Source organism: Arachis hypogaea, chromosome 12 (genome assembly GCF_003086295.3).
Source record: "Arachis hypogaea cultivar Tifrunner chromosome 12, arahy.Tifrunner.gnm2.J5K5, whole genome shotgun sequence".
Taxonomy (NCBI): Eukaryota; Viridiplantae; Streptophyta; class Magnoliopsida; order Fabales; family Fabaceae; genus Arachis; species Arachis hypogaea.
This window is the reverse complement of record NC_092047.1, coordinates 59,727,022-59,799,110: the sequence shown is the minus strand read 5'-3', so window position 1 is coordinate 59,799,110 and position 72,089 is coordinate 59,727,022. Positions and strand designations below refer to the sequence as shown.

The following is a 72,089-nucleotide window of genomic DNA, read 5'->3' as shown; positions in this document are numbered from 1 at the left end:
AAACAGATATCTCAAAGCTTGAAAAAGGAAGAAAAACACCCAAACGGGTGATCATGCACTCATACATAAAGAAAAAATGAGGGGCCGCCTCATTGACTCTTCCAAAGCAAACCCGGTCTTCAGGACCCGGGACTACCAATTCATATTTTGGCTCGCCATCCTCAGAAGTACAAATTCTGTGATGAGTGCGAAGGTTGGTAATAAACTCAGTATCGACCGAGGGTTCCTCCCCTAGGACCGTGACATCAACCCATTGAGAAAGGATATCTATGGAAGCCATTTCTTTTTCTTAAAAAGGTAGCAAAAAACCTACAAGGGAAAAAAGAAAAGAAAAATAAAAAACACGGTCCCTAAAGGAGGAAGTACGGAACTGAAGTCTACAAACCAACCTATCTACAAAATGAGGGCATACAAATAAAAAGGCACTAACCTTTATCCGAAAATGAAGGTTGAAGGAAACGAAAAGCCTTCGAAGATGCAACAATGAAGCACGAACAAATGAAGGGAAAATTTGAAAAATCGCAGAAACGAAACAATGAAAGAGAGGGAAAGTATTTATAAGTACGTTAGGGGCACAATGGTAAAAACGGGGCAGTCATTAATGAAATTGCACCGTTACCAAGACCATCAATCCCTATGCACATCCCTAACGGACACGACGCTTGATTAGACGTAATTGTCAGAACCAAAAGGTCACAAAAGTCACGTCGGTTTCGGAACATCACGTCGGTCCCCCAACAAGTCGGTTACAACCCCGAGTAGTATACTCGAACCCAAATCTTAAAGAGAAATTGGGCTCGAGTAGGGGCACTGTTCATACCCTGGCCCAACGAATAAGGCCCAGGATCCAAATAAAAAGGCCCAACCCAAAGGGTTGGCCTCACCTTTCACCAGATTAGCCGCTACGAAGTCGGAACTAGTCACGACTTGCTCTAAAGAAGTCGGGAACGAGGATTAATTGGCAGATAAGCACTCATTTGAATGAGTAACTGCCCCTAGAATCTCTCTAACCACTTCACGAGCCATATCTTAACTTCCCTAAGATAAAGGGACGGTTAACACCCTAAAAAAGTGGCACTACTCCAACGGTGGTTATTGGTTCACCACTATAAATACACTGACACTCCTCAGGTATCTTTAAGTCCCAATACTCTCTAAACCTGTTCACACCCTTGCTAACTTAGGCATCGGAGTGTCTTTGCAGGTACCACCCCCCATTCCTCCACACGCACAAGTCGGACATAGGGCACCGAGTTGTTGATCCATCCGAAAGTTATCTCCTTCACACGTTTGGGCCAACCAACACCGTCCAGCCCATTAATCTCCGGTTACCCACCGTAACAATTACTATGAGCACAAAAATATAAGAAAAAGCATATAACTTCATTTCTTCTTACAAAATTCTCTACCCTTCCACCTATCACCAATGCTATTAAAATTTTTCTTATTAATATATTAATAATACATATTCTCATAAGGTACAAATTAATGAAGATTTATCACTATAAGAATAATGTAGATTAACTAAAATTTTATGTATAATAAAATTTAATTAAATTTACATATATTTTACTCAAAATATTATTAATAGATTAATAATATTATTGATGCTTTGAGTTTGCTGAGTTTACAAATGGTCTCGATAATATATATATATATATATATATATATATATTATGTTTTATTTTATTTAGTATTAATAGCCTATTCATAGTGTATTTTAGTGCAAAGATATCAAATAGAATTATTAATTTAGTTTAAAGAGATAAAAAAAATTAAATTTGTTATTATTAAAAAAATTTTACTATGTATCAAATAATATGTTTATTAGTTTTTATTTTATTATGAAAATTATCTAGATCATAATACTAATAATATATCATAGGAATATTATGATTAATGTATTAGTCAAATTTTAATATTTATTATTTATATATATTTACAAATTATATTTGAGAATTATTTATTTAGTTTCATAATAAATGATTTTTTAAATTTAAATAATTTATTAATTAGTTTGTACTTATTATACCATAATTATTTAATAATTTATTGAAAAAAATATTAATAAAATGTATAAAAAATTTAAAAAAGATATTATTTAAAGAATATGACAAATAAATCTCTAATCAATTTGAATTTGGAGACAATTAGGCTCCTGTTCATTTTTGAACTTGACAAGTCAGCATTTTTCATTCAGAGTTGACGAAGAAAAACCCACAGAGACCGCATTGTGTCACGGAAGTAGAAGATAAGGACTGAAGTGGATCGTTTTTATTTTAAGGGATCGCGTTGTCATTCTGAAAAATGGATAGGGGCTAGGTTGGTAGTTCACTCATCTTTTAACTAGTTTCGATTTAAGATAAGTTTTACATAAATCCAAACTTCGAGCACCAAGTTATAGCACACTAAAGTTGGTCAAAATTCTGTTTTTACCAATTTCACCAAATAGCCAATTTTTACCAAAACTCAATTCAATCCATTTTCAACCCATTCCAAAACTACTTCTGTGCATCTCAACACTCATTCATCATCTTGTATCAATTCAAACACCCAATCAAGTAAGTTTCAACATAATCAGTCTAACTTCATAAGTTTTATATCAATAATCAAATTGATAATTCATCATATAACCAACTCCTCATGATTCAAATCAACAATTCACTTTAATACCATTTCTAAACACTTCAAACACTCACTTATCAACTCCTATCCATTCCAAACTTAATCAACCTAATTATAACTCATTTAACACATCACATCATATATATCCTTTCTCAACAATAATACATAACACTCTCATATCTAACATTCACAACCAAACTAAATTTAATCATTACTTCAACCAATTACAACATAGCAACAATTCACACCAAATTAGATCAATTATCCAACTCAACATCATCAATTCATCAATCATAACATAACCACACTATCACTTACCTCAACTTACCAAGTAGAAGATTTTCTCTCTTTATCACAGCCTCTGAACCAATTTCCATACCAACGCCTCAACAGGCAATAATTTAAACCATCACAATGAATTTAACTAATCACAACAACAATCAATTTCAATTAGGGATGTCAATGGGGCAGGGCGGGGGATGCCTCCCTGCTCCCCATCTCCGCCCTTAGATTTGCTCCTCATCCCCGCCCCCATTTTCCGCCGTGGGGGAATATTGTTCCCCATCCCCATTCTCCACAGAGTCCCATTCCCCGTGGGGACCCCATTCCTCATGGGGCGGGAACCCCATTCCCCATCTACATAATAGTTCTAACTAATTATTAATTTCCATATGAATAGAGCTATAAGTATCTATCTTATACAAAAACTGCAAGATTTTATACAAAAAGTCTAAATGACACAATGGTGACTTCTTTCGAAATAATGCAATGGGGGAACACAACGATGAGCCAAAGGACAAAGCAGTGGACGAGGTGGGAGACGCGGCAACAGAGAAGAGAATGGACACGACGACAGAGTTACGAAAAGGAACTCCGTAAATAGAAATTACGACGCGGTAAGGGTGATGGCACGGTGAGGTGTGACGATGCGGTGAGAAGGGTGACGAAGGGGTGGCTGCAGAGAGGTTGGATGGAGTATGGACAGCCTTAGGGATCTCTGAATTGAAGAAGGGTTATGCAAATAAAGATTAGGAGTTTTGGGTTTCTATATATATGTGTGTGTGAGAAATGACTAAAAAATATATATGAGAAATAAACTATTAAGGATAATTCAAGGAATTCATAAATTTCGGGGAATAGCGGGGACGGGGCGGGGATCCTTGCTCGGGTCCTCGCACCTGCTTCGGGAGAATTTTGTCCCCGATCCCCATCCCCGCAGAAAAAATTCCCCACAATCGGATCCCCGTTCCGGGCAGTCCCCGCAGGGATCTCGGCGTCTCGGGGAATTTCGTCATCCCTAATTTCAATCAAATCCTATCCTAGGGACAATTAACCTAGGTTTTCACATAGCGTTACATGGTGCCTATCCGAAATTAAGACCCATACCTTCATTGGTGGCGGTTTCAACCTCCAGAAAACTCTTCTCTGGCAATACCAATCTCCACTGATTTTTACCACTTCGATCCACAACTTAACTCCGCAGTAAATCAATGCCAAAGCCAATTCCAAACGAGCCAAGATAATCCACACAATCTAATCACAATAATAACTCAACATTCATATAGGAGCACTACTTAAAATCGTGGATACTGAAGGGTTTGAGGTTTTAAACCGTATCTCACGTATTCTTAGGCTAAAACTCCATCAAAACTCAGGGTTGAACCTTCTCTAAACATTGAAAAACTGAAATTCCTCAACAACTCAACCCAAAAGTGCGAATTGAAAGGAAATAGAAAAATGGACAAGAAATTCAAGATTTCTTAGCACAATACTTATATAGAATTGGAGAGGAATCCGAGATAAATGCGTGACTATAAACGGCTCGTCAATCGAAACTCCAGAATAAAAGTTATGTCCAAATAAAGATAATGGGGCTAGGATTTTTTTTTCTTTTTTTTCTCTTTTCTCTTCAATCCGTGTCTCATATACAAATGGAAAAGAATGATGCTAAAATAAAGCTGTGTGGATTTATATATGTGAGTTTGGGCTCGGTGTAGCCCAATTTCATTTTTTTAGCCTTTTGTCCTAATTTTGGGTCAAAATTTTTAGAATAAGTGTTTTAATTCGTATCATAATTATTTTTTCTTCCTAAAATATAAATTCTAATTTCTTAACCTTCTTTGTTTATAACTAATTTATTAATTATAATTTAACTTAATTTTATATAATGTGGTTGAATTTTTGTATGATCCTTGAAAAAAAAAACCTTCTATTTTAAGTTTCGTTTTATTTAAAGAGTCTTATACATATTATAATTATATATAAACGAGTTACTGTAATATTCTAATTTTTAGAATGGCATAACCGAAAGCATGATATTTTAGTAGTGATGAGATGGTTACATATAATTTTATATTTATTACATTTAATATTATTCATTTATTTTAGTGTTAATGAATATGAAATAAAATAAATTTGGATTACTTTGGACTAATTTCTATTATCTCTTAAATATTTTTAAAGAAAAATAGCTACTTCAAAAATTTTAAATGCAAAATTAACTGAAGTGGATATTCAAATTATTTATTGCTAAAGTATCAATGTACTTTATCAATTATCGATACAATTATTAGGGGTTCATGGAAAAAGTTCCATTTTCCATTCCAAGCAATAGTGCAATACATTATTCTTACATATGATTTGTTTTTTTCACATATTCTGATTTATCTTTATTTCGTCTTTATTTATTCTCCAGCTAAAGATAGGCTATTCTCTTCTCCGAGCTTCAAACCCTGAAAAAACAATGTAGCAGACAAATCATTATTCCGAAAAAATAAATAATAAAAGAGAAAAGTTAGTACCTAGGTTAGTATGTCTATTATATATGTATAAAAGATTTAGGACGAAAGATTTGGTAAACAAACACCGTAATATTTTTTGGCTATTACAATATATATTCAAGATAACACTTAAAAACAAATAGCCTAATATATACAGGCAACCTTTTATATGAGCAACAATAAAATACAATTATAACAACAAATTTTTAATCAGCACACTATAAATGATACCGTTGATAAATTAAAAAACACTATTATAAAAATAATATACTACTATTAAAAAACACTTATCAAGTATTGCTCTATCAAATATGTAAAAATAATTATTATAAAAGTAATATACTACTCTTTTTAAGAGTTATTTTTAAATTAGTTAACCTTTACTTTTTAAGTACGGAAATTATTTTTGTTATGAAAAATGTGTTGGTATTTTTGCAGGTTATAGGGGAGTGGGATGATTTACCGGGCGATGGAGGGAGTCAAGCACCACGCGGGGGAGGGGGGGCGTGGAGGACGTGGCATCGCGGAGTTTCAATGCTCTGCATCACCGGAGGGGTGTTGACTGCTGCCATGCAGGGAATAGTCTTCCTCCCCGATAAACAGCAAGCAAGCTCTTTATAAAGAGTCTCAGCCTTCCCCTAGTCATTTATACAAGCAGTAGTAGTGTGTTGTGATAGGGAGAGTAGAGGTGTTAGGGAGAGTAGAAGAAAGAAGTGTGTTTCACTACCAGGGTGATTTCCGGATCAACAAAGAGGGGAAGGAGGTTGCCGTAGAAAAAAGAGAAAGATTGGGAAATAGAAGAAAAAAAATAGTTTGTATTTATTTTAAAAAATGGTTCGTAATTATTGTGCTCCGAAAGAACATATTGTAAATTATTTGGATCATCCAATTTATGTAAGTTGGTAATTTATATTTTTATTGTGTGTTAAATTTCTGTTATTTTTTTTTATTATTTAACATATTAAAATATAATTTTATTTTTCTGTTAATTTTAGATTAATGTTATGTTATAAAAATACTATAATAAAATGTATATTATATGATATAATAAAAATTCTATAATAAAATATATTTTTTCTACCATAAAATATAAAAATAATATAGTAAAATAAATATATAATCTGTAAATAAATTTGTATGTTGCATAATATTCAAAATTTTAATAAATAAATGTTAGAATAATAAATAAATAAATATTAGATATGCATTGTTATTAAATATTAGAAAAATATATATTTTTTACGCACGAAGAAAAAAATATCGCCTTGATGGACGGGTCAGTCTTGACCAATGGCTTTATAGCCTCAGCAATTGTATCCGAGTCCAACTTCGAATGATCCTGTTAAATCACTCCTATTGAGCACGTGTGCCTACCGTTGTATCTGCGTATCTCCCAACAACCTTTTTTCCTTATCAAGCTGGCTCGGATAAGCCAGTCGCACCCACGCTCATACATCTTGCATTTTGCATAGAACGTCTGTGGCTCAGACTCATACACGTCGTAGTCAACTCCTCTAGCGATAGTGTAACTTCTAATTGCTGCCATGCCACGACCGTCTTTCTAGAACTGTATTCCATTCCAATCCGGAACTCTCCGTCCTTAGGATTAGCAACGCCTACAGAAAGTAGAAATCATCGTTTACTAATCAATCCAATGCATAAATTAACAACAACGTATTATTTAGTCATCACGCACCTATGTTTGAATATTCCGGAAACTTCGGTGCATGCATGGCGTCGAGATCCACCTCACGCATAAAAGGTGGCACGTTCATCGGTTGACTAATCGAGGGATGAACCACTACATTCTCCGCTGCTGTCTCAACTCCAACATCACCATCCTCATCTTCGTCTCCGGCTTCATAAGTGGCTTCGAAGTCCTCTTCACTGTCACTATTCATTCCCTCGTACACTGCAGCTCTATCATCTGCCACCTCTAAATCATTTTGAGTCCCTTCCGCCTCTACGGTTTCAAACTCAACATACAGCTCAATCTGTGGCTGTCGCATCTGAGTCTGCCGGTGAATTTGAAACATATTCTGCATACTCACTTCGTCTGTGATTGGCATGGTATCAAACTGTATTAGACCACCAAAAACTACAACCAGATTCTGGTACAGAATTCTGCTCACTCTCATTAACGTACTGTTCTCCATGCTTTGACAGAGACCATTCTGAAGCTCCATTAACATCATGGTGCATGGAACCACAAACGAAAACGGATTCTGACACACAAACCTCACTCCCTCATGAGTATTACGTATTATCTCACCGTCGCGATACACAACCAAGTTTGCGGTACCCTCCATTACGCTTCAAACACACCCAAAGAACACTCATACACTCTTACTCAGAATGAAAATGAACCCGAGCACTGCCTTATATAGAGGAGAGCTTTCACCACGCCCCCACGTGCTGATTGTCTCAGCCAATCACAGCTTGCCACGTGTCAAAACGCCCCGCGTGCTGACTCATCACGTCCCCCACATGATACAAACACGTCAGCACGCCCCCCACTTGTTGAGTCAGCACGCCCCCCCACGTGCTGCTCCAGCCAGCCAACCATCTTCAGCCACGTCATCACGCCCCCAGCGTGCTGACGTCATCACGCCCCCTGCGTGATTCTCTCTTCGTCCAACCACATGCTTCCCCGTCATCTTCATGCCCTCCACGTGTAGTAGGCACCACACCCCCTGCGTGTTGGCCTTGGACCACAGACATCCACCTAGACGTAAAACACATTTTTCCTCCATAAACAACCAAAACACCACCTTGCAAACCATATTCAAATTCTTGAGCCTTTCAAGTATTGTCTAAAATTTTTAATTTCTTAAAAAACAAAAATAACCCAAATGGCAAGACTAATTATTGTGGAGAGAAAAAGGGGAGAAGAAGAAAGAAGAGTCTCTCCTTCCTAACAAAACCCCAACCCTAACATCCATAACCCTAATCCAATCCAAATGTTTCGTTTTTCTCTGGTTCTTCAATCCATTCGATGATGACGTGCGTTCCTTTATTGAGCTTCGATCTCAATCTCTGCTCGCGAATGAGCTTTGATCTTCTCTGCTCGCGAATGAGCTTCGATCCTCTTCTTGTTGAGCTTCGATCCTCTGCTCCTCTTCTTGTTGAGCTTCGATCCTCTTTACTCGCGTTCATCACCGCCGGTCACTATTCGATTATCACTGCTCATGTTTTTGGTGACATTCTCGTTTCTGGCGTTCTTCTGCAGGTACTGATGATTCTACCGTTCTCTTTTTGTTTTACTTTAGCACCATTTTGTGTTTTGAATCCTAATTTTTAGTTAAACTTGTTGCTATGCGCATTAATTTTAAACTTGTGAGCATGTATCCTTACTATTTCTTCAGAATTAGCTGTGATATCATGTCCTGCATGTTGATGCTATGATCCTATGAGGACTGATTTACAGTTGATGCATACTATGCCTTAGTTGATTTTTAGATAATAGAGGTACACTATTAACACCAAATTTAATGTTAAAATTTATTCATTCTTAAATAGCTAAGTTGTAAACATAATTAAAGCTTACTTTCTTTCTTAGGTTGTTTTTCCACTTTCAGTAAGTTAGCTAAGGAATTAATTAGGATGAGTGTGAGTTAGGTAGTGATGAATCTACTCTTGTCACCAACATAATAATATAGTTTTTAGTTTGGAAATCAGATTTCAAGCGAATGTAATGGTTAAAAAGTGGTATGACGAAGAATGAAGTGTGATGGATAGTAATAAGAGTGGAGTAGTGGTATTAATATATTGAAAAAAGATTAATTAGCATAATAAGCTTACAACCTTTTGTTTATACTCACTACTGAAATAAAATAAAAGTGGTTGATGTGGCATGTTCTTTTACATGTGTGCTTTTATATCTATAATCATAGTTTTTTATTGCAGATGGCGGCTCATGGAGGTGAGCCAAAATTCGCCAAAAAATTATGGCGGATGGCATTGCAAGAAATGGTGGTAATGGCGGATTACCTAAAAATGCTTATATGTGTACAAAAAACATGCAAAAAAAATTGCAAATATAATAAACTATAAAATCTAATCTATATAATCATTTTTTTAGTCATAAGACATCCAATTAATACAACAAAAGTGATCAAATATAGTAGCAAATTTAGCAAACAAACATAAGACATAGAACATAAAAACTAAAAACTTAAAAAAAAAACCAAAGCCATTGTCTCATTAGAATCAGGGGCAGGGGCAGGGGCAAGGGGGTTAGAATCAGGGACTTGTCTGGAAATAGACATAGTGAACTGAATGGAAAAAATATTTGGATGAAGAGAGGTTTATTAGGGTTCAGGGAAGAAAAGAGATAGTGAACTGAACGAAAAAAAATAATATGCAAGAAACTACGAACCAGAGAAAGTGGAACGGTGGTTCGCAGCAGCAGTAAGGAACGACTGTGGTGATGAGGGCGGCAACGACCAACGGCGACAGGCAGCGACAATTAGTGGCGCCTAGCGACGGGCGGCAGTGACAATTGGTGGCGACAAGATGCACAAAGAGCAGAGAGGGAGAGGAGTTTTCACATGAAGAAGAGGCGCAGAGAACAGAGAGGGAGTTTTTGAATAATTAGGATTAGTGGTATCACTTAGGATTTCGTAATTTACCCAATTACCCTCAGAATTTTTTTTTTAAAATATGTAAAAACCCGATATTTCCGCCATATGTATGGCGTTCTGCCATGGCGCCACCGCAATTGCGGCCGCCTTTTCACCCGCCGTGGAAACCACAACGCGGCGACCTCCTTATGGTGGCGAGGCCAAAATCCACCATGCCATAATGCCATGGCGCCGCCATTGCCATTAATTGATTGCATTTATGTTGATCACTTTGTTGTTACCAATTGCTGTTAAAATCTAAGCTTATAATTTTGCTTTATGGCTTCTTGTATTGTCAAGACGTTGGGTTTCTCTTGGCAGAAATGATGATTGCTACTTGAGAAATTGGGAGATCAAAGCACATAGTAGCATAGCAAGGTAGTATAATACCACTAACAAGCCATGCAAGCTCTAGTGTGTTCTCATTTTTGTGTGTCAAATAACAATAGACCTATTGATTTTGCTAATTCAGAATTTCAGCTCTAGTGCAGGTTGAGATTTTGAGGGAGAAGAATTTTTAGGCAAAATAAATGAAACTATTTTTTATTTTATTTTAAATATTAAGCTTCCTTAGAATTTATGTTGACTATTCCTTCTTGTCTTTTGGCTAAAAAATCTAGCTGCTCCAAAAGACTGAGACAACATTTTCAGATTAAACTCTGAGACTGTGTATTTAGACTGAAATCTCTCTGTAGAATTTAAAATTGAACATTGTTGTGTAAATTTATTGTTTTAGTGTGTGCGGTGCTGATTTTGAGTATTAACTTGTTTTCATTCTATGTACTCTGTAGATATAAATATATAAAGTATATGTGTAGTGCTGATTTTGAATATTAAGCTTCCTAAGCACTTTCCTTATAGGACAACATGTGAATTATTCATGTGAAGCCGAAGGTACTCAGTTATTCTATTTTTCTAATTTCCTCTAGATAGACTCTAAAGATAGTTCTCCACCCTGAGTTGCTGATTTTCTATTTTTCTTTTTTGTCCCTTATTTTTGTCACATATAAGCTAGTTAAAGAGTTCATACTATTAAAAACTCCGTTGTTTTCTTCTTAATGCTTTGGTCTGGAGATGGCAAAAATTGTGTTCCTCTCTTTTCACATTCATCTATACGGCCATCACAATCGGTCACTCTTTTGAAGGTACTGACAATTCTGCCTCTTTTTTTTTCCTTTTCTATTTGCAATGATGACTCTGCCTCATTCCCAAAGTTCGTGATGCTTTCTTTGTGTTTCCGTAGGCATTGATGATTATGATTATATGATGGAGTAGAAGATTTTGATGACTTGTTGACTAAATTTGACAAGAAGAAGAAGGGACAGTGTATAATGAACCATACTTGTAAATTGCCAATGAATTGGGATTACAGATTCTTTTCGATTGTGTGGAAAATTGCAAATCTAATCCCCACAGGTGGCTTCCCTATAATTAATTGTTATTGTAGTTAATTCTTTATTTTGCTTGAATCATATTCCTATAAACATTAATCGAATAAGGATTGATTTGAAGTTTAACTTGCTTGGCATGAAATTGATTTGAAGATGTAGTATGTAATTTGCTTGGGTTGTAAATAAGATTGTAACTGACTAAATAAGTTCTGTCCGTTCTTACTTAATTATATTCTAATTTCATGTATCTAGAAATCTCCTCGGAGAAGAATTGATAACTTAAATTTTAATGAGATTGAACGGCCTGAGCGTTGGCTGGACTCTTCATTGAAGCAAAATAGGCCTAACAAGTAACAAGGTATGCAAATTTAGTAGCCAACTCTCATCAACTTTATATCGAGTTCACTAGGCTAATATCATTATAGTAATTAGAAATTATGTTGGTTGATTACCTTTAATTTGTTCATAGTTACTTATATGTGATAGTAGTTTGTTGGAATTTGGTGATATATATACAGCTAGCTTTGAAGATTTTCACTTAGTTTTTGGCTTCACTAAAAAAGAAATTGTGCAGTGTAATTTTTAATATTTATTTATTAAATTATTGAGACAGATATGGACTTCAAGATTAAACATTTTACAATTGATGGCAAAAGAGTGAAGCTTACTATTTGGGACACAGGTAACATTTTCTAGTTAGTTGATGAAATTTTTTTGTGCAAATGTAAAAAAATAAGGTAGTTAATTAAGAATATTCATTGTTCTAACTCTAGCTCTGTGTGGAAGTTATTGTAATATTAAGTGCTTTTTTTTATTGTTATTTTGGCGATTGATGTATCCTAGTGCTCCACTCTATACTGTGTGTGAGTTATTATTTCTCACTATCATATGGGTTACAGTGAGTTTGAACTTATTTGGGAAAAAAAAATGAAAGGAACCACTTTCAATTTTCTTACTGATCTTGTACTTCTAATGAAAAATGTTTTGTATTCAGTGGTAGTGCCTATTCTATATTGGTTCAAATAACAGTGATCACAATGCATGAGAACATGTACTAGGTTGATGATTGTGTTAGCATCTCAGTAAACTATCTTCTTCTGTAGGTTTCTTTACAAAAATAAGAATCAATGGGCATAAACAACTGGTGGAAAGACGAACGGTAAGATGATGTAGAAAGATATGATGTGTTGAAAGAGAAGAGTAAGAAAGTGAAGTTGATGATGATCCTAAAGCCTTCAAGTGCTAACAAAACATTAGAACTGTGCTATGATCTCTCATCAATTGGAAAGAAAGTTTGGGTCATAAGGTAAAACTTATTCAGGATCAATTTGATAAAGATCCTCAGGAGAATGGTTCTAAGGATGAAAATGGTTCCAAAGATGCTCATCGTATTTAGCTTTTTTTTCCCTTTTAAGTATATGTATTTTGTTAAGGGTCTTTTATTTAATTAATTTGCCATATTTTGTTATGTGAATTAAAGAGTTATAATAATATATTTTAACTTAATAATATATATTCAAGTAGAATAAGTTGAGATTTTGTTTCTTCTATCATATTTTTAATTTTATTGCATCAAATTTTAATGAAATGCTTAAATTATTGTACATAGCTAATAAATAGTGGCAAAATGTACCTAGTACTATCACAAGAGAAAACGGTTTTAAAGAAGAGCCAACGCCTTTAAATTAATGCCTTAGTAATACAAGAAGTGGCAGTGCTTCTAATAAAGTGATGCCAGAGTTCAATGTAATATGCAACATTGCTTAGGGTTGCTATACTAATAGAATAGGCAACGATTTCTACTAATTGTAAAATTATTAAAAACGACAACGCTTAATAAGTGTTGCATTATGGTCTGACCAAAAGCGTTGTTTTTGCTTTAGAATAGACAACGTTTTCAAAGAGTTGCTTACAAAAGCATTGCTTTTGAAGGAAAAAAACGTTGCTTTGATCTAAGACAACGATTGTATCTGTAAAGGGTCCAAAAATGTTGCTTTAAGTTTAAAAGTGTTGTTATAGATTAAAAGTAATTTTTTATCAATTTTTAGACAATATTTTTTAAATGTTGTCTCAGTCTGAAAATGTTGTAGGAAAATTTTTTTATTATTAAACTTGAATCCAATGATATATTTATTAAGAAAAATAATCTCATTATATATTATGACTAATCCTTGCTATATTTATTATTATTATTTCACATTTCTAGTAGACTAAACTAATTCAGACGGTAAAAATTTATAATAAGAGCGTTATTTATATTATCCCTATTAAAATATATTTTTAAAAAGGAAAAATAATAAAATAAAATAGAAACATTCGATAAATTCACATCATAAGATCGTAAAATATAAAAAATTTTAAACTCTAAATTCTATAATTATCATGTCAGCATCCTTATTAACGGTGTTAACTTTTAAATATAATTAAAATATATTTAAATCGTTAAAAAAAATAAAATAAATTAAACGTTAAAGTATTTTTAAAATTTTTAAAAAATTTAAAAATAAAAAATATACTTTATCCAAAATTTAATTACAATTTTTTGTGCAATTTTATTTCCTTAAAATTAAGTAGTCCCCAAAAAACAAGACAAGAATAAAGCTAGCTAATACAAGCAGTTAGAAATTGAAATGATGAAATGGACTTACGGGGTATAGTCAATATAAACTTTTCCAGCATTGGTGTTAGCTATCTGAGAGAAAGCTTCTTGAGAGAGATCAAATGTTCCCTGGCAGCCTGGAGAGGGACAAAGATCGACAACCTTGACGGTAACACTGGCGCCGGTGCACGGTTGAGTGACGCCGGCGTTGGTCGCACCTGTGCATGTGATCTTATACATTTTGCCACATGCACCTCCATTGTTGTATATTCCCTCGCTTGCAGCTGCAATCATCGTTCCTTCGTCCTCGTACCCGTAGCATGCGGATGCTGATGATTTTCCAAGTAGCATATCAGAGCACATCATTATCTTCATGTTATATATACATATCCAAAAGAAAAACTTTTTTTTTTTGGTTAACAAAGGGGCTCTAAGGCCCCAAAAGGAAAACTTTGGTCTCCTATCTAACTAGTGTGGCCTTACATAAAAGGTTCAAATTCCAAAAATACAGAAAAAAATTTAATATAGAGAAAATATATAAAACTAACTTTTAGTTAGTTAATAATAATTAATTTTATTTTAAAATTTATAATTTAGAGTTTAAAATTAAAAATTTATTATTTAAGATCTAAAATTTAAAATAATAAAATAATTTTTATAAATTTAATTGACATTGACGAAAAAAAAGAAATAACTTTCTAATGTTCCTCTTTAATGTATAAAAAAGAATATTTAAAAAATAAGAATCGAAAAAGAAACGTAGAAAAAATTAGATTAATATTTAATATGTAATACATAGGTAAAACTAACTTATTTGATATGTTTTATTAAATAAGTTAAATTAAGAAAATAATATAAAGGTATATTATTTTAATATTTTTATTTTGATTAATTTTTTTTATTCGTTTAACTTCTTTATTGAGAAGAAAAGAAATAAAGCTGCACTAACAGGCTTGTTAAGCATGAGATAGTTAAGTAACATAGACGTCGTCACGTCGGTTACTTATTAAGTGGTTTAAAGGGAACTAACAGGCTTGTTAAGTCGCCTATCTTATCTTGTTAGTACTTACACAAATAATAAGAATATCTTTTACCAATCCAAAATTAGAATTTAATTTTAATATAATATTAATAAAAAAAATTTATATATATATTTAATTACGTACACATCATCAAAAGTAATATTATTTAAATTGACCACATGAATAATAATTCAAAAAAATGAATATATGCAATTATAAGTGTAAAATTATATTATTAGTGCATTAAAATTAAATTTTCTAAAATTATTCAAATTTTATTAATAAAAAAGGGAGGGAAATGTTTTTTGGTCAAGTATTTGGTAGTTTTTCTTAATTTTTTTAATATAATATTTTTCTTAATTAGAAAGCAGTTGCTAAAAGAATACAAATACAAAGCGCCATTTCAAGAGTTTACACAAAAAGGATATTGTTTATGAATCAGTCTTATATATACGATCCATTGTATAGTGAATTAATATATGCATTAATTAATTCAATACTCTTTCATTTATTAAACGTGAAATTAGTCAAGATAATAAGTATTTTAAATTCTAAATAAAAAATTGATTCAGAAATAAATAAAAAAATTGACACAATGGCTTAGATAAAATAGTACATTTCATGATATTTTTCCAAGTAGGATTTATGCCCCTTTTTTAATAAGAAAAATAAAAATACTCACGAGTGTAAACTGTATAGTAAGTTGCTGTTCCCGAAAAAGCGGATGTCACCGAAACAAGGCTAAAGATGGCAAACCCCATGATAATAACAGCGCTCAGTTTGTTCGCCATATTGAAATATTGAAATGCAGGGAAAACTAAAGTTTTATTGTACAATGTAGCGACGGAATACTTAATTATAGTGAACACTTTAAGTAGCTTCTGAATTTGTTCTGTTGGAAAATTGGATAGCATTAATACCATTTTATAGTGACTGAATGCTATGTTAGCGGTCCGTCATTTTCGGAAGAGGGAGACGGTCTCCGCACGTTTCTACGCAGCCACCGTCCCTGAACGTTTCTGCCCAGCCGCCACTATTTCTAGAGTTAGAATATTCTTAATAATGATTCAAGTCTCCATATATAACTACAAAATCTCTATAAAAATATAGTGATAGATTAAAACTTTTGTATCTTATAAATTATTTGAATAAAATTTTATGACATAAACATGTTAGATATAATGTTTATTTTTCACAATAAGGATTATGTTCTGGTGATGAAATAAAGTAGTTTCTTCACATAAAGAAAATGGTATGGTTTTACGTCCTTCAGCTGCATGTCTGTGTTGCTGTCTAGACATTAGGTATCTGCTAGGATTTTTTTTCTATATAAATTATTAAAAATAATTATTTTTTGAAAACCCAGTATTGATCTTTATTTACAGGAATGTCTGTTTTTTTTTTTAGTAATTAGGACAAGTTCGCCGTACCCCCAGTGAACTCTATATATATTATAGAGTTCGCCGCATCCTCAGCGAACTCTATGTAAAATTCGGTGTATTATAAATTCGAAGTGGGACCATTGTCCCCTGTCTTTTTCTTTTCCCTGTCATTTTCTTTCCAAATCTTCTCTCAATTTTTATTCTGTTGGAACTTTCTGTATTCTGGCATTCGAGAAATTCGTTATTAACAGCATCAGCAGTTTAAGGTTAGTAATTAAAATGTTAGTTTGAGTTATTTTTCTCAGATTAGTTAGAGTTACCTATTATTTCTTAGTTAGTGGTTGCATGCTAGTTATAGTTAGAGTTACTGTTTACTTATTTCATGTTATTTGGTGGTTGTTGAATGTTTTTAACATGTGAATTAGTATAAGCTGGTAGTCTATTTCTTAGTTAGTTTAGTAAGAAAAATTGGTTTACGTTGTTAGTCAAATCTTAATAAAATTAAGTTAGAATGTGGGATTAAGTGAGCAATAGGGTATGTTTGCCTAGGGAAAGTGAGGTAGATAAGTAATATTTATCAAATACGTTTGCTTACAAATTCTGTTATTGTAAAACAAATGCTGATAAGTACATGTTATTTTGTTTAAATTCGTTGTGGTTAGATGGAGCAGCAGTTATTGGGATATGAGGGGATCCTGTACAGATTAGATCAGGCTGAGCACATTGTAACACCCTAATTAGCCTAAGTTTTACCTCGCATCGTAAAGCAAGGTTAATCAGAGATTACGACAGTTCTAAACTCATACATATAATATATATAGAAAGAATAATATAATCTAGAAGGCCGATGAAGGATATAGCTCAAAAATAGGATTTCAAAAGCGCAAAACGTACTAACGAAACGTCTAACTTAAGGCACAAGAAACAGGTATAAGGTAATAAAAGATAAGTATATAATATCATAAGAAACTAGCCACGGCTGGCGAAGTTTGAGCCGACTAGTCATATACAACCCATATATGAATCCAAACAGTAAAAACAGTTTATACAAGTTTTGTCCTCTCAAATGCAAGCCTCTAGGCAAAACAAAATACAAAAGTGAGAGACATATACAAAATAAGTCAAAAAGATTCAAAAAAATATCCGGATCCTCCACTTCTGTCACCAACTAGACAACTCACTGAGGTGGGTTGCGACCTGCATTTGAAAAACACAACATAAATATGATATGAGAATCGGAGGTTCTCAGTATGGTAACAGTGCCCAGTGATGTAGGATATAAGACCCCGGGACGCCGAAGGCAATCCTAGACTTCATATCCATCACAAGATTCATTCTTAAGGCATACTATAACAGATAAGCATAATTATATAAACCTTAGCATAACTAAACAGGGTATTCTATCTTAAGGAATTTCTATTCTAATCAAACACTGCTGTCCCACAGCCTTCACCAACCGATCTTCCATGCGATTCCATCACCACCTCCTTCCGAACCTCCTCAATCCTAATAGAAAACACAGATAATATACAATGCAAGTAAAACACAAGTATTGGCATGTAAGGCAATTAATTCAAACAGCAGATAGGCATGTTATACAATTAGGCAAACTATTACAAGTAGTCAAACCATACAAACAGATAGAAAATGCATATGATGAATATCTGTCCTACTGGCTGTGATATCACATTATCAGTTCAACTGCCAACCCGACACATCTCCATAGAGATGTCGCCCTTCGGAATCATCAATGGAACCCCCGAGATATAGTGCTCGGATCACTGTCCAGGATTTTGCGCCTGCACACTCTATTGATCCGAAGGGATGCGAGCGGGATACTCTTGCCACTGACCTCGCATCTCAGCGCAAGCGGGACGAACCACCGCCCTTACGCTGCCGCCGCTAGCTCGACAGGCGGGATCCAACCACATGTCCCTGCCGAGCGCATAGTGTCTCATAATCTCAATATAAAATAGTAGTTCAGTGGTTTTTCAAAAAACATTTTCAATATAACAGTGATTCCTCATCACCCTTTCGAGTCTTCGACTCATCTCAACTACTGTCAATTCACATTTCCATTTTGAACTCAACAATTCCTCAATTCTCATCTCATACATCAATCATTCGTCACATAACATCAAACCATCTCCAGTACACCCGAAACCTAGGCCTCCATCTTCTAAGTTTTTCAAATAATATCATTTAAAGCCATTAAATTCTTTCCCATGTGTTAAGTATCCAAAACTAGGCCCAAGAGACCAAAAATGGTGTTAGAGAAGCTTACAACCTTGTTGGGAAGGTAGAATAGTTGAAAACAAAGAAAAATTTGAGAAACAGGGCGTGTGCATATGCACCGGGGTGTGCGATGCCCAGGAAGATTTTGAAAGTGTGCGCACGCACAGGGGTGTGCGTGTGCACAGGTACTAAAATTTGTAAAGTCTGTTCACTCGCACAGGGTGTGCTAGCGTCCCCAACAGACGACCCTTCCCAACTTGTGCGTGCGCACAGGGCTGTGCGTACGCACAGGTCGCAATTCTTCATTGATGTGCGCGCGCACAAGTTGTGCTAACGCTGCAAGCAGAGAGCCCTTTCCTGCCTGTGCGTACGCACAGGTCTGTGCGTCCGCACAGAATAAGATTTTCGTAGGGTTGTGCGTGCGCACAAGGCTGTGCGTGCGCACATATCAGAAATCCTGAAATTCTGCAACTTTGCAGAATTTCAGATTTTCAACACCATCTTTGAATGATCATAACTTCCTCTACAAAATTCTAAATTTCACAAACTTTATATCGATTAAAGGGATTTGCAAAGATCTTTAATTCTAGATAAGTTTCATCAGATTTTGAAAACCGAGGCAAAAGTTATGATCAGACAAAGTTCACCAAAAATTCACTTTTACCAAATGTTCCCAAATTACCAAATTTTCCAACTTTCATATCTCAAACCAACCAAAACAATACCAAACCATCCCAAACTCTAATTTTTACTAAATATCACCCTTTATATCACATTACACCAAACTTACCATATTTCCATTCACATCTCATCATCTTCAACATCAACATCAATATATCACATTTTTACAACCACACTACCAAATCATCAATTTCAACATCACCTATATCATCACCATGCCTTTTCAATTTACACAATCAATCATCATTATCATATTATCATCATTCATCATAATCAAACTCAACAATCATTAATTCATCATAAATCACCACATACCATCATTTAACAACTCAACATCCATTTAAATTCAAACCTATCCTATGGGTCACTTGCCTAAGTGTCCATGAATATTATATACTACATAGAGGAAACCAAAACTTTGCCGATTTCCTATATGAACCAAAAATTCTAATTTAGCACAATCAAGCTCCCAACCACAATCCAAGCTTTCAATTCCACTCCAATAAGCACAAATAAGTTCCAATAGCTTCCCAAGTCACAATAATCAAACTATATATGCATAAACCATCACAAATCAACCTAGGGTTTCATTTAAACATAAAATCACAAGGGTTTAATGTCTTTTACCTTTTTCAACAGATTTGATAGCAAAAATCAAATGCTAAGCAAGGATTAGAGCAAACCTAAACATCCAAAATCATAAAAACTCATTTAACCCAAAGCCCTAAAAACTCGAAATTTTGGAGAGAAGAACTGAGAGTATTTCGAGCTTTCCATACCAGTTTCTTATATGAGTTTTGTAGAGCTCTTCACAAGGAACACGTAACCGCTGACGGCACGCAAATTGGAGTACCGTAGCTCGAGATATCGCGAAAAGAAGAGATATATGAATAGCTTCTTCCTCTTCTCCCCTTCCAATTTCTGATGTATGTGTGTTTAATGGTGTTGTGGCTGGTTTGGTTAACTAAATGAACCTTTTATATGTTGAGCTTGGGCCCAACATGAACCCGGTCCAACCCGTTAGCATTTTTAGCCCGTTTGGCCTAACTTCGGGCCAAACCTTTAAAATTAACGCCCAGTTTTCAACTTCTAATATTTTTCTAAAGTTTTTGACTGTTTCCACTTTTTCTCGCATAGCATCGGGCAAACTTGAACCGGTTCAACTGCCGATTCACAGTTTTTCACAGTTTTTTGCAGAAAATACATTTTCTGACTCGGAAAGACCTACTGAGTCCAAAAATCACATTTAAATCCTCAAATTCTCGCTATAACTTTTCAGAATCTAATTTGGACAATATAATCACTTAATTAACTGGTTGATTAAGTGTGGCTTTTACACACATTGCTAGCAGACTTGATCGAGTGGTATGTGATGAATGAGAAATTGTCGTTGGTAAAGAATTTCTTAAAGAAATCTCGGTGTAAGCATAGTTCTAAACCAACAAAAAATTTCTCACATCAAACATTTGGTTGTCACAAGTACAAACCCCTATAAAAATAACCGAAGTATTCAAACCTCGGGTCGTTCTCCCTAGGAATTGCAATGAAGTGTTCAATTATTAGCTATGAAGTAACTTTTGGGGTTTTTGAGATAATAAATAAGAAATATAAATTGCAAAAGAAATAAGCTAACAATTAAGGAAGCTCTTAGCAAGGTATGAGAATTAGAAGTCCTATCCTCATTATCCTCCTCAATTGTGATGAGAATTGTCCATTACTCCCACTTAGTTAACCTCTAACTATGAAGGAAAGTCAAGTGGATGAATTAACTTGATTCCACAAGTCCTAGCCTAATCATAATGAAAGACTAGCTTTAGTGGCATTCAAGTTAATTAGAAACTTCTAATTATCAATCAACAAAGGAGTTTGATAACTCAAGAGTCACCAATTACTCTACCTAGGCCAAGAGGAACAAAATCTAACTCATAACTAAAAGCGGCATTTCAACAAACACATAGAAGGCAATAAAGGTAAACAACATGAATTGCAAGAATTAAAGAGAGATCTAACTACAATGGCAAGAGATTAATAATAGAAAACCAAATCAACATGAAAAGACATGGAAATCATAAATTGCATTGAAAGAGAAATAGAGATCTACATAAGAATTCATAAAGCAAAATAAAAATTGAAGCAAGAGAAGAAGTAGATCTAGATCTAAGGAATTAACCTAAACCTAATCCTAATTCTAGAGAGAAGAGAGAGCTTCTCTCTCTAGAAACTAACTTTTCCTCCAAAACTAAACTAAACTAAAATAATGTGATGTAATGTCTAATGTGTGTTGATTCCCCTTCAATCCTGGGTTGAATAGCATCAGAGATGAGCTGGATTTGGGATTAGGAAGCCCATAAATCGCCCCCAGCGGATTCACTTTAAGTGGGTCACGTGCAAGCTCCGACGCGTGCGCGTGGGTCACACATGCGCGTCGCTTGACGAATTGCTATCCACGCGTACGCGTCATGTACGCGTATGCGTCGCCATGCGACCTCATCATTTCACGCGTGCGCGTCTGCTGCACGTGCGCGTCGATATTAGCATCCCAAATTCTTGTTTCTTCATGAGTTCTCCACTTGCATGCTTTTCCTCTCCACCCCTTTGATCCATTCCTAGCCTTTCCAATCTGAATTCACTAACAAACATATCAAGGTATCTAGTGGAATCAAAGGTGAATCAAAATTAGCAATTAAGGGCCTAAAAGACATGTTTTCACACTTAAGCACAAATTAGGAGACAATCATGAAACATGCTATTTCATTAAATAAATGTGGGTAAAAGGTCATAAAATCCCCTAAATTAAACACAAGATAAACCTTAAAAATGGAGTTTATCAACCTCCCCACACTTAAACCATAGCATGTCCTCATGCTAAATCAAGAAGGAAACAAAGGGTATCAACATTTATTCAATGTAACAACTACTGAATGCAACCTATCCATATGCAACTATCTAAATGAATGCAACTACTTAGTCAAAATAAATCAATTCCCAAGAGAACTTATATAGGCACAAGAGCTAAGGCAATAGCAAATCTAATCCACAATTGAATTGAGTTATTAAATATTTTTATAAACTTGCAAGAAGAGATGATCATAGGTGAAAACATGTAATTGAGCAATCGAACCCTCACCGGATGTGTATCCGCTCTAGTCACTCAAGTGTTTAGGGTTGATTCTCTCAATTCTCCCCTAATCATGCTTTCCAAGATTTGTTCTTCTTCTAACAATCAACAAATATTTCGTGCATGCATACAATTATCATAAGGTCTTTTCATAGGTTGTAATGGGGCTAGGGTCAAAGTAGGATGCATATTTGGTCAAGTGGACTTGAAATTTGAATCCTTGATAAGCTTAGACTTCCTACCTAACCTATGACATCCTATACAATTTCAAAGCTAACCTAACTACCCATTCTTCACTTTTCACAGACTCATGCATTCTTTTCTTGATCACAACTCATATGCATTGATTGTTATTGCTTCACTTTGGGGCATTTTGTCCCCTTTTTATTTCTTTCTTTTTTTCTTTCTCTTTTCTTTCTATTTTTTTCTTTTCTTTTGTTTTTCATATATATATATATATATATATATATATATATATTTTCTTTTTCTTTATCATTCATTTTTTTCTTTTTTTTTTTCAAACTAAAATATATACAAGAGCATCAATGCATATGGTTTTACATTTAATTAACACATGAGTATGTACCTAATTCCCAAATATAGAAATACAAAACAAAAACACCCTTTTCTCTCAACTAATGTCCCATGTTTTCCCACACTTGAATGACACACACATACTAGCGTAAGCTAATCAAAGATCCAAATTAAGGACATTTATTATTTTTCGCTTTAAGGCTTGTAATGTGCTAAAATTATGAACAAGTGGGTTAATCATAGGCTCAAATTGGCTAACAATGGAAGATAAAAGGTAGGCTATTTGGGTGAGTGAGCTAATGAAATGATGTCCTCAATCTTGTAAATGCATGTATACATGGAATAATGGACATATAGAATCAAACAAATCAAAGATTACAATCATAGAAAGAGAACAATGCACACAAGAAGGAAAATAAGTGGTTATAAGATGTAACCACGCAATTAAGGCTCAAATCTCACAAGGTTATGTGTTCTTAGCTCAAAACATGTTCCAATATATATATAATTCAAGCAAGTTCAATGAAAAGTTTTCACTCAAATCAATTGGAATGTCAATGCCCTATAGATAATTTTCTTGAAAAATTTTATTATTTTGACTAAACTTATTATGTATACATATGCAAAATTTAGAAAATAAAACTAAAAATTCTAAAAGACCTAAAAATGAAATGCAAAAGTGTTGGGAATAGAAACTTGTCACCCAAAAACGCCGACTGGTCGGACGACCTCTCCACACTTAAAAGTTTGCACCGTCCTCGATGCACTCAAAGATGAGCAAGGGGGTACGGCGACTCTTCGAATTGCCACTTCCAGCTGGTGGATCAACCGGTTGCTGCGTGTTCTTTCTTCCGCTTCCATTTTTGCTTGTGGTGCAAGAGTCATGAAAAACAAAATATAACACCATAAGATAAGAGAATACAAAAGCAAGGAAGTGTAAATTGTTGGAATGAGGTAAATCACTAGAATGGGGCGAGTGAATTAATGTGATATTAATGGAAAATAAGTGTGTGGGTCTTAAATTGCGCGGTTTAGAACACACGCACACTAGCATAAAAAGCCTTGCCACAATTTACACAAAGAAGCATACACTTCACTCATTCTAGTGTGCTTGAAATACTCTAAACTTGTAGGCTAAAACAACCAAGCAGGCAATAAAGAAGCATGAAAGCATTCAAGCCAAATATATAACATATGGATGCATATGATCAAGAAGCACAATGCATTAAGGTAAATGCACAACATCAAATATCAAGAAATTGCCTAATCAAAGAAAAGAATTCAAATCACATGGTGGCCAAATCATGTAATTCAAAAAAAGACTTAGAGTGCTTGAGGGCAATTCTCATTCACTTGGTATTTACAAAATTAAGCATGAAGAACTCAAAATCAAGTAGCAAAATATAACCTTAATCAAGGAGTCCAACAAAGATGATAAACAACAATGATATTAAAATAACATCTTATCAATGATTAGCAGCAATGAACAGTAAACAAGATTAATAATCTAACACTTAGTATAAAAAAGAGAAAATAAAATGAAAATTTAACTAATTAAACAACTAGTTAACTAACTAACTAAAAGAAGTGGTTACAAATGGTGTTTGGAAGTGTTAGATGAGGGATAGGAGAAGGGAAGAAGAAAGAAGAAGGAAAGGAATGAGAAGAGGATGAAAAAATAAGTTTAGTGAAGGAAGGGCATCCACGCGTACGCGTCTGTCATGCGTGCACGTGGATTGAGGTGAAATGGACGCGACGCGTACGCGTGGGTTACACGTACGAGTGCATAGCAAACCAGAGAGACGACGCGTACATGTGAGGTACGCACACGCGTGGGTTGACTTTGTGCCTCAGGCACAATGTTCGCGCGATGCAGGCACAACTCTCGGGAAAATGGCTTGGAGGTGAAATTTTTGCATCCACGCGTACGCGTGGGTGACGCATGCGCGTGGGTTGATGCTCTGTTTTTCAAAATTTTTCATGTTTTTGCACCAAGCCAAGCATTCCAAACCTCCAAACAGCTACCAAAACACCTTAAAACCTTATTCAACATACTAAACTACCAAATAAACTCAACAAACTAATCAAACATGAAATTTAAACTAATTCTACTAATATGTACAAAAGAGAAAATGAAAAGATTTTACCATGGTGGGGTGTCTCCCACCTAGCACTTTTGTTTATTGTCCTTAAGTTGGACTTATAGGGAGCTCCTCATCAAGGTGGCTTGTGCTTGAAGCTATCCTTGAACATCCACCAATGCTTGAATCTCCAATAAGCTCCATTCTTCAAAATTAATGCCTTCAAGCTTTGATGGAATTCTTCACAAATCATGGGCTCCCAAATTTGATTCTCCTTGTGCGATCCAGGATCCCATACTTTATTTTGACACCCGTCTTGAAGTTGATCATTATTAGTCCATCCGGGTGGCAAGCAAGATGAATTCTCAATGAAGTGCACAACAATCCTCCTAGACCCATCTAGTTGAGCACTATTCCAACCTTTATATTTCATTTTTGATGTATCAACCATAATGAGCCTTGATTTACAACGCCAACCACGAAACATCTTTCTCTTACGCTTCATCCCGCAAAGCATCCTAAGTTGACCATCCGTTTCAAGCAAGCCATACTCAAGTGGGACAATAAAGCTAATAAAGATGAATTTTACCCACTCAAGTGAAGGAGCAGATGACAACCTAGGTAAAGAGGCTTCCAAGGATCTTGACAAAGCGTATCCAATTCCCGTCCTTCTTCTTCTAAGGACTTCCACCTCTTCACAAGATTCCTCAAATGTAATCCTTTGTTCAACAATTTTATCTAAGCATTTTCTCTTACTCAAATCATAATTGGGAGGATGAGATAAGTTTACCTCCACAACACTTTCAATCTCATCGGGAGAAGGTTCTTCATGCTCAAAGGATTCTTCATCACTAAGACTTGATGCTTGATCTTCATCACCAAGGGAACTCAATTCTTGCTCTATCCCGTCCAATTATTCATATGGAATATGCCTTGGAGGTTGTGCACATTCCCCCTTAGCATCTAATTCAATCATCTTGGAGGGATTTTCTTCAACTCTAGGTTCCCATGAGGTTCCGCATCTCCTAAGTCTTCAACCACTTCTTCCTTTTCTTCAACAATTATAGCTTCCTCCAATTGTTCCAACACAAAGCAACTTCCCTCATTCCCACCGGAGTTTTCAATCTCTCCTTCATGCTATGCTCTTCCTTGGATTCTTCACATGTAGCCATGGGAGTACTTTGGGTTCCCAAGCATTGGGATGCTAACCGATTTACCACCTCGTCCAAGGCGGCCGTGAATTGTTGTGCATCCCTTTTCATCTCATCTTGCCTTTGAAGAAGAACACCAAGGATGTCATCTATTGGAGGTTGGGGTGGATGAGAGAGCTCATTATCTTAGAGGAAGGGTTCATAATAGGAAGGTGGTTCATCATAGTAAGGATGTGGTGGTTACATGTTCTCCATTTATTTTTCTTGTTGCTCAACACACTCCAATCTATTATTCTCAAGTTGAGATTCTACAATCTCCTTCAAACTACCCTCTTCGATTGCTCTCTCGCAATCATCCATGGACATGTGGTATGAGTCCCATGCATCTAACTTTTGACGGACGGTTGCTTGAAGCCGATCCATGGTTTCCTTGAGAGATAGACATTGATATTCTTCCATGGAGGGTTGTGGTAGGAGATAGAATTCATCTTGAGGTTGAAAATTTGTTTACATTGGAGGTGGCTCATCTTGGTCATGGTATAGAAGAGGCGATTCTTGGAAGTATTGAGGTTGGAATGGTGGTGGTTCTATATGTGGCTCATATGGCTCGAAAGGTGGTTGGTATGGTGTATATGGGTTAGGATCATATGGAAGTGTTTGGTGGAAAAGGGCTTGTGACTATAGTTGAGGGCTATGTTGAGGATATAGCTCATAGGCATATGGTGGTGGTTCTTGAAAGTCACAAGGAGATTCACCATAACCATTAGATTGATATACATCATAGAATGGCTCTTCTTCATAGTGCATTGGTGGGGGTTGTTTCCAATAGGATTGATCATATGCATATGGCTCCTCCCACCTTTGATTGTCCCATCCTTGATGCACGTTCTCATTGAAGCTTCCATTTTCTACAATATAGTTAGAACCAAACTCATAGCCAAGGTGAGAATTCATAGTAGCAAGAGAAAATAGAAACAAAAGCTAATAAGAAATAATGAAACAAAGTCCTAAAACTAGCAAAAACTAACAAGCAATCCAAAAATCAAGCTATTCACAATATTCACATATATACAATAACCAATAACATAACACCATTGCAACTTCCCGGCAACGGCGCCAATTTGATGAATGAGAAATTGTCGTTGGTCAAGAATTTCTTAAAGAAATCTCGTTGTAAGCATAGTTCTAAACCAACAAACAATTCCTCACATCAAACATTTGGTTGTCACAAGTACAAACCCCTATAAAAATAACCGAAGTATTCAAACCTTGGGTCGTTCTCCCTAGGAATTGCAATGAAGTGTTCAATTATTGGCTATGAAGTATCTTTTGGGGTTTTTGAGATAAGAAACAAGAAATATAAATGGCAAAAGAAATAAACTAACATTTAAGGAAGCTCTTGGCAAGGTATGAGAATTAGAAGTCCTATCCTCATTATCCTCCTTAATTGTGATGAGAATTGTCCATTGCTCCCACTTAGTTAACCTCTAACTATGAAGGAAAGTCAAGTGAATGAATTAACTTGATTCCAGAAGTCCTAGCCTAATCATAATGAAAGACTAGCTTTAGTGGCATTCAAGTTAATTAGCAACTTCTAATTATCAATCAACAAAGGAGTTTGATAACTCAAGAGTCACCAATTACTCTACCTAGGCTAAGAGGAACAAAATCTAACTTATAACTAAAAGAGGCATTTCAACAAACACATAGAAGGCAATAAAGGTAAACAACATGAATTGCAAGAATTAAAGAGAGATCTAACTACAATGGCAAGAGATCAATAATAGAAAACCAAATCAACATGAAAAGACATGAAAATCATAAATTGCATTGAAAGAGAAATAGATATCTACATAAGAATTCATAAAGCAAAAGGAAAATTGAAGCAAGAGAAGAAGTAGATCTAGATCTAAGGAATTAACCTAAACCTAATCCTAATTCTAGAGAGAAGAGAGAGCTTCTCTCTCTAGAAACTAACTTTCCCTCCAAAACTAAACTAAATTAAACTAATGTGATATAATGTCTAATGTGTGTTGATTCATCTTCAATCCTTGGGTTAAATAGCATCAGAGATGAGCTGGATTTGTGCCTGGGAAGCCCAGAAATCGCCCCGAGCGGATTCACTTTAAGTGGGTCACGTGCGAGCTCCGACACGTGCGCGTGGGTCACACGTACACGTCGCTTGATGAATTTCTATCCACGAGTACGCGTCATGTATGCGTACGCGTCGCCATGCGACCTCATCGTTTCACGCGTGCGCGTCGATCTCAGCATCCCAAATCCTTGTTTCTTCATGAGTTCTCCACTTGCATGCTTTTTCTCTCCACCTCTTTGATCCATTCTTAGCCTTTCCAATCTGAATTCACTAACAAACATATCAAGGCATTTAGTGGAATCAAAGGTGAATCAAAATTAGCAATTAAGGGCCTAAAAAGCATGTTTTCACACTTAAGCACAAATTAGGAGACAATCATGAATCCATGCTATTTCATTGAATAAATGTGGGGTAAAAGGTCATAAAATCCCCTAAATTAAGCACAAGATAAACCCTAAAAATGGGGTTTATTAGTATGATGATATCCTTGTCATTTATCTGTCTTTAATTTTAAAACAGTGAACTTGTGCTATTTAGAGTTGACGCTGTTTTTTTGTTTTGTTTTTAATATTATGTTTCGTTTGGTAGGTGCCTCGGATCTTACGCACCAGGCAGAATTTGATGACGAGGCCACCGGAGGCGATTAGGCCATATCTCAGACAAGCCGGGTTTGAGTTTGTGGCCTGCATGGTTGAGTTCGAGCATGACTGGCCACTCATCTCGGCATTGATAGAAAGGTAGAGGCCTGAGTCCGACACCTTTCATCTAGCATGCAGGGAGATGACCATCACGCTACAGGATGTGGCTTATCAGCTGGGACTCAGGATCGATGGTGATCCTGTGAGCGGGTGCATAGATAGTTGGGAGCAGAACCACCAGGGACGGACTATTGAGGACTTTTGTCAGTAGTTACTGGGTGTTGTGCCTGGTGCAGAGGACCGACAGTCACAGACAAAGTGGACTGTCAAGCTGACTTGGTTCCTGAACACTGTCTGCAGAGAGCTGGAGCAGGACGCCACTGAGGAGCGCCTCCTGAGGTACACGAAAGGCTACATTATGCAGCTGATAGGGGGTATTCTATTCCCAGATGCATCTGACTCTCGGGTGCACATTAGGTGGCTCCCCCTGCTGGAGGACCTCGATGCATGTGGGAGGTTGTCATGGGGATCGGCTGTATTGGCTTGGATGTACCGCCAGATGTGCCGCACCACGGAGCATGGTGCACACAACCTGGGTGGTTGCGTTAGTCTGCTATTGTCATGGGCCTACCACCGTATTCCCCTGCTACGTCCGAATGGATTTGATGCCCGTCGGTTTCCGCTTGTTGAGAGGTATAATTTTTTTTATTTTCTGCAATAGTCCTTTGTTTATTTACTAAATTAAGTATTTAATATAATATAACTGAGTTATGATGTTACCTCTGCCTCAGAATTGTAGGTGGGTTCAGTACAGACCGGACAACACCAGAGGTGAGGGTCGCCTTAGGCATTATTGGCGTGTCCTGAACGGCATTGGCATGCTCGCCGTAAGTCATAAATATTTATGCATACCCAGTTCAATTTATGTTATGTTTTTTGCATATGAAAATTCAATAATAACACCAACTTGTGTCTTGGAAACAGGTTGAGTGGACACCATATGCAGACCCGCAGTTGAAGGGTCTAGTTCCGCATGCAATTGCTGAGGCTAACCACACGGCGGCTGTTGTCTGTCTGCTGCTCTGCTTTGCCATTGTTGAGTGGCATCAGGTGGACCAAGCCGTGCGGCAGTTCGGTGGCTTGCAGCACATCCCAACCAGGCCATTAGACATCGACAGCATGCACGATATGGATGGTCGATTTGGACGCGGTGAGTTGTTCCCGCAGTTGCTGGGGGGATGGCATGATTTATGGGATCATCGGGCCGACCATCGTCTGCATATCCATCATCATATAGACCTGCGTCCTTCACTACCCTATATGATGTGGTACCTTCAGTGGGCACACACGGAGTTGTTTGGTCAGGGCGACCAACAGCTAGTGTTGGCGCGGGTAGTGCCGGAGGACCTGCCTCTGTACCATCCACCTGCTCCAGAGTTACATCAGCCTGAAGATGGTCACCTCCCAGAGTTGCGACTTTCTACTGGGAGAGGGAGAGGTAGCGGACAGGGAAGAGCAAGAGGCAGAGGCAGACATGGTGGAGTGATGAGCGGATAATTTATACGCTTTTTGGCATTGTTTTTACATAGTTTTTAGCATGTTTTAGTTACTTTTTATTATATTTTTATTAGTTTTTATGCAAAATTCACATTTCTGGATTTTACTATGAGTTTGTGTATTTTTCTATAATTTCAGGTATTTTCTGGCTGAAATTGAGGGACCTGAGCAAAAGTCTGATTCAGAGGCTGAGAAAGGACTACAGATGTTGTTGGATTCTGACCCTCCTGCACACGAAGTGGATTTTCTGGAGGTACAGAAGCCCAATTGGCGCGCTCTTAATTGCATTGGAAAGTAGACATCTTGGGCTTTTTAGAAATATATAATAGTCCATACTTTGCTCGAGATTTGATGGCCCAAACTGGCGTTCAACGCCAGCCAAAGACCCTTTTCTAGCGTAAAACGCCAGAACTGGCACCAGAACTGGAGTTAAACGCCCAAACTGGCATCCAAGCTGGCGTTTAACTCTAGAAAAGGCCTATGCACGTGTAAAGCTCAATGCTCAGCCCAAGCACACACCAAGTGGGCCCCGGAAGTGGATTTCTGCACTATCTGCACTTAGTTACTTATTTTCTATAATCCTTAGTAACTAGTTTTAGTATAAATAGAACTTTTAACTATTGTATTCGTATCTTTAACATCTTTTTATCAACTTTGGACTTTTATGTTACATTTGGGAGGCTGGCCATTCAGCTATGCCTAGACCTTTTTCTCTTATGTATTTCATACGGTGGAGTTTCTACACCTCATAGATTAAGGTGTGGAGCTCTGGTGTTCTTCATGAATTAATGCAAGTACTGTTGTTTCTCTTTCAATTCATGCCTACTTCTTCTCCAAGATATACTCTTGTACTTAATTCAGTTAAGTCAGAATGAAGGGATGACCCGTGACAATCACCCACTATCTTCGTTACTCGCTTAGCCAAGATCCGCGTGCCTGACAACCACAAGTGGTCTACATGATGTTCAACGTAGTCATTGAACGACAGCCGGAGTATAATCTCTTGGGTTTCTAATCCACGGACCAAGTCTGTGAGATTAGAACCTTCGTGGTAGAGGCTAGAACCAATTGGCAGCATTCCTGAGATCCAGAAAGTCTAAACCTTGTCTGTGGTATTCCGAGTAGGATCTGGGACGGGATGACTGTGACGAGCTTCAAACTCACGAATGTTGATTAGCCGTGCGGTAGCTGTACCTGGTATTTTTCATCCGAGACGAGAAATTCGACAGTTGATTAACCGTGCAGAAACCGTACTTGGACCATTTTCACTAAGAGGATCATACAGCTTGCCATGGAAGGGAGCACGCATGATTGGATGAAGACAATAGAAAAATAGAGGTTCAGAGGCAACAAAGCATCTCCAAACACTTATCCGAAATTCCCACCAATGAATTACATAAGTATCTTTATTTTAATTTACGTTTTATTTGTCTTTTAATTATCAAAACTCATAACTAATTGAATCCGCTTGACTAAGATTTACAAGATGACCATAGCTTGCTTCAAGCTGGCAATCTCCGTGGGATCGACCCTTACTCACGTAAGGTATTACTTGGACGACCCAGTGCACTTGCTGGTTAGTTGTGCGGAGTTGTGAAAAGTGTGATCACAATTTCGTGCACCAAGTTTTTGGCGCTGTTGCCATTGATTGTTCGAGTTTGGACAACTGACGGTTCATCTTGTTGCTTAGATTAGGTAACCTTCTTTCTTGTTTCAACCTTTATTTTCTTTTCAAAAAGTTTTTAAAAATATTTCAAAAAAAAGTTTTCGAAAAAAAAAATGTTCTTCAGAATTTATTGCAGCTATTGGAGGAGCCTTTGGATTCTCATTTATAATTCTGTACTAAAGCTTGGCATGCCATTTGGTCATGTCTAATTCTTTTGGACCGAAACTTTAGACTAACATTGCATGAATCCTGGAATTCTTATTAAAAATTTTGAATTTTTTTATTTTCTTTTTCCAAAATAATTTCGAAAAAAATAAAAAAAAATTAATAAAATCATAAAAAACCAAAAATTTTTTGTATTTCTTGTTTGAGTCTTGTGTCAAATTTTAAGTTTGGTGTCAATTGCAATTTTTTAATTTTCTTAAAACTTTCGAAAATTCATGCATTATGTCCTTCATGATCTTCAAGTTGTTCTTGATGATTTTCTTTGTTTGATCTTTACATTTTCTTGTTTTGTGTCTTTTCTTGTTTTTCATATGCATTTTCAAATTTTTAGTGTCCCTAGTACAAAAGTTCTTAAGTTTGGTGTCTTGCATGTCTTTCTTTTCTTAAAAATTTTCAAAAACATGTTCTTGATGTTCATCATGATCTTCAAAGTGTTCTTGGTATTCATCTTGACATTCAAAGTATTCTTGCATACATTATTTGTTTTGATCTTAAATTTTTATGTTTTGTTTCATTTTGTTGTTTTTCTCTCTCCTTATTAAAAATTCAAAAGTAAAAAAAAAATCTTTTTCTTATTCTTCTCATAATTTTCAAAATTTTGAGTTGACTTGGTCAAAAATTTTTAAAATTTAGTTGTTTCTTGTTAGTCAAGTCAAAATTTCAAATTAAAAACGTTATCTTTTCAAATCTCTCTCAAAATCAATACTTTTTCATTTTTTATGATTTTCAAATTTCATTCTTAAAATTTTACAAAATCTTTTTCTTATTTTATTTCACATTTTCGAAAACTTTACTAACAATTAATGTTTTGATTAAAAAATTTCAAGTTTGTTACTTTCCTGTTAAGAAAGGTTCAATCTTTAAATTCTAGAATCATATCTTTTAGTTTCTTGTTAGTCAAGTCATCAACTTTAATTTTAAAAATCAAATCTTTTTAATTTTGTTCTTCAATTATTTTTCAAAATAAATTTCAATCATATCTTTTTAAAATTTTAATTTCAAAATTTTTTTCTAAATTCTTATCTTTTCAAAATTTATTTTCAAATCTTTTTCAACTAACTACTTGACTTGTTTGTTTTAATTTTAAAAAAGTTTACTATTTCTTATCTTTTTCAAAACTACCTAACTACTTTTCTCTCTCATTAATTTCAAAAACTAACTAACAAATTTTTCAAAAATCTTTTTAATTAATTAATGTATTTAGTTTTCAATTTGCTTTTATTTCTTTTCTTAAATTTCGAATTCTAACTTAATTAATTAAATAAAAATAAAAATATTTTCTTTTCCCTCTTCTTAAAATTCGAATACTCTCCCTCTCATCTCTTTCTATTTATTTATTTAATTGCTAACACTACTTCTCTTCTACTCATAATTCGAACCCTTCTCTCTCCTCTCTGTTCGAATTACTTATCTCCTCTCTCTTCTCATTCCCATATTCTTCTATTCTTATACTCATATAAAGGAATCTCTATACTGTGACATAGAGGATTCCCATTCTCTCTTTGTTCTCTTCTTTTTCATATGAGTAGGAACAAGGATAAGGACATTCTTGTTGAAGCTGATCCTAAACCTGAAAGGACTCTAAAGAGGAAGCTAAGAGAAGCTAAAGTACAACACTCCGGAGAGGACCTTACAGAAAATTTCGAAAAAGAAGCAGACATGGCAGCCGAACCCAACAACAATGGTGGAGATGCAAGGAAGATGCTTGGTGACTTTACTGCACCAACTTCCGACTTCTATGGAAGAAGCATCTCAATTCCTGCAATTGGAGCAAACAACTTTGAGCTTAAGCCTCAATTAGTTTCTCTAATGCAGCAGAATTGCAAGTTTCATGGACTTCCCTTGGAAGATCCTCATCAGTTCTTAGCTGAATTCTTGCAAATCCGTGACATTGTTAAGACCAATGGAGTTAATCCTGAGGTCTACAGACTTATGCTTTTCCACTTTGCTGTAAGAGACAAAGCTATGATATGATTGGACTCACAACCTAAAGAAAGCCTGAACTCTTGGAAAAAGTTGGTCAATGCTTTCTTGGCCAAATTCTTTGCACCTCAAAAGATGAGCAAGCTTAAAGTGGAAGTCTAAACCTTCAGACAGAAGGAAGGTGAGTCCCTCTATGAAGCTTGGAAAAGATACAAGCAATTGATCAGAAGGTGTCCTTCTGACATGCTTTCAGAATGGAGGATCTTATGTATATTCTATGATGGTCTGTCTGAACTGTCCAAGATGTCATTGGACCACTTTGCTAGTGGATCTCTTCATCTGAAGAAAACCCTACAGAAGTGATGAGCGGATAATTTATACGCTTTTTGGCATTGTTTTTAGTATATTTTTAGTATGATTTAGTTAGTTTTTAGTATATTTTTATTAGTTTTTAAATAAAAATCATATTTCTGGACTTTACTATGAGTCTGTGTGTTTTTCTATGATTTCAGGTATTTTCTGGCTGAAATTGAGGGACTTGAGCAAAAATCTGATTCAGAGGCTGAAGAAGGACTGCAGATGCTGTTGGATTCTGACCTCCCTGCACTCGAAATGGATTTTCTAAAGCTACAGAAATCCAAATCGTGCGCTTTCAATTGCGTTGGAAAGTAGACATCCCGGGCTTTCCAGCAATATATAATAATCCATACTTTGCCCGAGTTTTGACGACGCAAACTGGCGTTTCAAACGCCAATTTCTTGCCCTATTCTGGAGTTAAACGCCAAAAACAGGTTGCAATTCAGAGTTAAACGCCAGAAACAGGCTACAACCTGGCGTTTAACTCCAAAAGAAGCCTCTACACATGAAAGCTTCAATGCTCAACCCAAGCACACACCAAGTGGGCCCGGAAGTGGATTTCTGCACCAATTACTCATTTTCTGTAACCCTAGCTACTAGTTTAGTATAAAAACTATTTTTAGTGATTTATTTCATATCTTTGGATCAATTTCGAGACTATCTTTGTATCACTTTTGATCATTGATCACGTTTGGAGGCTGGCCTCACGGCCATGCCTGGACCACTTTCACTTATGTATTTTCAACGGTGGAGTTTCTACATCCCATAGATTAAGATGTGGAGCTCTGCTGTTCTTCGAGTATTAATGCAAAGTACTATTGTTTTTCTATTCAATTCAAGCTTATTCTTATTCCAAGATACTCGCTTGCACTTCAACATGATGAATGTGATGATCCGTGACACTCATCACTATTCTCAACCTATGAACGCGTGTCAGACAACCACCTCCGTTCTACCTTAGATTGAGCGTATATCTCTTAGCCTCCAGACCAGAGTCTTCGTGGTATAAGCTAGAATCAATTGGCGGTCACTCTTGAGATTTGAAAAGTCTAAACCTTATCTGTGGTATTCCGAGTAGGATCTGGGATGGGATGAGTGTGACGAGCTTCAAACTCGCGAGTGCTGGGCATAGTGACAGACGCAAAAGGATCAATGGATCCCATTCTAACATGAGTGAGAACCGACAGATGATTAGCCGTGCGGTGACAGTGCATTTGGACCATTTTCACTGAGAGGACGGGAAGTAGCCATTGACAACGGTGATGCCCAACATACAGCTTGCCATGGAAAGGAGTATGAATGGTTGGATGAGAGCAATAGGAAAGCAGAGGTTCAGAAGCAATAAGTATCTCTATACACTTATCTGAAATTCCTACCAATGAATTACATAAGTATCTCTATCCTATTTTATATTTTATTTATATTTTAATTAGCAAAATCACATAACCATTTGAATCTGCCTGACTAAGATTTGCAAGATGACCATAGCCTACTTCAAGCCGACAATCTCCGTGGGATCGACCCTTACTCACGTAAGGTTTATTACTTGGACGACCCAGTGCACTTGCTGGTTAGTTGTGCGAAGTTGTGACAAAAGAATTGAGATTATGAACGGGCGTATTGAGTTTTTTGACGCCATTGCCAGAGATCACAATTTCGTGCACCAAGTTTTTGGCGCCGTTGCCGGGGATTGTTTAAGTTTAGACAACTGACGGTTCATCTTGTTGCTCAGATTAGGTAATTTCATTTTATTTTTAAGCCTTTTATTTTCGAAAAATAATTCAAAAAAAATTATTCTATGGCTTCAAAATTTTTAAGAATGAATTCTAGAGTTTCATGATGATCTGTTGAAGTCTGGCTGGCTGTGAAGCCACGTATAATCTTTTGGACCGAGGTTTCAACTCATCATCACAAGAGCTTTTTGATTCTCATCAATTCAGCTATTGTATGCCTTATTTATATGCTAAAGCTTGGCTGGCCATTGGCCATGTCTGGTGTTTTGGACCGAAGCTTTCATTGAGAGCTTGGCTGGCTAGTAAGCCATATCTAATTCCTGGACCGGAGTTTTAGACTAACGTTGCATGATTCCTGGAATTCTTATTAAAAATTTTGAAATCCTTATTTTTCTTTTTCCCAAAATATTTTCGAAAAATACCAAAAAAAATTTAATAAAATCATTAAAAAAACCAAAAATTTTGGGTTTTTGTTTGAGTCTTGTGTCAAATTTTAATTTTGGTGTCAATTGCATCTTTTTAACTTTTCTCTAAATTTTTGAAAAACTCATGCATGGTGTTCTTCATGATCTTCAAGTTGTTCTTGAGGATTTTCTTTGTTTGATCTTTAATTTTTCTTGCTTTGTGTCTTTTCTTGTTTTTCATATGCATTTTCAATTTGTTAGTGTCTAATTATTGAAAATTTCTAAGTTTGGTGTCTTTGATAAACCCATATTTCATGAGTTCTTTTGTGCTTAATTTGAGTGATTTATACAATCCTTCACCCACTTATTCACATTAATTACATGATTTTACTTTCCCTTCCTTATTATGTGATGTAAATGAAAAACATGTTTCCTAAGCTTTAAAATTAATTAATTTAATTACCTTTATTTCCATTCGATGCCGTGATTAGTGTGTTGAGTAGTTTCAGATTTTCTAAGGCAGAATGACTTAAAGGACGGAAAAGGAAACATATAAAATGGAAGGAGAAAGCAAAACGGAGCTTTAAGGAAACTGGTATCCACGCGATCGCATGGATGACGCGATCGCGTGCCAAGCATGAATCAGCAGCGACGCGGCCGCATGACTGACGCGACCGCGCGACCTAAGCAGAACGCATATGACGCGGTCGCATGACTGACGTGACCGCGTGGCAAGGAAAAGCTCCAAATGACGCGACCGCGTGACCCACGCGGACGCGTGACAGAGGCCACGCACCAGAATTTACAGAATACACCCCCAGCGAATTCTGAAGCCCTTTTTGGCCCAGATCCAAGTACAGACAACATAGACCAGAGGCTATAAAGTGTGGGAATACACCCATTCAAAGGGAGCTCGCATATTTTACTTTTCAATGATTTAGATTTAGTTGAGAGGGAGATCTTCTCTCTCTTTTAGGATTTAGGATTTCTTCTTGTTTTAAGAGTAACTCTGGATCCCAGGTTTAATGTTCTTTTATTTTAGTTTTACTTTTATTTATTTATTCCAACATTTGAATTGATTATTATAATTTGATTTATGAATTATTCCATGTCACAGATTGTTCTTTGAATTAATGATAATTGAGGTATTTTCAGTTTATGATTGTTCTCTTTGATTTAAGTTACCATTGCTTCCCATCTAAGGATATTTTTATTATTCCAGCAATTTTACTTTTTCCCCTTTTGGTTCTGGTTAAGAATTCAGTAACTCAACAATTATTAAACTCAACATAATTGATAATTGTTATCTTGCTAATTGAGCTGAACTTAAGTAATCCCTACCTTTTCTTAGGAAATAAATAGGATTCAAAGGTCAATTTAATTAGTCCTTTGACTTTCCCTTGCCCTAGTACAGGTTGATCAAGTGGAGTTTAGATTCAACTTTCATTATAGTTGAGAGAGATAACTACGTTGGACCTCCGACTTCTCTTACCTTGCCAAAAGTCTGCTTTACAGTATTTATTTATTTTAATTGCCATTTACTTTACTTGTCATTTAAATTACTTGCTTCTCATCTTCTAAACCTCGATTACAACCTTTATAGCCAATAATAAGAACATACTGCCTCGCAGTTCCTTGAGAAGACGACCCGAGGTTTGAATACTCGGTTAACAATTTCTAAAGGGGTTTGTTACTTGTGACACCCAAAACGTTTGTACGAAGGGATTTTTGTCGGTTTAGAGACTATATCTACAACGCGACTGTTTTTATGACATTCTTTACTGGCAAAAATCTTAACGTCAAAATGGCGCCGTTGCCGGGGAACTGCTAACGTGTGCCTTATTATTGGTTATTGTAAATATTTTTCTTTTGCTTGCTTATTTATTTTTGTTTTTCCTTTTTATCTTTATTTGCTACTATGAACTCTCACCCCTCTCGCTTTGAGTTTGGTTCTAATGTTGCTAAGGGAAATAGAAGTTACAGCAGGAATGTGTACCAAGGTCAGACCAATCAAGGATGGATGGAACCAAGAGGATCTAATCAACCCTTTTGGCAGCAACACCCTCCGAGATATCCTGGACAAAGACCATTCTACAGTGCATACCCAGCTGAAAGACATGATGGACAACCTTGTAACTACCAACAAGCCCCACCCCGTGCATATAAACCATCCTTTCAACATAACCTCGAACCACCACACTCACAAGCTTCTCTTTACCATTCGCCACCATATGATCCTTCCTTACCCCAATACCAATCAAATCGCTCCCAATCACCACCACTTTCCTTTGTATCATGTCCAAGTCCAGTAACCCAAGAAGCAGAGGATCGCCTAAGGGAAACAGTAATTAAATTTCAAACAACCATTAAACAACTGGAGCAAGCGATGATTCAATGGGCTTCTAGGCGCTCAAATATACAAGGATCAACCACAGCTCCATGTGGACAGCCCAATGAAGAGCGTAGCATAAAGGAGATGCCAGAAACTCCAGTAGACAAGACAGAGAATGAATTTGTACTAGAACAATTAGAAGAAGCTGTCTTTGTTCAAGAAGATGAGTTGGTTGAAGATCTAGGAGACGCTGAACTTCCATGGAAATCCAGAATTGAGGAAAACTCCATCCAAGATGCTACAGTTGATGCTAAGGAGGATACTGTACAATATCCAAGGCAAGTCGTTTACGAAGAATCAGACGGAATAATCCAAGAAGCAAATTCCCTTGATGATGATAGTCATAAGTCTAGCTTTCTTGGTGATGAACTCGCATCCGCAAGTGAATTCTCTGAGATCGAAGAATCTTCCCCAAGTGAATATGAAGATGATGCAGAGGTAGATTTCTCTCAACCTCCAATCTATGACTCAAGTGATGAGGAAGACATAGAAAACTTTGACCAGGACACAGATACAATTGAAGATCTTTGCAAAGAAGTGGAGGAATTCACAGAAGAGCACAAGGAAATAGAACTTGCAGAACCACCAAAAACACCTATCCCAAGGCCATTACCACCTAATACAAGCTTCAAGTGGGTACAATCCTTAACTTATAACTTTACTTATTCACTTGAATATGGTTTGCTTGAAACAGATGGTCAGCTTAGAGCTCTCTGCGGCTTTAAGAGTAAGAGGGAAATGGCTCGTACTCAGAGCTGGTGCACAAGGTTCAATAAGGTTCCATGCTTCACTTCGAAGTACACGGATTGGTATCATGCTCAATCACATGGATCACGGAAAACGTTTGTTCACCAAGGTGAGATTCTACTTTTTAACCCACCCGAATGGAGACATGTAGATCAAGACGGAGGCGGATTTAAAAGCAAGGCTTGGAATCCTGGACTCTATCCTGACATTCGTAGTCCCGGGAGCCTGAAAATCTGTTTAAAGCTGTTCGAAAGCTTTGCATGCCTAGTTTGGGACCCCGGAGGCTATTGGCATTCCAAGCACTGGTGAAAATTTTTGGACGAATTTAAACATAAGCCACCATAACAGGATACTCCTCCAATGTCCAACTTAAGGACTTTAACTAAAAGTGCTAGGTGGGAGACAACCCACTATGGTATGGTCGCTTCTTTTTCAATTTATTTCTTGTTAAATGCTTTCATTTTTCCTTTTTCATTTTAATTTATTAAACCTAGAATCATGCATAGCATTCATGTTAATCATTGCATTCTGTATTTTTCATGCATATAAAAAAAAGGGGTGCACGACGCGACCGCATGCCCCATGCGATCGCGTCATATTGCGAAAAACACCACCCGCGCGACCGCGTGACCCACGCGGCCGCGTGACCCCCGCAGCCGCGTGACCCACGCGGCCGCGTGACCCCCGCGGCCGCGTGATATATATATCGGCGTAAGGATCCAACGAACAGAAAGTTGGGCTGGAATCGTGCGGCCTTTGTGCGTTTCGCACAAATTGGTCCACGCGATCGCATGCCCCATGCGATCGCGTCACTTGCACAATACCAATCCCACGCGACCGCGTGAGTGACGCGATCGCGTCGCATGGATTGCACATCACCCCAAAAGGAGACAGAGAGTTGCGCTAAAACGGCGCTGGAGTCGTGCGTTTAGCACAAATTCCAGCGACGCGATCGCGTGACCCACGCGATCGCGTCACCCTTCTTTTCCCCCCTCTCATGCGATTGCGCACCCCATGCGATCGCGTCACTCCCATTTTCGTCCGAACCACGCGACTGCGTGCCCCACACGGCCGCGTGGATTCGAAAATATAACCCCCAGCCCGCGAACCCTATCAGTCGCGAAGCCCCCCACCCCCAACCCTTTCCTCCCTCTCTGCTCCCTCTCCCTCCAACCACCACCCAGCACCACCCAGCCGCCACCGTCGGCCACCCAGACTTCGCCGCCACCCCGGACGCCACCGCCGCAACCCCCTCCCCTCCCTTCTTCTCCCTTCTTCCCCTCTCCTCCCCTCTCCACCACTGTCTCCGCGACCACAGCCCCCTCCACCGCCGGCCACCCAGCCGCGATTTCCCCCATCTCTCCGCCACCCACCCGCACCCCCCTTCTTCTATCACTAACCCAAAACCCTCGCCGCCACTGCCCCCATCAACCGCCACCGCGACACCGTGCCCCGCCACCAAGCCGGACGCCGCCGCAGCCACCTTCTTCCCCGTTCCACCCCTCCCGCCTACCAGGTTCCGCAAAACGCAACCCCCTTTTATCCGTTCGTCGTTTTTTCTGTACTTTTTTCCGTTTCTGTTCATCATTAGGATAGATAGATATGCATGCTGTAGTAGATTTTTAGGTTGTTAGGTAGCTTAGGCTCTGGTTAGTGGATCTAGGTCTGTTTACTTGCACTGTTCCTGTTTATGTTTTATCATAACTGCAATTTTGCTGTTCCTGTGACCTCGTTCATATGTTGTGATTTCTTGCAATTGCTGCTTGTTACTCTAAATTTTCCTGTTTCTATTCATTACTGGTAACTGCAGCTAGTTTTTATTTCATATGAACTGCTATTATTGCTGTTTATTTTCCGGGATAATCCAATTTTAGCCGAAATGCTGCCCAAATTTTTTTAAAAATTTTTTTTCATTCATGTTTTGGTTTGGCATTTCTGAACTCTGTTTTACTCTACTTTACTCAAACCATTTCATGAATGCTATGGCAGAAATTCTTATCCTCTTTAATTTCCTGGTTCATAAACTGCATTTGTGATTCACTGATTCAAATTTTTGCTTTCTTTATTTCTATTCGAATCAGCATCACCCTGTTTTCCTTGTTCGATTATGAGTACTTCTATTCTTCCCTATGAATCCTTGTTATATGAAATTTTTCTGTGCCACTTACCTTAACCCGCACTTTACTCACTCACTAATTTTAATTTACTAATTTCTTTTTATTCTAACCATATTAACCCTTTTAATCTCTTTTCTGATTATTTTCACTTTCCTCTAACTTTCTAACCATGGCATATTGATTATTTTTCCATTTAACATAAATTCAATCATATTTCATATACTCATTTTCCTTATTTTACTTCTCCTTTGCCGCTTTGAGTTTCCTTTGTTTAATCGCCTAATTACTTTCCTATTTTTATACATATCCTAATTTTCTATTTTTCAGGATGTCTGCCTCACAAAGGAAAGGAAAAGGCAAGGCTACTGGCAAGCGCAAGAGAGGAGATTCCTCCCAGTCCATCATTGCTCTAATGCACGATTCTTCATGGCGGGAGAAGAACTTCACATAGCAGGAAAATGCTGACCAGTTGCTCCCTGCGAATGATCCTATAAAATTTGCAAACCGGTACTGTGAGCTGAAGTACCCAGCTTTTGCAAACTCCAGAAATCTATATCTGGAACGAACTCTGAAGATTCCAGAAGCCCTCCAGCAGTACACCACTGAGCAAATCAAGAAAAGGGGCTGGTTCTTTCTAGAAAGAACACTGACAGAGGTCAATTCATCTTGGGTATGGGAATTCTACTGCAACTACTATCTCACTACCCTAGATGCAATGAACCTGAGAGGAAAACAAATTCTGGTCACTGAAGAGGCCTTAGAGGACATTCTCCGGCTCCCAGCCAAGTCCGATCAGCCTGATGGTTATTCAAAGGCTGAGGAGGACATGCGTCAGATGCAGTTTGATTGGGATGCTGTAAAGGCACGGATAGCTCTCGACCCGACAGTCCCTTGGGAGATGGGTCAGGACACTACCATGCCTAGAGGGATCAAGAGAGCATACTTAAACGATGAGGCTCGGCTATGGCATCAGATCTTGAGTAATTATGTGATGCCGAGTACTCACGAGACGGAGATCCCGGCTGCTATGATCACCCTCCTTTGGTGTGTGCTAGAGGGTAAGGACCTTTATCTGCCACGTTTCATTCGGCACTATATGGCCAGGGTCCACGTCCGAGGCACCCTCCCCTTTTCATATCTAGTTACTCAGCTTGGCCGTCGAGCTGACGTGCCATGGGAGGCTGCCGATGAGAGACCACCAGCGGCGGATTGCAGGAAGATCATTCCGCACAGCCGGAACTTCTTAGCCTTGGGCCACAGACCACCACCATTCACTGCTACTGATGAGTCAGCCCCACCGTCTGCTGGACCCTCTTCCTCCACTGCTGCACCACCTACCCCTGCTACCACCACTGCACCTCCACCTGCCACAGAGCCCGTCTATCATCTGGTGCACCGCTTGTTCCGACGACTTGACCAGATGGAGCGTCGCAACAAGCGGCGCTATGAGCACCTAAAGCTGATGATATGATCTGGCGACATCCCCTCCGAGCCCGACACACCATCCGAGGCATCTGAGGAGGAGGCGGATGCACCCGAGGCAGAGACCCATCCCCAGGAGGCAGCACCTGCCGCACCACAGGCAGCGGTCCCACATCAGATTGAGGCTGCGGATCTTGAGATCCCGATCCAATCAGCACCTCCTCCACAGCAGCCAGACCCTTAGCCCACCACCACTAAGACTCCAGCTACCATCCCTCCCAGTGATGACACTCCTTCACACCCGACTTGATTGAGCATCGGGGACGATGCTTCCTTTTAAGTGTGGGGAGGTTGCCATCTCTGGCGTTTATTTTGGTGAACCACTACATACTTTTTCTTTTATTTTGGATATTTTTTTGTATTTTTCCTTTTACTGTTATTTTCTGAGTACTTATACATTGCTTTTATGTATTTTTACTCTATTCTCTGCATTTTGCATCTTTAGTTCATATTTTAGCCATTTAGTTTATTTTAGTTATTTAGTTTAGTTTGCAATTCTGATTTATTAGTGGATTAATTAGTATAGTTTACCCTTTTTAGCATAAGATAGTATAGTTTAAATTGAAAAATATAAAAAGGAAGTAAGCTAGGAAATTGAACATATCAGATTTAAATCCACAAACCTTATATATAGCATTACATGATGTAGTTAAGCTGACAAAATTTCATCAAGGAGGAACATTAAAACTTTAAAAGCCACCCTAAATAATTTTTTTATGATAATAATGGGAATTTTTAACTAAACCTGCATACAATATATAAATGATATATGATGCTTGAGTTAGAGAACACACAGCCTGTGAGTCTTGAGCTTAAATTGTATAGTTTCATTCAAACCATAATTTCATTTCTGTGTGTTTCATTTCTTTTTATTCTGATGTTCTTTTCTTTGCTTTAATCTATATGTCCAATTATAGAATATAGAATAGATACATACCAAGAGAATAATTGAGGCCATCATTTGATTTTAGCTCACTCACCCCAAATTAGCCTACCTTTTACATCACCCTTGTTAGCCCCCTTGAGCCTTTTAAAACCCCTTTATTCTATTTAGCCAAATTACTAGCCTTAAGCAGAAAAACAAAAGAAAATCCCAAGTGAATCCTTGGTTAGCTTAAGATAGAAAATCATGAATAGAGTTAAATGTGGGAAACCTTTTGGGAACATGGATGATAGAAACAAAAAGGTAGAGAAGTTAAAAGAAATAAAATAAATTTGGGAAGCATGTTCATGAGAAAATCAAAGTGCTTTAATTGCCATGTGCCCTAAAAAAAAAAGAGAAAGAAAGGGTTATTTTTCAGCATTTATTAAAAGGGGATACGAAAGAAATTCCCCAATGCAAAATAAAAGCAATGCACATGGAATAGAAAAAGCAAAAAGTGAAACATGAGTATGTAACAATAAGTGGGATAATATGGAAAAATAGGTAAAGAAATTTTTGTTTTACTAAATATGTATGTTAGGTGAGATCTTAGTCTAATTAAGGATTCACTTATTAGCTCACTTGACCCTATACATAAAATCCTTACCCTTACCTTGACCCCATTACAACCTCAATTAAAGACCTCATGACTTTTTGGTATGACTATATTCTATAATTGTTGATTGGTTAGATGAAGAACAAAGCTATAGAAATTAAGAATAAAAAGAAAAATAGAGTGAATAAACCCAATAAACACTGAGTGACTAGAGAGTAAACACAAAATCCAGTGAGGGTTCTATAACTCATCAACATATATCTGTGCTTATATTTACTAATTGTTTTGCAAGTTTGTACAATGTTTTCTTTTCCATCTCATTTGCTAAATTTCTTTATTATTTAAGAGTTGGCTATATATATATATACACAACTCCTTGAGAATGTGAATTAACTTGGCTACATGTAAGCTTTATATATGAGTAAATAAATTAGAGTTGCATGATGCATCATTCATTTAGGTAGTTGCATTTAAATTAGGTTGCATTGCATGACATTCCATCACTTTAACCTTAATTATTTACCTTGGATTTAGCATGAGGACATGCTAGTGTTTAAGTGTGGGGAGGTTGATAAACCCATATTTTATGAGTTCTTTTGTGCTTAATTTGAGTGATTTATACAATCCTTCACCCACTTATTCACATTAATTACATGATTTTACTTTCCCTTCCTTATTATGTGATGTAAATGAAAAACATGTTTCCTAAGCTTTAAAATTAATTAATTTAATTACCTTTATTTCCATTCGATGCCGTGATTAGTGTGTTGAGTAGTTTCAGATTTTCTAAGGCAGAATGACTTAAAGGACGGAAAAGGAAACATATAAAATGGAAGGAGAAAGCAAAACGGAGCTTTAAGGAAACTAGTATCCACGCGATCGCATGGATGACGTGATCGCGTGCCAAGCATGAATCAGCAGCGACGTGGCCGCATGACTGACGCGACCGCGCGACCTAAGCAGAACGCATATGACGCGGTCGCATGACTGACCTGACCGCGTGGCGAGGAAAAGCTCCAAATGACGCGACCGCATGACCTACGCGAACGCGTGACAGAGGCCACGCACCAGAATTTACAGAATACGCCCCCAGCGAATTCTGAAGCCCTTTTTAGCCCAGATCCAAGTACAGACAGCATAGACCAGAGGCTATAAAGTGTGGGAATGCACCCATTCAAAGGGAGCTCGCATATTTTACTTTTCAATGATTTAGATTTAGTTGAGAGGGAGATCTTCTCTCTCTCTTTTAGGATTTAGGATTTCTTCTTGTTTTAAGAGTAACTCTGGATCCCAGGTTTAATGTTCTTTTATTTTAGTTTTACTTTTATTTATTTATTCCAACATTTGAATTGATTATTATAATTTGATTTATGAATTATTCCATGTCACAGATTGTTCTTTGAATTAATGATAATTGAGGTATTTTCAGTTTATGATTGTTCTCTTTGATTTAAGTTACCATTGCTTCCCATCTAAGGATATTTTTATTATTCCAGCAATTTTACTTTTTTCCCTTTTGGTTCTGGTTAAGAATTCAGTAACTCAACAATTATTAAACTCAACATAATTGATAATCGTTATCTTGCTAATTGAGCTGAACTTAAGTAATCCCTACCTTTTCTTAGGAAATAAATAGGATTCAAAGGTCAATTTAATTAGTCCCTTGACTTTCCCTTGCCCTAGTACAGGTTGATCAAGTGGAGTTTAGATTCAACTTTTATTATAGTTGAGAGAGATAACTACGTTGGACCTCCGACTTCTCTTACCTTGCCAAAAGTCTGCTTTACAGTATTTATTTATTTTAATTGCCATTTACTTTACTTGTCATTTAAATTACTTGCTTCTCATTTTCTAAACCCCGATTACAACCTTTATAGCCAATAATAAGAACATACTGCCTCGCAGTTCCTTGAGAAGACGACCCGAGGTTTGAATACTCGGTTAACAATTTCTAAAGGGGTTTGTTACTTGTGACACCCAAAACGTTTGTACGAAGGGATTTTTGTCGGTTTAGAGACTATATCTACAACGCGACTGTTTTTATCACATTCTTTACTGGCAAAAATCTTAACGTCAGTCTTGCATGTGTTTCTTTTCTTAAAAATTTTCAAAAACATGTTCTTGATATTCATCTTGACCTTCAAAGTGTTCTTGGTGTTCATCTTGACATTCAAAGTGTTCTTGCATGCATTTTTATTTTGATCTTAAATTTTTATGTGTGTTTCATTTTTGTTGTTTAATAGAAAAAGAGAAAAACATAAAAATGATATCTTTCCTTTTTTCTCTCTCCTCATTAAAAAGTAAAAAAAATAAAAAAATATATTTTCCTTATTTTGTTCATAAATTTCGAAAATTTGAGTTGACTTATTCAAAAAATTTTAAAATTTAGTTGTTTCTTATGAGTCAAGTCAAATTTTCAATTTAAAAATCTTATCTTTTAGTTCTTGTTAGTCAAGTAATCAACTTTAATTTTCAAAATCAAATCTTTTTAAATTTCTTTTCCAAATCTTTTTCAAAATAAATTTCAATCATATCTTTTTCAAAATTTGATTTCAAAATCTTTTCTAACTTATTATCTTTTCAAAATTTGATTTTCAAATCTTTTTCAATTAACTACTTAACTTTTTTTTTATTTTTAAAATTCTTATCTTTTTCAAAACCACCTAACTACTTTTCTCTCTCTTATTTTCGAAAATCATTTATTTTTCAAAATTCGTTTTAATTAAATAATTATTTTAACATTTTAATTTTAATTTTATTTCTTCTCTTTTTTATTTTCGAATTTTAATTAACATTTTAAAATAAAAACAAAAATATTTTTATTTTATTTTATTTAATTTTCGAATTCTTCCCCCTCTCTTATCTCCTTCTGTTATTTATTTATCTACTAACACTCCTCTCCCACTCAAAATTTGAACCCAAACTTCTTCTCTGTGTTCGAATCTCTCTCTTCTCTTTCTTCTATTCTTCTCTTCTTCTACTCACATAATTGAATCTCTGTACTGTAACATAGAGGATTCCATATTTTCTCTATTTTCTTCTTTTTCATATGAGCAGGAACAGGGATAAGAACATTCTTGTTGAAGTAGATCCTGAACCTGAAAGGACTCTAAAGAGGAAGCTAAGGGAAGCTAAAGTACAACTCTCTGGAGAGGACCTAACTGAAATTTTCGAAAAAGAAGGAGACATGGCCGAACCCAACAACAATGGTGGAGATGCAAGGAAGATGCTTGGTGACTTTATTGCACCCTCTTCTAACTTCTATGGAAGAAGCATCTCAATTCCTGTAATTGGAGCAAACAACTTTGAGCTTAAGCCTCAATTAGTTTCTCTAATGCAGCAGAATTGCAAGTTTCATAGACTTCCAATGGAAGATCCTCATTAGTTTTTGGCTGAATTCTTGCAAATCTGTGACACTGTCAAGACCAATGAAGTTGATCCCGAGGTCTACAGGCTTATGCTTTTCCTTTTTGCTGTGAGAGGAAAAGCTAGAACATGGTTAGATTCACAACCTAAGGATAGCCTGAACTCTTGGGATAAGCTAGTCAGTGCTTTCCTGGCGAAATTCTTTCCACCTCAAAAGATGAGCAAGCTTAGAGTGGAAATCCAAACCTTCAGACAGAAGGAAGGAGAATCCCTCTATGAAGCTTGGGAAAGATACAAGCAACTGATCAAAAGATATCCTACTGACATGCTTCCAAAATGGAGCATCATAAGTATATTCTATGATGGTCTGTCTGAGTTGTCAAAAATGTCATTGGACCATTCTGCAGGAGGATCTTTTCATGTGAAAACCCCTACAGAAGCTCAAAAACTCATTGAAATAGTTGCAAATAACCAGTTCATGTACACCTCTGAGAGGAATTCTGTGAACAATGGGACGCCTCAGAAGAAGGGAGTTCTTGAAATTGATACTCTGAATGCCATATTGGCTCAGAATAAAATATTGACTCAGCAAGTCAATATGATTTCTCAGAGTCTGAATGGATTGCAAGCTGCATCCAACAGTACTAAAGAAGCATCTTCTGAAGAAGAAGCTTATGATCTTGAGAACCCTGCAATAGCAGAGGTGAATTACATGGGAGAACCCTATGGAAACACCTATAATCCTTCATGGAGAAATCATCCAAATTTCTCATGGAAGGACCAACAGAAGCCCCAACAAGGCTTCAATAATAATGGTGGAAGAAATAGGTTTAGCAATAGCAAGCTTTTTCCATCATCTTCTCAGCAACAGACAGAGAATTTTGAACAGAGCCATTCTGGCCTGGCAACCATAGTCTCGGATCTATCCAAGACCACACTAAGTTTCATGAATGAGGCACGGTCCTCCATTAGAAAATTGGAGGCACAGGTGGGTCAGCTGAGTAAGAAGATTACTGAAACTCCTCCCAGTACTCTCCCAAGCAATACAGAAAAAAATCCTAAGAGAGAGTGCAAGGCCATAACCATGATCAACATGGCCGAATCTGGAGAGAGTGAGGAGGACGTGAGTCCTAGTGAGAAAAGCCTCATAGGACGTCCTCTGGACAGAAAAGAGTTTCCCTTTGAGAAACCAAAGGAATCTGAGGCTCATACAGAGACCATAGAGATTCCATTGAACTTTCTTCTGCCATTCATGAGCTCTGATGAATATTCTTCCTCTGAAGAGGATGAAGACATCATTGAAGAGCAGGTTGCTAAATATCTAGGAGCCATCATGAAGTTGAATGCCAGTTTATTTGGTAATGAGACTTGGGAGGATGAACCCCCCTTGTTCACCAATGAACTGAGTGCACTAATGAGGCAGACATTGCCTCAGAAGAAACTGGATCTCGAAAAATTCTTCATACCTTGTACCATAGGCACCATGACCTTTGAGAAGGCTCTATGTGACCTGGGGTTAGGTATAAACCTCATGCCCCTCTCTGTAATGGAGAAACTGAGAATCTTTGAGGTACAAGCTGCAAGAATCTCATTAGAGATGGTGGACAAGTCAATGAAACAGGCTTATAGACTAATAGAGGACGTGCTAGTAAAGGTTGAAGGCCTTTACATCCCTGCTGATTTCATAATCATAGACACTGGGAAGGATGAGGATGAATCCATCATCCTTGGCAGATCCTTCCTAGCCACAGCAAAAGCTATGATTGATGTTGACAGAGGAGAATTGGTCCTTCAGTTGAACGAGGACCACCTTGGATTTAAGACTCAAGGGTCTCCTTCTGTAACCATGGAGAGGAAGCATGAAAAGCTTCTCTCAATACAGAGTCAAACAAAATCCCCCACATTCAAACTCTAAGTTTGGTGTTGGGAGGCCACAACCAAACTCTAAGTTTGGTGTTGAGAGGCCCCAACATTGCTCTGATTATCTGTGAGGCTCCATGAGAGCTCACTGTCAAGCTATTGACATTAAAGAAGCGCTTATTGGGAGGCAACCCAACGTTATTTAAGTATATCTATTTATTTTCCATTGCTATTTTATGTTTTCTTTAGGTTGATGATCATGGGAAGTCACAAAAACAACTGAAAAATCAAAAACAGAATGAAAAATAACATGAAAAATAGCTCACCCTGGAGGAAGAGCTTACTGGCGTTTAAACGCCAGTAAGAGTAGCAGAATGGGTGTTAAACGCCCAGTCTGGCACCATTCTGGGCGTTTAACGCCAGAAACAGGCACCAGACTGGCGTTTAACGCCAGAACAGAGCATGGAATTGGCGTTTAACGCCAAGAATGGGAGAAAAACTGGCGTTAAATGCCAGAAACAAGCAGCAAGCTGGCGTTTAATGCCAGACATGCATTCTAAGAGCGTTTTGCACGCCTAAATGGAGTAGGGATGCTAAGTCCTTGACCCCTCAGGATCTGTGGACCCTACAGGATCCCCACCTACCCCACCTCATCTTCTCTCCTCTTCACACCTTTTCATAACACTCTTTCCCAAATACCCTTCACCAATAACCTCCATATCTCTTCCCCAAATACCCTTCACCACTCACATCCATCCACTCTTCCCCAAAAACCCCACTACCTCCAAATTCAAATTTTTTTCCCTCCCAAACCCAACCCTAATGGCCAAAACCTACCTTTCCCCTACCCCTATATAAACTCCTCAACACTACTCCATCTTCACACATTACAACCACTACTTCTCCCCCTTGGCCGAATACACCTTCTCCCTCCATCTCCTCCATTTTCTTATTCTTCTACAACTTTCTTTCTTCTTTTGCTCGAGGACGAGCAAACCTTTTAAGTTTGGTGTGGTAAAAGCATTGCTTTTTGTTTTTCCATAACCATTAATGGCACCTAAGGCCAGAGAAACCTCAAGAAAGAGGAAAGGGAAGGCAATTGCTTCCACCTCTGAGTCATGGGAGATGGAGAGATTCATCTCAAAGGTCCATCAAGACTACTTCTATGAAGTTGTGGCCAAGAAAAAGGTGATCCCTGAGGTCCCTTTTAAGCTAAAAAAGAGCGAGTATCTGGAGATCCGACAAGAGATTAGAAGAAGAGAGTGTGAAGTTCTCTCTAATCCTATTCAACAAGTCAAAATCTTAATGGTTCAAGAGTTCTATGCAAATGCATGGATCACTAGGAACCATGATCAAAGTATGAACCCAAACCCAAAGAATTGGCTCACAATGGTTCGGGGGAAATAATTAGATTTCAGTCCGAAAAATGTAAGGTTGGCGTTCAACTTGCCAATGATGCAAGAAAACGCACGCCCCTACACTGGAAGGGTCAACTTTGATCAAAGGTTGGACCAAGTCCTCATGGACATATGTGTGGAAGGAGCTCAATGGAAAGTTGACTCAAGAGGCAAGCCGGTTCAATTGAGAAGACCGGACCTTAAGCCTGTAGCTAGAGGATGGTTGGAGTTCATCCAACGCTCAATTATTTCTACTAGCAACCGGTCTGAAGTTACTGTAGACCGGGCCATCATGATCCATAGTATCATGATTGGGGAGGAAGTGGAAGTTCATGAGATTATACCTCAAGAACTCTACAAGGTGGCTGACAAGTCCTCCACTTTGGCAAGGTTAGCCTTTCCTCACCTCATTTGCCACCTCTGCAATTCGGCTGGAATTGACATAGAGGGAGACATCTTCATTGATGAGGACAAGCCCATCACTAAGAAAATGATGGAGCAAACAAGAGAGCCCACTCATGGACCTCAACAAGAGCATGAGGAAATTCCTCATCATAAAATCTCTGAGTTGCCTCAAGGGATGCACTTTCCTCCACAAAACTATTGGGAGTAAATCAACACCTCCCTAGGAGAATTAAGTTCCAACATGGGACAACTAAGGATGGAATACCAAGAGCACTCCATCATTCTCCATGAGATTAGAGAAGATCAAAGAGCTATGAGGGAGGAGCAACAAAGGCAAGGAAGAGACATAGAGGAGCTCAAGAACACCATTGGTTCTTCAAGAGGAAGAAGATGCTACCCTCACTAAGGTGGACCCGTCCCTTAATCTCCTTGTTCTTAATTTTTCTGTTTTTCGGTTTTTGAGCCTTATGTTTTATTTATGTTCGTGTCTTTACTACATGATCACTAGTATCTAGTAACTATGCCTTAAAGCTATGAATGTCCTATGAATCCATCACCTTTCTTAAATGAAAAATGTTCTAAAAACAAAAGAACAAGAAGTACATGGATTTCGAATTCATCCTTGAGATTAGTTTAATTATCTTGATGTGGTGGCAATACTTTTTGTTTTCTGAATGAATGCTTGAACAGTGCATATTTTTGAATTTGTTGTTTATGAATGTTAAAATTGTTGGCTCTTGAAAGAATGATGAAAAAGAGAAATGTTATTGATAATCTGAAAAATCATAAAATTGATTCTTGAAGCAAGAAAAAGCAGTGAAGAACAAAGCTTGCAGAAAAAAAAAGAAAGAAAATGAAAAAACAAGCAGAAAAAGCCAAAAGCTCTTTAAACCAAAAGGCAAGAGCAAAACGCCAATAACCCTTTAAACTAAAAGGCAAGGGTAAAAAGGATCCAAGGCTTTGAGCATCAGTGGATAGGAGGGCCCAAAGAAATAAAATCCTGGCCTAAGCGGCTAAACCAAGCTGTCCCTAACCATGTGCATGTGGCGTGAAGGTGTCAAGTAAAAGCTTGAGACTGAGCTGTTAAAGTCGTGATCCAAAGCAAAAAGAGTGTTCTTAAGAACCCTGGACACCTCTAATTGGGGACTCTAGCAAAGCTGAGTCACAATCTGAAAAGGTTCACCCATTTATGTGTCTGTGGCATTTATGTATCTGGTGGTAATACTGGAAAACAAAGTGCTTAGAGCCACGGCCAAGACTCATAAAGTAGCTGTGTTCAAGAATCAACATACTGAACTAGGAGAATCAATAACACTATCTAAAATTCTGAGTTCCTATAGATGCCAATCATTTTGAACTTCAAAGGATAAAGTGAGATGCCAAAACTGTTCAGAGGCAAAAAGCTACTAGTCCCACTCATCTGATTGGAGCTAAGTTTCATTGACATTTTGGAATTTAATAGTATATTCTCTTCTTTTTATCCTATTTGATTTCAGTTACTTGGGGACAAGCAACAATTTAAGTTTGGTGTTGTGATGAGCGGATAATTTATACGCTTTTTGGCATTGTTTTTAGTATGTTTTTAGTATGATTTAGGTAGTTTTTAGTATATTTTTATTAGTTTTTAAATAAAAATCACATTTCTGGACTTTACTATGAGTCTGTGTGTTTTTCTGTGATTTCAGGTATTTTCTGGCTGAAATTGAGGGACTTGAGCAAAAATCTGATTCAAAGGCTGAAGAAGGACTGCAGATGTTGTTGGATTCTGACCTCCTTGCACTCGAAATGCATTTTATGGAGCTACAAAAATCCAAATGGCGCACTCTCAATTGCTTTGGAAAGTAGACATTTAGGGCTTTCCAGCAATATATAATAGTCCATACTTTACTCAAGTTTTGATGACGCAAACTGGCGTTTCAAACGCCAACTTCTTGCCCTATTCTGGAGTTAAACGCCAGAAACAGGTTACAATTCAGAGTTAAACGCCAGAAACAGGCTACAACCTGGCGTTTAACTCCAAAAGAAGCCTTTACACATGAAAGCTTCAATGCTCAACCTAAGCACACACCAAGTGGGCCCGGAAGTGGATTTCTGCACCAATTACTCATTTTCTGTAACCCTAGCTACTAGTTTAGTATAAAAACTATTTTTAGTGATTTATTTCATATCTTTGGATCAATTTCGAGACTATCTTTGTATCACTTTTGATCATTGATCACGTTTGGAGGCTAGCCTCACGGCCATGCCTGGACCACTTTCACTTATGTATTTTCAACAGTGGAGTTTCTACACCTCATAGATTAAGGTGTAGAGCTCTGCTGTTCTTCGAGTATTAATGCAAAATACTATTGTTTTTCTATTCAATTCAAGCTTATTCTTATTCCAAGATACTCGCTTGCACTTTAACATGATGAATGTGATGATCCGTGACACTCATCACTATTCTCAACCTATGAACGTGTGCCTGACAACCACCTCCGTTCTACCTTAGATTGAGCGTATATCTCTTAGCCTCCAGACCAGAGTCTTCGTGGTATAAGCTAGAATCAATTGGCGGTCACTCTTGAAATCCAGAAAGTCTAAACCTTGTCTGTGGTATTCCGAGTAGGATCTGTGATGGGATGACTGTGACGAGCTTCAAACTCGCGAGTGCTGGGCGTAGTGACAGACGCAAAAGGATCAATGGATCCTATTCCAACATGAGTGAGAACCGACAGATGATTAGTCGTGCGGTGACAGCGCATTTGGACCATTTTCACTGAGAGGACGGGAAGTAGCCATTGACAACGGTGATGCCCAACATACAGGTTGCCATGGAAAGGAGTATGAATGGTTGGATGAGAGCAATAGGAAAGCAGAGGTTCAGAAGCAATAAGCATCTCCATACGCTTATCTGAAATTCCTACCAATGAATTGCATAAGTATCTCTATCCTATTTTATATTTTATTTATATTTTAATTAGCAAAATCACATAACCATTTGAATCTGCCTGACTGAGATTTGCAAGATGACCATAGCTTGCTTCAAGCCGACAATTTCCGTGGGATCGACCCTTACTCACGTAAGGTTTATTACTTGGACGACCCAGTGCACTTGCTGGTTAGTTGTGTGAAGTTGTGACAAAAGAATTGAGATTATGAACGGGCGTATTGAGTTTTTTTTACGCCATTGCCAGAGATTACAATTTCGTGCACCAAGAAGCCCAGAAACTTATTGAGATGGTTGCAAATAACCAGTTCATGTACACTTCTGAAAGAAATCCTGTGAATAATGGGATGACTCAGAAGAAAGGAGTTCTTGAGATTGACATTCTGAATGCCATATTGGCTCAGAACAAAATATTGACTCAACAAGTCAATATGATTTCTCAAAATCTGACTGGATTGCAAGCTGCATCCGGCAGTACTAACGAAGCCTCCTCTAAAGGAGAAACTTATGACCCTGAGAATCCTACAATGGAAGAGGTGAATTACATGGAAGAATCCTATGGAAACACCTATAATACTTCATAGAGAAATCATCCAAATTTCTTATGGAAGGATCAACAGAAGCCTCAACAAGGCTTCAATAATAATAATGGTGGGAAAACTCGGTTTGGCAATAGCAAACCTTTTCCATCATCTTCTCAGCAACAAACAGAGAATTCTAAGCAGAGCCTCTCTGACTTAGCAACCATAGTCTCTGATCTATCTAAGACCACTCTCAGTTTCATGTCTAAAACAAGGTCCTCCATTAGAAATCTAGAGGCACAAGTGGGTCAGCTAAGTAAAAGAGTTACTGAAACTCCTCCTAGTACTCTCCCAAGAAGTACAGAAGAGAATTCCAAAAGAGAGTGCAAGGCCATCAATATATCCAAAGTGGCCGAACCTGGAGAGAGTAAAAAGGCAGTGATTTCCAGTGAGGAAGACCTTGCTGGATGTCCACTGACCAATAAGGAGTTCCCTATTGAGGAACCAAAGGAATCTGAGACTTATATAGAGACCAAAGAGATTCCATGGAACTTACTATTGCTATTCATGAGCTCTGATGAGTATTCTTCCTCTGAAGAGGATGAAGATATTGTTGAAGAGCAAGTTGCTCGGTATCTAGGAGCAATCATGAAGCTGAATGCCAAGCTATTTGGTAATGAGACTTGGGAGGATGAACCTCTATTGCTCATCAATAAACTGAATGCCTTGGTTCAACAGAAATTACCTCAGAAGAAACCGGATCCCGGAAGGTTCTTAATACCTTGTACCATAGGCACCATGAACTTTGAGAAGGCTCTGTGTGACCTGGGGTCAGGTATAAACCTCATGCCACTCTCTGTAATGGAGAAACTAGGGATCTTTGAGGTACAAGCTGCAAGAATCTTATTAGAGATGGCAGACAAATCAATAAAACAGGCTTATAGACTTGTAGAGGATGTCTTAGTGAAGGTTGAAGGCCTTTACATCCCTGCTGACTTCATAATCCTAGACATTGGGAAGGTTGAGGATGAATCCATTATCCTTGGAAGACCCTTCCTAGCCACAGCAAGGGCTGTGATTGATGTGGACAGAGGAGAGTTAGTCCTTTAATTGAATGAGGACTACCTTGTGTTTAAGGCTTAAGGATCTTCTTCTGTAACCACAGAGAGGAAGCATGAAAAGCTTCTCTCAATACAGAGTCAAGTAGAGCCCCCACATTCAAACTCTAAGTTTGGTGTTTGGAGGCCACCATCATGCTCTGAGTGTCTGTGAAGCTCTTTAAGAGCTCACTATCAAGCTATTGACATTAAAGAAGCTCTTATTGGGAGGCAACCCAATGTTATTTAATTATATTTATTTTTCATAGACATTTATTTTCCACTACCATGTCATGTTTTCTTTAGGTTGATGATCATGTGGTGTCACAAAAACAGCTACAGAATTAAAGCGGAATCAAAAATAGCATAAAAAATAGCACACCTTGGAGGACAGACTTACTGGCGTTTAAACCCAGTAAGGATAGCAGAATGGGCATTTAACGCCCAGTCTGGCAACATTCTGGGTATTAAACGCCAGAATTGGCAGACAGACTGGCGTTTAACGCCAGAAAAGGGTATCTGGCTGTCTGGCTGGCGTTAAATGCCAGAATTGGCAGACAACTGGCATTTAACGCCAGAAAAGGTAGCAGAGCTGGCGTTAAACGTTAGAAATGGCACACAGAGGGCATTTAAACGCCGGAAAGGTGCAGGGACTAGAATTCCTTGACACTTCAGGATCTGTAGACCCCACAGGATTTCCACCTACCCCAACTCTCTTTCTCTCCTCTTCACACCTTTCCATAACACTCTTTCCCAAATACCCTTGACCAATCACATCAACACCTATTCCCCAAACACCATTCACCTATCAAGTCCTACCCTCTTCCCCATAATCTCTTCACCACTCATATCCATCCACTATTCCCCAGAAACCCATCATAAAACCCCACCTACCTCACCATTCAAATTCAAAATATTCATCTTTCAATTTCTATTTTCAAATATTAATAATCTTTCCAATTCTTTTTAATTCTCTTTTTTTTTTAAATTCTTTTCAATTCCTTCCAAAACGTTTTCAAAACGTACATATCTTTTCAAATTCTTTTCAACTCTTTTTAATTTTTCTTGTATACAGTAATAAGTTTTCAAAATTAATTGCATCATTCTTCTTCTAAGTTTGGTGTGGAAAAAGCTCTGCTTTTTATTTTTTCATAACCATTAATGGCACCTAAGGCCGGAGAAACCTGTAGGAAGAGGAAAGGGAAGGCAGTTGCTTCCAACTCCGAGTCATGGGAGATGGAGAGATTCATCTCAAAAGCCCATCACTACCATTTCTATGAAGTTGTGGCCAAGAAAAAGGTGATCCCCGAGGTCCCTTTCATGCTCAAAAAGAGTGAATATCCAGATATCCGACGTAAGGTTCGGAGAAGAGGTTGGGAAGCTCTCACCAACCCCATCCAACAAGTCGGAATCTTAATGGTTCAAGAGTTCTATGCTAATGCATAGATCACTAAGAACCATGATCAAAGTGTAAACCGAACCCAAAGAACTGGCTCACAATGGTTCGGGAGAAATACTTGGATTTCAGTCCGAAAATTGTGAGGTTGGCATTCAACTTGCCAATAATGAGAGGAGATTCTCATACTTTCACTAGAAGAGTCAACTTTGATCAAAGGTTGGACCAAGTTCTCACAGACATTTGTGTGGAAGGAGCACAATGGAAGAGAGACTCAAAAGGCAAGCCGGTTCAATTGAGAAGGCCTGACCTCAAACCCGTGGCTAGGGGATGGTTGGAGTTCATCCAATGCTCTATCATTCCTACTAGCAACTGGTCTGAAGTTACTATGGACCGGGCTATCATGATCCATAGTATCATGAATGGAGAGGAAGTGGAAGTTCATGAGATCATACCTCTAGAACTATACAAGGTGGCTGACAAGCCCTCCACTTTGGCAAGGTTAGCCTTTCCTCATCTCATCTGTCACCTATGCAATTCAGCCAGAATTGTCATAGAGGAAGACATCCTCATTGAAGAAGACAAACCCATCACTAAAAGAGGATGGAGCAAATAAGAGAGCCCACTCATGGACCTCAACAAGAGCATGAGGAAGTCCCTTATCAAGAAATCCTTGAGATGCCTCAAGGGATGCATTTTCCTCTACACAACTATTGGGAGCAACTCAACACCTCCTTAGGAGAATTTAGTTCCAACATGGAGCAACTAAGAGTGGAGCACCAAGAGCACTCCATCATCCTCCATGAAATCAGAGATGACCAAAAGGCCATGAGAGAGGAGCAACAAAGGCAAGGAAGAGACATAGAGGAGCTCAAGCACTCCATAGGATCTTCAAGAGGAAGAACTAGCCGCCGTCACTAAGGTGGACCCGTTCTTTAATTTCCTTGTTCTTATTTTTCTGTTTTTCGTTTCTATGCTTTATGTTTTGACTATGTTTGTGTCTTCATTACATGATCATTAGTGTTTAGTGTCTATGTCTTAAAGCTATGAATGTTCCATGAATCTTTCACCTTTCTTAAATAAAAAATATTTTCTGAAAAAGAAAAAGAAGTGCATAAATTTCGAATTATATCTTGAAAATAGTTTAATTATTTTGATGTGGTGGCAATACTTTTTGTTTTCTGAATGAATGCTTGAACAGTGCATATTTCTTATAGTGAAGTTTATGAATGTTAAAATTGTTGGCTCTTGAAAGAATAATGAAAAAAGAAAAATGTTATTGATAATCTGAAAAATCATAAAATTGATTCTTGAAGCAAGAAAAAGCAGTGAAAAACACAAAGCTTGCGGAAAAAAATGGCGAAAAAGAAAGAAAAAAAAAAAGAAAAAAAAAGCAAGCAGAAAAAGCCAATAACCCTTTAAACTAAAAGGCAAGGGTAAAAAGGATCCAGGGCTTTGAGCATTACTGGATAGGAGGGCCCAAGTGAATAAAATCCTGGCCTAAGCGGCTAAATCAAGTTGTCCCTAACCATGTGCTTGTGGCATGAAGGTGTCAAGTGAAAAGCTTGAGACTGAGCGGTTAAAGTCGTGGTCCAAAGCAAAAAGAGTGTGCTTAAGAACTCTGGGCACCTCTAACTGGGGACTCTAGCAAAGCTAAGTCACAATCTGAAAAGGTTCACCCAGTTATGTGTCTGTGGCATTTATGTATCCGGTGGTAATACTGGAAAATAAAATGCTTAGGGTCACGGCCAAGACACATAAAGTAGCTGTGTTCAAGAATCATCATACTAAACTAGGAGAATCAATAACACTATCTGAATTCTGAGTTCCTATGGATGCCAATCATTTTGAACTTCAAAGGATAAAGTGAGATGCCAAAACTGTTCAGAAGCAAAAAGCTACTAGTCCCGCTCATCTAATTGAAACTAAGTTTCATTGATATTTTGAAATTTATTTTATTTTCTCTTCTTTTTATCCTAATTTGTTTTTATTTGCTTGGGGACAAGCAACAATTTAAGTTTGGTGTTGTGATGAGCAGATAATTTATACGCTTTTTGGCATTATTTTTACATAGTTTTTAGCATGTTTTAGTTACTTTTTATTATATTTTTATTAGTTTTTATGCAAAAATCAGATTTTTGGACTTTACTATGAGTTTGTGTATTTTTCTATAATTTCAGATATTTTCTGGCTGAAATTGAGGGGCCTGAGCAAAAGTTTGATTCAGAGGCTCAGAAAGGACTGCAGATGCTGTTGGATTCTGACCCTCCTGCACGTGAAGTGGATTTTCTGGAAGTACAGAAGCCCAATTGGTGCGCTCTCAAATTCGTTGAAAAGTAGACATCTTGGGCTTTCCAGAAATATATAATAGTCCACACTTTGTCCGAGATTTTATGGCCCAAACTGGCGTTCAACGCCAGCCAAAGACCCTTTTCTGGCGTAAAACGCCAGAACTGGAGTTAAACGCGCAAACTGGCATCTAAGCAGGCGTTTAACTCTAGAAAAGGCCTATGCACGTGTAACGCTCAATGTTCATCCCAAGCACATACCAAATGGGCCACGGAAGTGGATTTCTGCACTATCTGCACTTAGTTAGTTATTTTCTGTAATCCTTAGTAACTAGTTTTAGTATAAATAGCACTTTTTACTATTGTATTCGTATCTTTAACATTTTTTATCAACTTTGGACTTTTATGTTACATTTGGGAGCTGGCCATTCGGCCATGCCTAGAAATTTTTCTCTTATGTATTTTCTACGGTGGAGTTTCTACACCTCATAGATTAAAGTGCGGAGCTCTGCTGTTCTTCATGAATTAATGCAAGTACTGTTGTTTCTCCTTCAATTCATGCCTACTTCTTCTCCAAGATATACTCTCGTACTTAATTTAGTTAAGTCAGAATGAAGGGGTGACCCGTGACAATCACCCACTATCTTCGTTACTCGCTTAGCCAAGATCCGCATGCCTGACAACCACAAGCGGTCTACATGATGTTCAACGTAGTCATTGGACGACAGCTGGAGTATAATCTCTTGGGTCTCTAATCCACGGACCGAGTTCGTGAGATTAGAACCTTCGCGGTAGAGGCTAGAACCAATTGGCAGCATTCCTGAGATCCGAAAAGTCTAAACCTTGTCTGTGGTATTCCGAGTAGGATCTGGGACGGGATGACTGTGACGAGCTTCAAACTCATGAATGTTGGGTGCAGTGACAGTGTGCAAAAGGATAGAGGGATCCTATTTCGACACAAGTGAGAACCGACAGATGATTAGCCGTGTGATAGCTGTACCTGGTATTTTTCATCCGAGACGAGAAATCCGACAGTTGATTAGCCGTGCAGAAACCGTACTTGGACCATTTTCACTGAGAGGATCATACAACTTGCCATGGAAGGGAGCACGCATGATTGGATGAAGACAATAGAAAAACAGAGGTTCAGAGGCAACAAAGCATCTCCAAACACTTATCTGAAGCCACCAATGAATTACATAAGTATCTTTATTTTAATTTACATTTTATTTATCTTTTAATTATCAAAACTCATAACCAATTGAATCCGCCTGACTAAGATTTACAAGATGACCATAGCTTACTTCAAGCCGGCAATCTCCGTGGGATCGACCCTTACTCACGTAAGGTATTACTTGGACGACCCAGTGTACTTGCTGGTTAGTTGTGCGGAGTTATGAAAAATGCGATCATAATTTTGTGCACCATGGAGGCGGAGGGAGGGAGCAGGGAGACGAGCTTCATAGGGACAGGGACCCAGTCAGCCCCCTAAGTGGTGGGGCAGAGGGAGTTGGTGGGGATGAGGCTGGTGGCCAGACTGTTGGGACTTTGTCGGGACCCTTGCCCAGAGGATACCTGTCCCTCCGACCCGCTGAGTCATATCACTCTGATGCCGGTTCTAGCCACCAGGCTGAGGGACCACAGGTTGGGACTAGCTAGCAGGAGCAGCGGGCAGTGCATGGGGACATCAGTACCCAGTTCCATTTGCCATTCAGCCCTAGTGATCTCGGACAGCATATGGACTACCAGCCCATATTGTCTAGCAGAACGGTCGAACTGGACCCAGGGACCTGGTAGTTTTGTTGTCTGGACCCAGGGACTGCCGCTAACTCTTCAACCGTGTAGCTAGTTCGTGAATGGTCGAACTGGTAAACATTCATGGTGTTGATGTGCTTCGAGTTGAACTCGATGGCCTTCATCAGTGTCTGCAAGAACTCGACACCGACTTGGAGTTGGGCAAGGGCCTCGGAACCCTTGATGAGAGAACTTTTGCGTGGTCTAGAAATTTGCGAATAAATTCTAGTTGCAAGTATAGTTTCTAAACCTTCAAAAGTCCTTTCATACAAACGTTTTGGTTGTCACAAGTAACAAACCCCATTTTAAAATTGATAACCGAGTTTTTAAACATCGGGTCGTCTTCTCAAGGAATTGCAGGGAGGTATGCTCTTATTATTGGTTATGAGTTTGTAAATTAGGGGTTTTAGAAATTAGGGAGCAGTATGTTGCATAAGAAAAATAAAATAATAATAATAAAATAAATTCTTGGCAAGGTATTAGAACTGGAGGTCCTATCCTTATCAATTGTGATGAAATTTGGATTTTAATCTCACTTTGTTAACCTCTAACTATGAAGGTAGATCAAGTGGATTAATTAGCTTAATCCTTAGGTCCTAGTCAATTCCTATGGAAAGACTAGAGTTATTGGAGCATCTCCCAATTTCAATCACTGCTTTATTGACAGCTCAAGCGTTACCAATTACTTAACCAAAGTCAAAAGGAAGAAAATATCTAAATTAAAAAGCATCAATATAAATAAAGCAAAGCAAAATTAAATATGAAAATACCTCAAATAACATTAATTAAGAAAATTATATATAACATGGAAGAGTTCATAAATTAAATTGAAAAAATAAATAAAAAGAACATTGAACCTGGAATCGAGAGTCACTCCAAAAACTAAGAGAAATCCTAATCCTAATCCTAAGAGAAAGGAGACCTCTCTCTCTAAAAACTACATCTACTCCTAAAATTGTGAATGTGAAATCTTCTTTATGAATGGATGTATTTTCTCACTTTATAGCCTCTAATCTGTGTTTTCTGGGCCGCAAACTGGGTCAGAAACAGCCCAGAATTCACTGGTTGCGAATTCAAACACGCTAATTTTCGTCTCTGCGACACGGCCGCATGGAGCACGCGGTCGCATCACCTAGCATCAAGGCAACTATGGCATATTATATATCAAATCGAAGCCCCGGATGTTATCTTTCCAACGCAACTGGAACCGCGTCGTTTGGATCTCTGTAGCTAAAGTTATAGCCATTTGAGTGCGAAGAGGTCAGGCTGTACAACTTAGCAATTTCTCCAACTTCTTGTATTCCTTCCACTTTTGCATACTTCCTTTCTATCCTCTGAGCCATTCCTACCCTGTAATCTCTGAAATCACTTAACACACATATCAAGGCATCTAATGGAAATAAGAGAGGATTTAAACATAGGGAACTTAAGGCCAAAGAAGCATGTTTTCAATCAAAGCACATAATTAGGAAGGCAAATGTAAAACCATGCAAATAGTATGAATAAGTGGGTAAAGAGTTAATAAAAACCACTCAAATGAGCACAAGATAAACCATGAAATAGAGATTTATCAACCTCCCCACACTTAAACAATAGCATGTCCTCATGCTAAGCTCAAGAGAAACTATAAAGATGAAGAGGAATGGTAGGATGTATGAAATGCAACCTATCTATATGAATGCAAAATGTTTCTACCTACTTGGTTAAAAGTAAATAAGTTCTCTAAGACAAAAATAATTCAAATTCCACTAATTCAAATCATATAAAATAAAGACAAGTAAACTTGTAAGAAGATAGCTCATGAAAGCAGGGAACATAGAATCAAGCATTGAACCCTCACTGGTAGTATATATTACTCTAATCTCTCAAGTGTCTAGGGTCAATCACTCTACTCTTCTCTAATCATGCTTTCTAAACCTTGTTCTTCATTAACCAATCAACAAATATTTAGCATACCAATGCAAACATCATGAGGTCTTTTCAGGGTTGTAATGGGGCTGAGGTAAAGGTAAGGGTATATATAAGGCTAAGTGAGCTAGTAAAGTGAATCCTTGATTAATCCAAGATCTCACCTAACATATACATATTTTATACAATTTTAAAATACTTTACCTAACTACCCAAATTTTTCCCACTTTTGTATTACATGCTCATGTATCAAACTTATTTTTGAATTTTGTCCCATGTGCATTGATTCTTTTTATTTTGCATTTGGGGTAATATTTTTTTTTCATTTTTCTTTTCAAAAATTGATGCGAGCAGAAATTGGTGAATTAAAAATTATTAGAATATATGTGTTGCAAGTATAGTTCTTAACTCGCCAGAAATCTACCGCTCAATTTAGAAAGGTGTCACGGAGAATTGAAATTTAAAATACTGGGAGTATGAATCCCAGGTCGTCTCCCAACAAGTTACAGGAAAGGGTGCTATTTTATTAATCAGATGTTTTTCAAAAGGGTTGAGTTGAGTAAACAGGAAATTAAACTGATGAAATTGAATAATGTAAATAAAAGCCTTGACTGGGAGTTGATTACATGGAAGCCCTATTCTTGATGGAACATTCTTAAGATTAGTTGACAATTGAGAGTTATTCTGTTTAGTTATCCTTTACTAAGTAAGGGAAGGTAAAACAAGTTGGAATGCTGTTCTATTCACAAGTCCCAATCCACTCTGGGGAGGATTGGTGTCAGGAATTAGAAGGCAATCCAACAATAACCCAATTACAATCTTTCTCTTGAACCTTCCAACTCAAGGGTTCCTTTCAATCAACTCTCCATCAAGTTAGAGAACTACTCACTCATTGTAAAGGTAAAATTCGTAGCATATGAAAAGGAATTAAAGAAAGACATTGTAAATAAAAATTAAAAATAATCAATTAAAAATAAAAGTGATCCTTGTATTAAATAATCCTAAAAATATTCCAATGGTAAAATTAAACAAAGCAAAGAACATGGAAGAGTAAGCCAAGTAAAGAAAACGAACTAGAATGACGAAGTCTTGATGAGGTAATAGCTCTTCTCAATATCCCAATGCAAAAAGCTAAAGAAAACTAAAAATCCTAAGAACTATGAATGTGTAAAGAGAAAACCTAGGGGAGGAGCAAAACTAGATCTAAAACTAAAATTGTGTAGAATGAATGTTGTCTTTGGTTTCAGCATGTTCTTTGGCTCTAGTCTGCTGTTCCGGGCTGAAAACTGGGTCAAAATAGGGCCCAAAATCGCCCCCAGTAAATCTGCAAATTATGCAGATCGCGCACGTCACGCGATCGCGTCGCTCATGCGGACGCGTCATTTGCGTTTCTGCTTTGCCACGCGGACGCGTCGCCCATGCGGCCGCGTCACTCGTGATATTCCATGCCGCGCGGTCGCGTCATCCATGCGGCCGCGTCGCTTCTCGCTGGTCATCTCCTTAATTTCTTGTGTTTCTTTCATTTTTGCAGGCTTCCCTTCCAATCTCCAACTCATTCATACCCTATAAAGTCTGAAACACTTAACACACAGATCACGGCATCAAATGGAATAAGGGAGAAATAAAATACATAATTAAAAGTCTCTAGGAAGCAAGTTTTCAACTATAAAACATCTTTAGGAAGGAAATATAATTGCATGCTTATTTAATGAATAAGTGGGCAAAGATCATGATAAAACCACACAATTAAACACAATATAAACCATGAAATAGTGGTTTATCAACCTCCCCACACTTAAACATTAGCATGTCCTCATGCTTAATTGAAGGAGATAAAATAAATGAGGAAAAACATGTAAAACCTATGAAATGCAATGCAACCTATATATGTGAATGCAACTATATGATTCTTGTCCACTTGATCAAAAGTAAGTGAGTTCTTCAAAACAATTATAATTCAAATTCCACTAATTCAATTCTTATAAAGTAAGAGCAGATAAAAATACAATAGGATAGCTCATGAAAGCAAGGAACATAGAAATTCAAGCATGGAACCCTCATTGATGGTGTATGTACACTCTAGTCTCTCTAGTGTATAGGGTAATCACTCTATCCTTCTCTAATCATGCTTTCTAATTTTTGTTCTTCTCCTAACCAATCAACAACATTTACAATACCAATGCAAGCATCATGAGGTCTTTTCAAGGTTGTAATGGGGCCAAGGTAAGGATAAGGATTCATATATGGCTAGTAAGCTTATAAATTGAATCTTTAATTAACCTAAGCTTTAACATAACCTATATATACTCTATATAACTTAGAATTCACACCTAGCTACCCAGAATTCCCTTTTACGTTCCATACTCATGTATCAACTTTTTATTTTAATTTTATCGTATGTGCATTGAATTTTTGAATTCTTAACTCAGCATTGGGGTAATTTTGTCCCCTTATTTATTGATTGAATTTTTCTTTTCTTCTTCTTTTTTTTGTATCCCCTTATTTAATTACTTAATATATTTTTCTTCAATGCACATGGTAATTTAATTATTTTGATTTCACATGAGCATGCTTCCCAAATTTTCAAATAACTTATTCAATTTAATTCTCTACTTTTTCATATCATCCCATGTTCCCTTAAAATTTCCCACACTTAAATTTTACACAATATCTATCTTAAGCTAACCAAGGATTCAACTTGGGATTCTTATTTTGTTTTTCTGCTTAAGGCTAGTAATGTGGTTATAAAACAAAAGGGATTTAAAAGCTCAAGGGGGCTAACAAGGGTGATGTAAAAGGTAGGCTTGGGATAAGTGAGCTAAAATCAAACAATGGCCTCAATCATATACAAGCATGTAAATACACTAAATATTGGACATATAGAATGGAACAAAAAATAGATTACAATCATAGAGAAGGAAACACACAGGAATAAAATATCTATGGTTAAATAATGTAACCATATAAATAAGCTCAAATCTCACAGGTTGTGTGTTCTTTGGCTCAAAAATCATATTCCAAATACAACTTCAAACAAGTTTTAACATAAAAATTTTTCAATTTAAATTAGTGAAATTTTTCAAAGATAGGGTCTTAAAAGAATTTTATTACTTTAACCAAGTGGTAAAATATGTACAAAAATCAAACAAACATGCAAATGCAACAACTAACTACAAAGAAAATTTAAACATTGGTGTTGCGACAAGAAAGTACTAACCCATGGAGATCGGTATCGACCTCCCCACACTTAAAGATTGCACCGTCCTCGGTGCATGCTAAGATGTACAAGTGGATGTGGGTTGTGGTTCCTCAGCTGGGGCTCTTTTTGTTCCTTTCCTTACCGGTGGTTTGGGAGTAGCTTTCTCTTTACCTTTCATGGTGGCCATCCTGAAAAGGGAAATAGAAAGTAACTTTTAAAGCTAAGGGTTAGAGCAAGGAAGAGAGCAGGAAAGGTGGTAATCAATGCACAATAAAGAAGAATGACGTTAACACATGGTCATGACTACATGTGAAAAATCATTAATGGAAATATAGCAAATGCATATGATGACAATTAAATGCAAGGTGTTTATTGGCATGCAAGCAAAGGCATGAGTAGCATAGATCAAGCATTCAATGTCCAAATTAGATTACCAAGTCTTTCAAACTATCAACATATTTGTAATAAAAATTATATTTAATCAATAAAACATGAAAGGGGTTTTGTGAAAAACAACAAGCATTAATAGTAGAATAATTTAAAATAGTGTTCAATGCCATACGGGCTTTTTCACAAATACATAGCATGCATGGTAAATAAGTTATTGAATGTATTAAATTGAACATGCAAGCAACCCTTTAAAAAGTAATATATAATTGTCAAACTATTTTAATAATCCACAAAAATATAGAAAATAAGACCCAAATAAATTTCCAATACCAATGAGAATAATGCAATGAATGAAATATGTAAATAAATGAAGTAAAATAAAATGAAAGATAAGAAGAATGAGAAGGGAAAGAAAGAGAGGAGAAGTAAGTAAGAAATAAGGAGGGAAAAGAGAAAATAGGATTTGGGGAAGAGAAAGATAAGATATTTTGGCAATTTAGGTTGAGCTGTGCGGCGCAAGTGACGCGGACGCGTGGGGCACGCGGTCGCGTGACTTGCGCTTTTAAGTTTAATCGACGCGGTCGCGTCGGTCACGCGGTCGCGTGACACATATTGTGCTACTGGCGCGAGGGCAGCCTCACGCTCGCACAACTCTCTGTTCAAAATCTTATTTTGCCAAATTTCGGGTGATGCGATCGCATGGGGCATGCGATCGCGTGAGTGGGCTTTAGAGGAATATGACGCGGTCGCGTGGGTCACGCGGCCGCGTGAGAAGGATTATGCATTCAGCACCAATCCAGCACCACTCTCGCACAACTTTCGAGTGTGCACCACTTTGACGTCGAAATTTTGGTCACGCAGCTGCGTGGGGCACGCGGTCGCGTGGGACGATTTGTGCCATTGGCACGCCTCCAGCCACGTTCCTGCATAACTTTCTGTTCGTTTATTATTTCTCCCATCTCCTTGCGACGCGGATGCGTCACTGAGGTGGTCGCGTCGCGTGAATTTTTTTTATTTTATTTTATAATGCAGAATGCAATGCTAATATGAATGTTATGCAAAACTCCAGGTTCAATAAAATAAAATAAAATAAAACTCAAAAACAAATAAAACTAACTAAAAATGAAAAATTAACGATCATACCATGGTGGGTTGTCTCCCACCTAGCACTTTTAGTTAAAGTCCTTAAGTTGGACATTTGATGAGCTTCCTGTTATGGTGGCTTGTGTTTGAACTCATCCAGGAATCTCCACCAATGTTTGTAATTCCAATAGCCTCTGGAGTCCCAAACTAGGCATGTAAAGCCCTTAAGAAGCTTCAAACAGATTCTTAGGCTCCCGGGGTGACAGATGTCAGAGCAGATTCCAGGATCCCAAACTTTGCTTTTACACCCATTTTTGTCGGGATCTGTATTTTTCCAGCTGGGTGATAAGTAATTTGAATTCTCACTGCAGCTACCAAACAGCTTCCTAGACCCATTCAATTGAGCTCTACACCAACCCTTGCATTTAAACTTAAAGCTTCCAACCATAATGAACCTTGCAGGACAATTCTTACCACTGGCCATCTTCCTCTTACTCTGAATGTTACAAAGAGCTCTAAGTTGACCATCCGTCTTCAGTAGCCCATATTCAAGTGGAATTAGAAAGCTAAGGGATATGAATTTTATCCACTTGAATGTTGTGAAGGATGATGGCAACTCAGGGGGAGGGGTCTCCAATAACTTTGGCAAGGTGATTTCAAGCTCTACTCCCTTGTGCTCTTTGACGACTTCCACCTCTTTGCAAGCTTCTTCTTCTTCTTTAATCTCCATCTCTTGATCAACCTCTTCAAAGTCTTTAGCCATGATATGCCTTGTAGGTTGTACACCCTCCTCAACATCAATTTCAAACGTCTTTGAAGGAGGCTTGATAACTTGACTTTCCCATGGAGGTTCTGCATCTCCTAAATCTTCAACCACTTCTTCTTCTTCGATAATTACAGCTTCCTCCACTTGTTCCAGTACAAAGTCATGCTCCATACTGTCCACTGGAGTTTCTAATATCTCCTTCATGCTATGTTCTTCATTAGATTGCCCACATGAAGCCATGGGAGCACTTTGAGTGTCCGAGCGTCGGGAACCCAATTGACTTATCGCCTGATTTAGTTGATATAGAGTTGCATGAAATCGATCTGCTGCTTCCTTGAGACGATCCCTTGATTCTTCTTTCACTAATTCTTCAACCACTCCTTCGACTTCAAGGGTTTTTACTACATTCACCTTTAGGGCCTCCTCTAGCTCCTTATGAAGTATGGATTCGCGAAGATGATCCCTTCTCTCTTGTTCCATTTCAATAGCATCATTGGGATCATGTTGCTCCTGGATTGATGGATGTGGGTGCTCTTCCATGGATGGTGGTGATGGGATGGAAAGATCATTCTGTGGTTGAAAAGGAAGTGCACTAGAGCTTGAGGGTTGATTGTTGAAGGTATTTGGTGGTCTGATTTGGGCGACGAGAGCTTGTATAGTAGAGTTTAGATCGGCAAGTGCTTTCTCCATGGAGGTTTGGGGTGGATAGGAGGGTTCATTTGGTTCATAGGGTGGTTGGTATGGTGGATACGGGTTAGGGTCATATGGAGGTGAATGGTTGTAGGTGGCTTGTGAGTATAGTGGTTCAAAGCTGTGTTGATGAGAGGGTTTATAGGCATATGGTGGTGGTTGTTGATAGTCTATTGGAGGTGGTTGTTGCCATGAGGGTTGATCAAATCCTTGTGGCTCCTCCCATCTTTGATTTTTCCAACCTTGATGCCTGTTCTCATTGTAATTTCTTCTTCCTGCAACATAATTGTAACCAGACTCATAGCCAAAGGGGTGAGAGTTCATAGTAGCAAATAAAAATTAAAAACAAAAATAAAAACAAATTTAAATTAAAAGGTTATTTAAATTTTGAATTTGAAAATTAAATTTTGAAATTTGAAAATTAAATTTTAAAATTTGAAAATTGAAATTTGAAATTTAAATATTGAATTTTGAAATTTGATTTTTGAAATAAGATAAGATAAGATTTAGAAAAAGATATGATTTTTGAAAAAAAAATTTGAATTTTGAAATTTGATTTTTAAATTTTGAATTTTTGAATTTAATAAGGAAAGAGAAAAACAATAAAATGACACCAAACTTAAAAATTTTTAGATCAAAACGAAGAAAACAACTAAGAACAACTTGAAGGTCAAGATGAACACGAAGAACAACTTGAAGATCAAGATGAACACCAAGAAAAAAAAATTTTTGAAAAATTTTTAATAACTAAATAAAAACCAATAACCTCTTAATTTATGAAAAAGGCAAAAATAAAAACAAAAATAAAAACAAATAAACAAATAAAAAGCAAATATTTATAATAACCAATAATAAGGCACACGTTTGCAATTCCCCGGCAACGGCGCCATTTTGATGAGAGAACTTTTGCGTGGTCTAGAAATTTGCGGATAAATCCTCGTTGCAAGTATAGTTTCTAAACCATCAAAAGTCCTTTCATACAAACGTTTTGGTTGTCACAAGTAACAAACCCCATTTAAAATTGATAACCGAGTATTTAAACCTCGGGTCGTCTTCTCAAGGAATTGCAGGGAGGTATGTTCTTATTATTGGTTATGAGTTTGTAAATTAGGGGTTTTAGAAATTAGGGAGCATTATGTTGCATAAGAAGAATAAAATAATAATAATAAAATAAACTCTTGGCAAGGTATTAGAACTGGAGGTCCTATCCTTATCAATTGTGAGGAAATTTGGATTTTAATCTCACTTTGTTAACCTCTAACTATGAAGGTAGATCAAGTGGATTAATTAGCTTAATCCTCAGGTCCTAGTCAATTCCTATGGAAAGACTAGATTTATTGGAGCATCTCCCAATTTCAATCACTGCTTTATTGACAGCTCAAGCATTACCAATTACTTAACCAAAGTCAAAAGGAAGAAAATATCTAAATTAAAAAGCATCAATATAAATAAAGCAAAGCAAAATTAAATCTGAAAATACCTCAAATAACATTAATTAAGAAAATTATATGTAACATGGAAGAGTTCATAAATTAAATTGAGAAAATAAATAAAAAGAACATTGAACCTGGGATCAAGAGTCACTCCTAAAACTAAGAGAAATCCTAATCCTAATCCTAAGAGAGATGAGAGAACCTCTCTCTCTAAAAACTACATCTACTCCTAAAATTGTGAATGTGAAAGCTTCTTTATGAATGGATGCATTTTCCCACTTTATAGCCTCTAATCTGTGTTTTCTGGGCCGCAAACTGGGTCAAAAACAGCCCAGAATTCGCTAGTTGCGAATTCAAACACGCTAATTTTCATCTCTGCGACGCGGCCACATGAAGCACGCGATCGCGTCGTCTAGCGTCAGAGCAACTATGGCATATTGTATATCAAATCGAAGCTCCGGACGTTAGCTTTCCAACGCAACTGAAACCTTGTCGTTTGGATTTTTGTAGCTAAAGTTATAGCCGTTTGAGT

The 72,089-nt window shown here is 37.4% G+C and overlaps 2 protein-coding genes, 1 long non-coding RNA gene and 1 other non-coding gene across 4 annotated transcripts; 1 reads left to right on the top strand and 3 right to left on the bottom strand.

Annotated features, from left to right (window-relative positions):
* Positions 1-5,122: 5,122 nt before the first annotated feature.
* Positions 5,123-15,952, bottom strand: LOC112727418 (EG45-like domain containing protein). The gene is made up of 3 exons (XM_025777157.2): positions 15,722-15,952; positions 14,067-14,346; positions 5,123-5,357 (listed from the first exon to the last, which is right to left on the bottom strand). The coding sequence occupies exons 1-3, from the start codon at positions 15,828-15,830 to the stop codon at positions 5,351-5,353; spliced, it is 396 nt and encodes a 131-aa protein (XP_025632942.1). The 5' UTR covers positions 15,831-15,952; the 3' UTR covers positions 5,123-5,350.
* On the bottom strand, positions 6,657-7,854 carry LOC140177035 (uncharacterized). The gene is made up of 2 exons (XM_072209272.1): positions 7,102-7,854; positions 6,657-7,021 (listed from the first exon to the last, which is right to left on the bottom strand). The coding sequence occupies exons 1-2, from the start codon at positions 7,712-7,714 to the stop codon at positions 6,819-6,821; spliced, it is 816 nt and encodes a 271-aa protein (XP_072065373.1). The 5' UTR covers positions 7,715-7,854; the 3' UTR covers positions 6,657-6,818.
* LOC112727419 (uncharacterized) lies at positions 9,638-12,952 on the top strand. The gene is made up of 5 exons (XR_003165750.3): positions 9,638-11,172; positions 11,271-11,443; positions 11,671-11,776; positions 12,032-12,100; positions 12,522-12,952. It is a non-coding gene; the product is annotated as an uncharacterized lncRNA (long non-coding RNA).
* A 32,672-nt stretch (positions 15,953-48,624) lies between the features above and the next one.
* Positions 48,625-48,732, bottom strand: LOC112731682 (small nucleolar RNA R71). The gene has a single exon (XR_003167450.1). It is a non-coding gene; the product is annotated as a small nucleolar RNA R71 (small nucleolar RNA).
* Positions 48,733-72,089: the final 23,357 nt, after the last annotated feature.

What these genes read in the sequence shown, in the direction of transcription:
- LOC140177035 (XM_072209272.1), bottom strand. Translation starts at nt 7,714, where the DNA reads ATGGAGGGTACCGCAAACTTGGTTGTGTATCGCGACGGTGAGATAATA. An exon ending in TCCGGAATATTCAAACATAG is followed by an intron (nt 7,022 to 7,101) that starts GTGCGTGATGAC and finishes TACTTTCTGTAG; the next exon opens with GCGTTGCTAATCCTAAGGAC.
- LOC112727418 (XM_025777157.2), bottom strand. Translation starts at nt 15,830, where the DNA reads ATGGCGAACAAACTGAGCGCTGTTATTATCATGGGGTTTGCCATCTTT. An exon ending in TTACTATACAGTTTACACTC is followed by an intron (nt 14,347 to 15,721) that starts GTGAGTATTTTT and finishes GAAAATCATCAG; the next exon opens with CATCCGCATGCTACGGGTAC.